The sequence below is a fragment of the Microtus pennsylvanicus genome, chromosome 1 (assembly GCF_037038515.1).
Source record: "Microtus pennsylvanicus isolate mMicPen1 chromosome 1, mMicPen1.hap1, whole genome shotgun sequence".
NCBI lineage: Eukaryota > Metazoa > Chordata > Mammalia > Rodentia > Cricetidae > Microtus > Microtus pennsylvanicus.
Window position 1 is genome coordinate 147,883,111 of NC_134579.1, and position 72,089 is coordinate 147,955,199.

A 72,089-nucleotide genomic window follows, 5' to 3' on the forward strand; every position below is an offset into this window, starting at 1 on the left:
TCAGTAACTGCATTTCTGCTCTTACTGAAGTTGGATGATGCTTTGTTATTAGAATTTAATTGTTAAACACAAGGTCAGCCAAACTGTAAATCTCAACAGCATCACAGAGGTAGATTAGGAAAAAGAAAAGATATAACCAGGTCTTTTGAGTTAGAAATGGAGTCCATGAAGAAGCCACAGGGCTGGCTGGAGTTTCAGAAAATGCAGAAATCTGAAGACGTCAAGAAAATCATACCCAGGCTATATGGACTTTTGTAATGACTGCCAATACCCACAATTATTGTTTATATTTTATTTTGCATGTATGCAACTTTCCCTGCACCTATATTTGTGTACTGGTGTCTGTGCAGGCCAAAGGAGGGCAGTGGATCCTTTGGAACTGGAGTTCAGTGTGAGCTGTTATACTGGTGGTGGGATTGAACCCTGATCTTCTGGAAGAGCAGTCTATAGTTTTAACCTTCTCTCCTGCCGCCATATCTTCAATTGTTGATGCAGGAGCCCCAGAGAGACTGGAAGATAACACATTAAACTTTTTAGCTATGTATTTAATCCCTTAGCCAAGTAAATCAAATGTAGTTCTGTTTATTACACTCAAAGGTACCTTTCCAGTCTGCCATCTGCTCTGATAGACATGTTTCTGAAAGGCTTCTCATCTAGTGGGCTGAGAGGGAACTCTCCTGTTCTGGTTCTTAGGGTGAGGTCAAGCATCTGTATCCCTAAAGAGTCACTGGTGACGTTATGCTCACTGTTACTAGGTGCCCACCTCTGTCTGCAGTGAAAGCTGCCTTCCAGGGTTCAGCCAAGTGCCCAGGCTGGGAGCGCCCAAATGCTGTTTTGATTGCAGTCCCTGCCCCGAGGGACAGTTTGCAGACAAAAAAGGTAAGGACATGTGGATCTGGAATCTGAGGGACCAAAGGGAATTTTGAGCCTCCTGTATTTCTCCATTGTCTTAGCTACCATCCCACTGCACCATGACCAAGGCAGCTTCTAAACGAAAAGGCTTTAACTGGGGGCTTACTTAGTTCGTGACCATCATGGCAGGATGCATGGTGCCAGGCAGTAGCTGAGGGTTTCCATTCTGATCTACAGGCAGCAGGCAGGCAGTGAGGTGGAGAGTGGGCCAGGTGTGTGAGTCTGAACAATCAAAGACTACCCACAGTGACACCCCTCATCCCACAATGTTCCACCTCCCTATCCATCTCCAACATCTACCAGGTAGGAAGAAATCATTTAAATATACGTGACTTTGGGGCTATTCTAAGTCAAACCCCCACACCCATTCTCCAAAACACTGCACTGTCCTTGCTGTCCCATGGAACACCAGCCAGAGCTCTGCTAAGAGATATTGTTAGGTAAATGCTTTATCCTAAAAGACAAGCATGCTACCCATAATTAGAATGTAGAATGAATTCTCCTCTATCAAACACTGCACATCCTTGACCCCTGATCAAGAAACAGGCATAAAATGCTTTCACAAGCTTCTAGTGGTCGTGTAGTCAGAACGCTAGCTTTTGCTAACACTGATGATTTCACTTGCTTTTCAAACCTCCTATAATTGGAGTAGCATGGTGGATGTCCTTTTGTGACTCTCTTCTTGCTTTGTATTAGTGGGATTAATCCCAGAAGTTTAGTGGCAATGGACCACTACATTCCCTACTATTTCAGCTACAGAAGTTATTCCTTTACCATTCTGAAATTTGGAAAGCAAAGCCAAGTTTTCACCAGAGTTGGTGTTTTGTGAGGCCTTGGAAGAGAATATCCTCAATGGGTGCTCTCATTTCATTGTTGTTATGTGTGTTTGTGTTTGTGTGAGTGTGTATGTGTTTATGTGTGAGCGTGTGTGTGTGTCTTCTTTTGGCTTGTTGTTTGGTTTTTGAGCCACTGTCTCTGCAGCCCTGGCTGAATTGGAAGTCACTATATTTATCAGTCTTCCCCCAAACTATTAAAAGTCCACCTGCCCCTTCCTCTAAAATTAAATCATGAGATTAAAGTCATGTGCAACCACCCCCAGCTCCAGCTCCACCTTCTTAGTAGAATAACTGCACTGTTGGAGTTAGTGTCTACCTAATTTAACCCGGAGACCTCATTTAACCTTTATTACTCATCTCCAGTTTACCCATGAGAAATATACCTCATTTTGAGGTGCTTAGGTGCAGGATTTCAACAAATGAGTTTTGGGGACACAGCGCAGTCTAAAACATTTGTTAATTTGACCAATTACTGGTACTGTTTCAATGAAATGAACTGTTAAGAACTCACACAAGAGACCTTTAATCTCAGCACCCATGGGGCAGAGACAGGAGGGTCTTTGTGCATTGTGGACTGCCAGTATAGTCAATTAAGTGATCTCTATGTTGAGTAAAAGATCCTGTCTTAAAAATTAAGTTGAAAAGGGGCCTATAGAGGTAGTTCAGCAGTTAGAAACACCACATGGTGGTCACAACCAAGTATAACTCCAGTTATAGGGAAAATGCCGCTTCCTTCTGACTTCTGCACATTCCAGACATGCACATGATTTCGATAAATATGTACAGACAAAACTCTCAACAAGTAAAATAAAGGAGGTCATTATAAAAGAAGAAGCTGTGGAGACTGTTTACATGGCCCATCTGTTAAAGTATTCAATGTCATCCCTGACAGCATAATTTCAGTTTCTGGAATCTAAATTGTAGAAAGAGAATAACAAATTCATGAAAGTTTTGTTTACCATTATGTGCAAACCAGGGCATGCCTGAGCCCATAAACATACATATGCACACAAAATATACAATAAGTTTAGTTAGCAAAATAAGGGGGAAGATTGAGGAATTATATCACATGTTAAATGTCTGGTCTTGACAAGCATGTGCATCCACTTATAAACATGGGTGCACAAACAAACCTGCACACACAAGCATAGGTTAGGTAGAGTGGTGCAGGTGTATAATCACAGCACTTAAGAGGTTGAGGAAAGAGGCTTTGGAGTTCATATCCATCCTCTGTCACTCAGCCTGAGTTCCATGAGACACTGAGGACAGAAACAAAAATCCTCACACAAAACCGACACAGAACATGCAGCATTTTCCTTTGTGCCTCTGCCTCTAATATCACCCATCCCAGCCCTGGTCACCAAGAATAATTCATAAATCCATGACTTGATGGAAAGGCTGTAAGGGCAGGGAGTGCTTGGGGTGCATCCTATTGAGCTGGTGCAGTTGGCACAGTGTTGCAGAAATGGTGTCTGTGTCTCCCGTAGACATGAAGAGATGTCTCCTGTGCCCCAAGGAACAGTACTCGAGCCACACCAGAGACCGCTGCCTGCCCAGGACAGAGATCTTCCTGGCCTTTGAGGAACCTCTGGGATTCATGCTGGCTTTGGTGGCACTCTTCCTGGCTGGTCTGGCTGTCCTGGTTCTGGGAGTGTTCCTGAAGCACAGGGACACCCCCGTGGTCAGGGCCAACAACAGAACCCTCAGCTACTTCCTGCTGATCTCCCTTTCCCTCTGTGCCCTGTGTGCCTTGTTCTTCCTTGGCCGCCCCAGTGTCCTCACGTGTCTCCTGCGTCAGACGACCTTTGCTGTGGTGTTCACGGTGGCCGTCTCCTCTGTTCTGGCCAAGACTCTCACAGTGGTCCTGGCCTTCAGGGTCACCAGGCCAGGGGCCAGGATCCAGGTGTGCCTGAGCCCTGGGGCTTCCACCTCAGTGGTCCTCATTGCTTCCTTCATGCAGGTTGTTCTTTGTGGGGTCTGGCTGGCCACCTCCCCACCATTCCCAGACAGGGTTATGGTCTCGGAGCCCCAGCACATTTTCATCCAGTGCCAGGAGGGCTCTGGCACCATCTTCTTCTGTGTGCTGGGCTACTTGGGGTTCCTGGCAGGGGGTACCTTCTCTGTGGCTTTTCTGGCCAGGGGCCTGCCAGATGTCTTCAACGAGACTAAGTTCCTGGCCTTCAGCATGCTGCTCTTCTGCAGTGTCTGGACAGCGTTCCTGCCCCTGTACCACAGTGCCCGGGGCAAGTCCACTGTGGCTGTAGAGATCTTCTCCATGCTGGCCTTCTGGGTGGCATCTTCATCCCCAAGTGTTACATCATCCTGCTGAGACCAGAGAGGAACACACCTGCCTGGCTAAGGCAAGGCCACTAAGTCACAGCAAGATAGGCAGAGTAAGATGCTCCAGAGAAGGTGTCTCCCCAGCTCTGCACCACAAGGATTCATGACCTAGTCCTTGAGGGGGGCCCACTAGGACCAACTGTGATTTTAGCTCACTGTTTCTGTGTGGATCCAAAGGTATTTAAAGGAACGATCAAAGTAAGAGTGAGACACTCAGAACAAAACACTCCTGACTATCGATTTGATACTAGACACATCGATGTTATTTTCTACTCTCTCTCCATTTTACTGCTAACATTTATCACAATTAAGAAAGTTTAGAAATGGGAGAAGTCAACATGGCTCAGTGGGTCAAAATACTTGCCAAGCCTGACAACCTGAATTTGATACTCAGGACCCACATGTTGGAAGGAGAGGGCTGATTTCACTAATTTGTTCTGTGATTTCCTCTTGCCACCCGAAGCACACAATCCTCCATATGCAAGAGTGTGAAAAGCGTGATGTGGTGATGAGGATATGAAGGGTTTCTGAGGGTGTGAGGAACTGACAGGAAGATCACTGGTCTCTCTTTGTTGTGAGAGCTTCAGTAGTGTGCATTGATCTCTTTACTGGCTGTTCCTTCACAGACTTAGCATGTGATTTACAATCTCACTCTTAGATATATGTATGCATGACAATAAACATATGGCTGCCAAGAGTGATAATGAACCTTCAGGGAAATATTATTAATGTAGTCAGACTTCAAACAATCTCAATTTTTTCAGCATATGAATATTTGGTATGACTTGCTCATCACTGGAACATATTTGGCAAAAGAAATAAATGTAAAATGAAATAAAACAGTGTTTATTATATGGTTAAGTTCCCAGAATGTTATGCTGAGTTAAAGAAGCTAGATAAAGTAAATAGTATATTTTAATATTCTAATACATGAAGAAGCAATCTCATAAAGACATATTAAACCAATGGTTTCTTGAGGGGAAACTATTTTTTGAGGGGAGTTTGGAGGTGAGGAATGTAGCCTAAATGGTGCAGCTTTTATTTCTGGGGAGTTGAAGGTCTCAGATTTATTAAGTGGGGCTGGAGAGGTGGCTCAGTGGTTCAGAGCACTCACTCCTCCAGAGGACCCTGCCTGGTTGCCAGAGTCCATGTCAGGCAGCAGACAGCTACCTGTGATTCCAGCTCCATGGGACTCAATTCCTCTGGTCACTGTGTGCACCTGCACTCATGTGCCCATACTGCACACCATGTTTAATTAAAAAATGATTTGGAAAGGTTGTCAGACTCTACCAATAATTTAAAGACAACTCAATTGTCATCTCCTTGTTCTTTCAAATTTATTTGGAACAGGTTCTTTCCACATCAACCAGGCTGGTTTAAAACTTGTAGCAATCCCCCTCTTCAGGATCATGAGTGCTGGGATTTTATGTGTGCTCCCACACATAAAATGTTCATAATGTAAATGAATGAATTGCATACTTTTAAATTATGTCTCAATAAAGCTTGTATTAAAACAATAGTCCTTAATTACAGAGTATGAAGTTTCTTTATATTCTGATTTCTAAGAAAAGATCAAACTATTGACAGTGGAAATGAAATAAGTGTGAGCTGAAATATCAGTGAACAGTTGTAGTGCAGGTTTTTATTTATTTGATTGTAATTTATACATTTATCGATGGTAGATTGGTGTGCTTGTTTCCATCCATGCTTTTGGTCATGCAATAGTCAAAGCACTATGTTGAGGTCAGAGTGTGAGTTTCAGAAGTCATTTTTCTCCTTTGACCATTGAGTGAGGGTCCTGGTGATTCTGTAAAGGTTGTCAGGCTTCCTTTATGTGCTAAAGGCTGAGCCATTGTTTTGACTCTATTTTTGACTTCTTATGGGGATTATGGTTGTGTTGCAGAATTATGTTTATCTGTTGAAATAACAGTTTGGAATTTGTCTCCTTACTTGAATATATCTATTTTATATTTAAGACTCTGTCTCTGTCTCCCTCTCTGTGCATGCACATGCATATGCCAAACATTCCATTTTGAGTCTGAGGACTGGTGTGTAGAGTTTGTTCTTTCCTACTTAGTTTTCAGAATCTCTACATATTTCATTCTTTTTAAATGTTTTTCAAAAAAATCTTTTTCATTTTACATACTAATCCCTGTTCCCACTGCCTCCTGTCCTCCCATCCCCTCCTCCTTCCCAACCACCTTCATCTACTCTGTAGCAAGGGTAATGCAGATTGCCCTGAGGAAATACCAAGGTCCTCCCCACTATAACCAGCCTGATTAAGGTATCCATCCAAAGAGACTGGGTTCCAAATAACTAGTACAAGCATCAGGGACAAATCCTGGTGCCACCACTAGTTGCCCCGAATTCTTCCCCTGCCAAACAAATGTCACCCACATTTAGAGGGTCTAGTTTGGTCCTGTGCTGGTTCCTTCCCTGTCTGGTGAGTTGCCTTTAGAAGTTTGGGTAAGCTATTTTTGTGGGTGTATTCATCATCGTCTTGACCTCTTTGCTCATATTCTCACTCCTTCCAATCTTCTACTAGAGCTCAGCTCAGTGCTCCATTGTGGGACTCTGCCTCTTTCTCCATCAGTTGCTGGATGAAGTTTCTATGGTGACATTTAAGATAGTTATCAAATAAGACAAGACAAAACAAAACAAACTAAAAAAGGTAGTCATCAATTTATCTCCATGGAAAGGCCAGTTTGGGCAACCTCTCTACTATTGCTTAGGGTCTTAGCTGGGGTCATCCTTGTGGATCCCTGGGAATTTCTCTAGTGCCAGGTTTCTTGCTAGCCCCATTATGACTTCCTCAATCAAAATATCTCTTTCCTTTCTCTCGTCTCTGTCCTTCCTTCATCTTGACTGTCCTGTTCCCTCAAGTTCTCCTCCCCCTGCCAATTCTCCCTTCTCCCCTTCTGACCGCCCTCCCCCAAGCCCCATGCTCCCAATTTTGTCAGGAGATCTTGTCTATTTCCCTATTCAGAGGATCTATAAATGTTTCACTTAGAGTTCACTTTGTTGCTTAGCTTCTCTATGGTCATGCACAATATCCTCATTGTTCTTTGCTTTATGGCTTGTATTCACCTATGAGTGAGTACATACCATATTCATCTTTCTGGGTCTGAGTTACCTCACTCAGAATGTTTTTTTCTAGTTCCATCCATTTACATGCAAATTTTAAGATGTTATTTTTTTTTTACTGCTGAGTAGTACTCCATTATGTATATGTACATTTTCTTTATCCATTCTTCAGCTAAGGGGAATCTATGTAATTTCTAGGTTCTGGCTATTACAAATAATGCTGCTCTGAACATATTTGAATAAATGATACCACAAATCATACAGCTTGTAGTATGATTTTACATCCTTTCGGTGTATGCCCAAGAGTGGTATTGCTGGGTCCTGAGGTAGGTTGATTCCCAATTTTCTGAGATACCGTAGTACTGCTTTCCATAGTGGTTGTGTAAGTTGGCATTCCCACCAGCAATGGAGGAGTGTTCCCCTTACTCCTCATCTTCTCCAGCAAAAGTTGTCATTGGTACTTTTGATCATAGTCATTCTGACTGGTGTAAGATGGTATCTCAGAGTCTTTTTGATTTGCATTCTCCTGATGGCTAAGGATATTGAACATTTCTTTCGGCCCTTTGACATTCTTCTGGTGAGAATTGTCTGTTTAGTTCTGTAGCCCATTTTTTAAACTAGATTATTTGGAATTTTGATGTCTAATTTCTTGAGTTCTTTATATATTTTGGAGATCAGTTCTTTGTCTGATGTGGGGTCTGTGAAGTTTTTTCTCATTTGGTAGGCTGCCTTTTTGTGTTATTGACTGTGCCCTTTGTTTTACAGAAGCTTCTCAGTTATAGGAGGTCCAGTTTATTTATAGTTGCTGTCAGTGTCTGTGCTACTAGGGTTATTTTTAGGAAATATTCTCCTGTGCACATGCAGTGATGTCTACTTCCCACTTTCTTTTCTCTCAGTTTCACTGTGGTCAGATTTTTTTCTAATAATTTTTTATTACTTTTTAAATAATACCATTCAAATTTCCACTTCCTCCCCTCCTCCCACATCCCTCCCACTCCCGCACTTCCCCTTGCCCCTCCAGTCTTAAGAGAGGGCAGGGTACCCTGCCCTGTGGGAAGTTCAAGGACCTCCCTCCTTCATCCATGCCTAGGAAGATGTGCATCCAAATAGACTAGGGCCCTAAAAAGCCTGTACATGCAGTAGAGACATATCCCAGTGCCATTATCATTGGGTTCTCAGTCATCCCCAACTGTCAGTCTCATCCAGAGGTTTTAGTTTGATCCCATACTCATTCAGTCCCAGTCCAGTTGAATTTGGTGAGCTCCCATTAGCTCAGGTACACTGACTCAGTGGGTTGACCAACCTTTCGCATTCCTTACTTCCTTGCTCTTCTTCTCCCTCTTTCTGCTCTTCAACTTGACCTTGGGAACTCAGTCCAGTGTAGGTCTCTGTCTCTATCTCTGTCTGTTGCCGGACGAAGGTTCTATGGTGATGTTCAAGATAGTCATCAGTCTGACTAAGGGACAAGGCCAGTTCAGGCACCCTCTCCTCCACTGCCCAGAGTTATAGCTGGGGACATCCCTGTGTACACCAGGGAACCCCTCTAGAGTCAAGCCTCTTGCCAGTCCCAAAATGGTTCCCTTAATTAAGATATATTTTTCCCTGTTCCCATATCCATCATTCCTCCATCTCAACCATCCTATTCCCCCAAGCTCTCCTCAACCCTTCCCTTCTTTCTTCTCTCCCGCTCTCCCCGTCCTCTCAACCCACCCCACCCCCATGCTCCCAACTTTTGCCTAGTGATCTTGTCTGCTTCCAGTTTCCAGGAGGACCTATATATGTTTTTCTTTGGGTTTACCTTATAACTTAGTTTCTCTAGGATCGAGAATTATAGATTCAATGTCCTTTGTTTATGGCTAGAAACCACTAATGAGTAAGTACATACCACATTCATCTTTTTGGGTCAGAATAGTGTTTTCTATTTCCATCCATTTTCATGCAAAATTCAAGATGTCATTGTTTTTTTTTTCCCCACTGAGTAGAACTCTAATGTGTATATGTGCCACACCTTCTTTATCCATTCTTCCCATTGAGGGGCACCTAGGTTGTTTCCAGGTTCTGGCTATTACAAGTAGTGCTGTTATGAACATAGTTGAACAAATGCTTTTATAGTATGATAGGGCATCTCTTGGGTATATTCCCAAGAGTGGTATTGCTGGATCCTGAGGTAGGTTGACTCCCAGTTTCCAGAGAAACCACCACACTGCTTTCCAAAGTGGTTGCACAAGTTTGCATTCCCATCAGCAATGGATGAATATTCCCCTTAGTCCATATCCTTTTCAGCATAGATTATCATTGGTGTTTTTGACTTTAGCTATTCAGACAGGTGTAAGATGTTATGTCAAAGTTGTTTTGATTTGCATTTCCCTGATTGCTAATGAAGTTGAACATGTCCTTAAGTATATTTGGGCCATTTGAAATTCTTCTGTTGAGAATTCTCTGTTGAGTTCAGTACCCCATTTTTAATTGGGTTAATTAGAATTTTAATGTCTAGTTTCTTCAGTTCTTTATATATTTTGGAGATCAGACCTTTGTCTGATGTGGGGTTGGTGAAGATCTCCCATTCAGTAGGTTGCCTTTTTGTCTTAAGGATAGTGTCCTTTGTTTTACAGAAGCTTCTCAGGTTCAGGAGGTCCCATTTATTCATTGTTGCTCTTATTGTCTGTGCTACTAGGGTTAAACATAGGAAGTGGTGTCCTGTGCCCATGTATTGCAGTCCACTTTCCAATTTCTCTTCTATCAGGTTCAGTGTGGTCAGATTTATATTGAGGTCTTTAATCCATTTGGACTTGAGTTTTATGCATGGTGGTAGATATGTATTTATGTTCATTCTTCTACAGGTTGACATCCAGTTATGCCAGCATCATTTGTTAAAGAAGCTTTCTTTATTCCATTGTATAATTTTAGCTTCTTTATAAAAAATCAGGTGTTTATAGGTTTGTGGATTAATATAACGGTCTTCAATTTGATTCCATTTGTCAACATCTCTGCTTTTATGACAGTTGTTTTCATTACTGTGGCTCTGTAATAGAGTTTGAGGTCAGGGATGGTAATGCCTCTGGAAGTTCCTTTATTGTATATGATTGTTTTGGCTATCCTGGGTTTTTTGTTTTTTCCATATAAAGTTGATTATTGTTCTCTAGGTCTGTGAAGAATTTTGTTGGGTTTTTGATGGAAATTGCATTCAATCTATAGATTGCCTTTGGTAGAATTGCCATTTTTACTATGTTGATCCTACCAATCCAACAGCATGGGAGGTCTTTCCATTTTCTGGTATCCTCTTCAATTTCTTTCTTTAAAGCCTTAAAGTTCTTGTCAAATAGATCTTTCACTTCCTTTGTTAGAGTTACCCCAAGATACTTTATGCTGTTTGTGGCTATTGTGAAAGGTGATGTTTCTCTGATTTCATTCTCTGCTTCTTTGTTTTTTGTGTATAGGAGGGCTACTGATTTTTTCCAGTTGATCTTGTATCCTGCCACATCACTCTAAGTATTTATCATTTGTATGAGTTCGCTGGTAGAGTTTTTGGGGTCACTAAGTTACACTATCATATCATCTGCAAATAATAAAAGTTTGAGTTCTTCCTTTCTAATTCATATCCCCTTGATTGCCTTATGTTGTCTTATTGCTATTGCTAGAACTTCAAGCACTATATTGAAGAGGTATGGAGAGAGCTGACAGCCAATGCAAGAATTCCTCCAACATCCTTAAAAGAAACATGATAACAACAGAATTCAGTGAAAATGCAATAGGAAGACTTGAACATTCTAACATAGAAGAAGTAGAAGAAGTCCACTTTAAATGTAACTTTATGAAAATGATGGAGACCCTTAGACAGGAAGTGAAAATCTCCCTTAAAGAAATGGAAAAGAAGACAAACAAAAAGTTAGAAGAAATTAATAAATCCCTAAAAAAAACCCACAAGAAAACAAAACAAAACAAAAAACCCCAATCAAACAGGTAAAGGAAACAGTTCAAGACTTGAAGACGGAAATGGAGGTAATAAAAAAACCAAAAACCAAGGGATGGCAGAATATAGAAATCTTGGTAAATGAACAGGAACTACAGAGACATATATAACCACCAGAATACAAGAGATAGAAGAAAGAATCTCTGATAGACTCACTGATCAGAGTAATCCAGCAAATCCAACAAATTCTTTTTTTTGAGTGGAATAAATCACATTTTTTCATTTTTTAAATTTATTTATTTATTAAGGATTTCTGCCTCATCCCCGCCACCGCCTCCCATTACCCTCCCCCTTCCCCGATCAAGTCCCCCTCCCTCATCAGCTCGAAGAGCAATCAGGGTTCCCTGACCTGTGGGAATCCAACAAATTCTTAACACAAAACATCCAGGAAAAAAATAATCAAACTGAGATCTGCAATCAACAAAATAGAAACACAGTAAACAATCCAAAGATTCAATGAAACAAAGAGCCAGTTCGTTGAAAAAGTCAACAAGATTGACAAACATTTATCCAACCTAATCAAAAAGCAGAGAGAGAACATGCAAATTAACAAGATCAGAAAAGGAAAGGGGGGACATAACAACAGACACTGAGAAAATTCAGAGAATCATTAGGTCTTACTACAAAAGCTTATATGCCACAAAGTTGGAAAATGTAAAAGAAACGGACTTTTTTTTTTTTTTAGGTAGGTACCAGTTTCCAAAATTAAATCAAGACCAGGTGAACAATTTAAATAGACCTATAAGTCGTGAGGAAATAAAAGCTGTCATAAAAAACCTCCCAATCAAAAAAAGCCAAGGACCAGATAGTTTTAATGCAGAATTTTATCAGAACTTCCAAGAAGAGCTGATACCTATACTCCTTAATGTGTTTCACATAAGAGAATCAGAAGAGTCATTGCCAAACTTTTTTATAAAGCTACCGTCACCCTGATTCCAAAGCCACACTAAGACCCAACCACACTCATGGTCATCGATGGAAAAATTCTCAATAAAATTTTGACAAACTGAATCGAAGAACACATTAAAAAAATTATCCATTACGATCAAGTAGGCTTCATCCCAGACATGCAGGGCTGGTTCAACATACGTGAATCTATCAATGTAATCCATCATATAAATAAATTGAAGGAGAAAAATCTTATGATCATTTCATTAGATGCTGAAAAAGCATTCAACAAAATTCAACACCCCTTTATGATAAAGGTCTTGGAGAGATTAGGGGTACAAGGTTCATTCCTAAATATAATAAAAGCAATTTACAGCAAGCCGACAGTTAACATTAAATTAAATGGAAAGAAACTCAAAGCCATCGCACTAAAATCAGGAACACGACAAGGCTGTCCACTTTCTCCATACCTCTTCAATAGAGTGCTTGAAATTCTAGCAATAGCAATAAGACAGTTTAAGGAGATCAAGGGGATTCGAGCTGGAAAGGAAGAAGCCAAACTTTCATTATTTGCAGATGATATGATAGTATACATAAGCCATCCAAAAAACTCTACCAAAGAACTCCTACAACTGATAAGCACCTTTAGTAATGTGGCAGGATACAAGATCAACTCCAAAAAATATCAGTTTCCCTCCTATACACAAAGAACAAAGAAGCAGAGAGGGAAATCTGAGAAACATCACCTTTCATGATAGGTAAAAACAGAATAAAGTATCTTGGGATAACTCTAACCAAGGAAGTGAAAGATCTATTTGACAAGAACTTTAAGTCTTTGAAGAAAGAAATTGAAGAGGATACCAGAAAATGGAAGGATCTCCTATGTTGTTGGATTGGTAGGATCAACATCGTAAAAATAGCAATTCTACCAAAGGCAATCTATAGATTGAATGCAATTTCTATCAAAATACCAACAAAATTCTTCACAGATGTTGAGAGAACTATAATCAACTTTATATGGAAAAACAAAAAACCTAGAATAGCCAAAACAATCATATACAATAAAAGTAATTTCGCAGGCATTACCATCCCTGACTTCAAACTCTATTACAGAGCTACAGGAATGAAAACATCTTGATATTTACACAAATACAGAGATGTTAACCAATGGAATAGAATCAAACACCCAGATATTAATCCACAAACCTATGAACACCTGATTTTTGGCAAAGGTGCTAAAAGTATACAATGGAAGAAAGAAAGCATCTTTAACAAATGGTGCTGGCATAACTGGATGTGAACCTGTAGAAGAATGAAAATAGATCCATATTTATCACCATGCACAAAACTCAAGTCCAAATGGATTAAAGACCTCAATATCAGTCCGAACACACTGAACCTGATAGATAGAAAGTAGGAAGTAGTCCACAACACATGGTAACAGGAGACCACTTCCTACATAGAACCCCTGTACCAATGAATAAATAGGACCTCCTAAAACTGAGAAACATCTATAAAGCACAAAACACTGTCCTTAAAACAAAAAGGTAACCTACTGATTGGCAGAAGACCTTCACCAACCTCACAACAAAGGTCTGATCTCCAAAATATATAAAGAACTCAAGAAACTAGACTTTAAATTGCTAATTAAGCCAATTGAAAATGTGGCACTGAACTTAACAGAGAATTCTCAACAGAAGAATTCCAAATGACTAAAAGACACTTAAAGGTCATGCTCAATGTCCTCAGCGATCAGGGATATGCATATCAAAACCACTTTAAGATACCATCTACACTTGTCAAAATTGCTAAAATCAAAAACACCAATGATAGCCTTTGCTGGAGAGGATGTGGAGTAAGGGGAACACTCATCCATTGCTGGTGGGAATGCAAACTTGTGAAACCACTTTGGAAATCAGTGTGCCGGTTTCTTAGGAAATTCGGGATCAACCTACCTCAGGATCCAGCAATACCACTCTTGGGAATATACCCAAGAGATGCCCTATCATACTATAAAAGCATTTTTTCAACTATGTTCATAGCAGTATTATTTGTAATAGCAAGAACCTGGGAACAACCTAGGTGTGCCCCTCATTGAAAGAATGGATAAAGAAACTGTGGAATATATACACAGTAGAGTACTACTCAGTGGTAAAAAACAATGATGTCTTGAATTTTGCATGCAAATGGATGGAAATAGAAGACACTATTCTGAGTGAGGTAACCCAGACCCAAAAAGATGAATATGGTATGTACTTACTCATAAGTGTATTCTAGCCATAATTTAAGGACATTGAGCCTATAATTTGTAATCCTAGAGAAGCTGAATAAGAAGGTGAACCCAAAGTAAAACATATAGTTTTCCTCCTGGATACTTGAGTATACAAGATTGCCGGGCAAAAATTGGGAGATTGTGGGTGGGTGTGGGGGGATGGTTAAGGGAGATGTGGAGAGAGAAGTGAGAAAGGGAGGATGGGGTGAGTTTTGGGGAATGGCATGGTTGGGATAGAGGGAAGTTGGATATTGGAGCAGGGACGTATATAGCTTAATTAAGGGAACCATTTTAGTGTTGGCAAGAGACTTGACTCCAGAGGGGTTCCCAGGTGTCCAAGATGATGTCCCCAGCTTGTTCCTTGGGCAGCTGAGCAGAGGGCGCCTGAACTGGCTCATTCCTATAGCCACACTGATGAATATCTTGCATATCACCAATGAACTTTCATCTGGTGATGGATTGAGATAGAGACAGAGACCCACATTGGAGCACTGGACTGAGCTCCCAAGGTCCAAATGAGGACAGAAGGAGGGAGAAGATGAACAAGGAAGTCAGGGCCACGAGGGTTGTGCCTACCCACCGAGACGGCGGGGCTGATCTAATGGGAATTTACCAAGGCCAGCTGGACTGGGACTGATGAACACGTAATCAAACTGGACTCTCTGAACATGACTTACAATGAGGGCTGACTGAGAAGCCAAGGACAATGGCACTGGATTTTGATTCTACTGCCTATACTGGCTTTGTGGGAGCCTAGTCTGTTTGGATGTTCACCTTCCTAGAACTGGATGGAGGGGGGAGGTTATTGGACTTCCCGCAGGGCAGGGAACCCTGACTGCTCTTTGGACTGGAAAGAGAGAGGGAAGGGGAGGATGTAGAATGGGAGGGAAATGAGAGGAGGTGGAAATTTTTAATTAAAAAATTAAACTACAGGCCAATAAAGACAAAAATATTTTAGGAAATCTGGGATACCACGAAAAGACCAAACCTAAGAATAATAGGGGATGAAGAAGGAGAAGAATTACAGCTCAAAGGCCCAGAAAATATATTCAACAAAATTATAAAAGAAAACTTTTCCAACCTAAAGAGGTATATTCCTATGAAGGTACAAGAAGCATACAGAATAACAAAGGGACTAGATAAAAAACATACGATCACATATAATAATCAAAACAGAAACATACAGAATAAAGAAAGAATATTAAAAGCTGCAAATGAAAAGGTCAAGTAACATATAATGGTAAACCTATCACAATTACACCTGACTTTTCTATGGAAACCATGAAATCCAGAAGGTCTTGGATAGATGTGCTGCAGACACTAAGAGACCATGGATGCAAGCCCAGATTACTATACCCAGCAAAGCTTTCTTTCATCACCAATGGAGAATACAAAACAAGTCATTCTATGACAAAAAGAGATTTATCAATAAGTATCCACAAACCTAGCCATAACAGAAAATACTGGAAGGAAGCCAACAACACCCACAATAGCAAAGACTTCTAACAACCCTTTACCAGCACAACTCAATGAAGGGAAACATACAAACTCTACTACCAAAAAAAAAAAACCAGAGTTAACAACCACTCGTCATTAATATCACTTAATATCAATGGACTCAATTTACCTATAAAAAGGCACAGGTTAAGATAATGGATACGAAAACAGGATCCAACATTCTGCTGTTTACAAGAAACACACCTTAACCACAAAGAGAGACATTACCTCAGAGTAAAGGGTTGGGAAAAGGTTTTTCAATCAAATAGCCCTAAGAAAGAAGCGGTCATGGCTATCCTAATATCTAACAAAATTGAATTCAAACTAAAATCAATCAGAAGAAATGGAGAAGGACACTTTATGCTCATAACAGGAACAATTCATCAGGATGAAGTCTCAATCTTGAATATCTATACCCCTAATATAAAAGCACCCACATAAGTAAAAGAAACAGAAGAACTCATAGCACACATCAAACCCCACACACTAATAGTAGGATATTTCAACACTCCTCTCTTACCAATAGACAGGTTAACCAGACAGAAACTCAGCAGAGAAATAAGAGAACTAACAGAAGTAAAGAATCAAATGGACTTAAGAGACATCTATAGAACATTTGACCCAAATTGGAAAGAATATATCTACTTCTCAGCATCTTATGGTACCTTCTTGAAAATTGATCACATACTCAGTAACAAAGCAAACATTCACAGATACAGAAAAACTGTAGAACCACCTGTGTCTTATCGGATCACCATGGAATAAAGTTAGAATTTAACAACAATTATATCCCCAGAAAGCCTACAAACTCATGGAAGCTGAACAGTAAACTATGGAACCACACTTGGGTCAGGGAAGAAATAAAGAAAAAAATTAAAGTCTTCCTTGAATTCAACAAAAATGAAGACACAGCATACCCAAACCTATGGGACACTATGAAAGTAGTGCTAAGAGGAAAGTTTATAGCACTAAGTGCCCATATTAAAAAAAAATGGAAAAAGCTCACATTAGAGACTTAACAGTACAGCTGAAATATCTAGAACAAAAAGAAGCAGACTTGCCCAAGGGAAGCAGAAGACAGGAAATAATCAAATTACAGGCTGAAATCAAGCAAATGGGAAGAAAGAAAATAATCCAAAGAATCAATGAAGCAAATAGCTGGTTCTTTGAGAAAATTAACAAGATTGACAAACCCCTATCCAAACTAATCAAAAGGCAGAGAGAGAACATGCAAATTAACAAGAACTGAAATGGAAAGGGGGACATAACAGCAGACACTGAGGAAATTCAGAGAATCATTAGGTCTTACTACAAAAGCCTATTTGCCACAAGGTTCAAAAACTTAAAAGAAATAGACTTTTTTTTAAAAAAGATAAGTACTATATACCAAAATTATATCAACCAGGTAAAAAATTTAAATAGACCTATTAGTCGTGAGGAAACAGAAGGTGTCATAAAAAACCTTTCAATCAAAAAAAGCCATGGACGAGATGGTTTAGTTTAGATTTCTACCAGAACTTCCAAGAAGAGCTGATACCTATACTCATTAATGTGTTTCACATAACAGAAACAGAAGGGTCATTGCCAAACTCTTTTTATGAAGCTACAGTTACCCTGATTCCAAAGCCACACAAAGACCCAACCAAGAAAGAGAATTACATATCTTGCTCATGAACATTGATGCAAAAATTCTCAATAAAATATTGGCAAACCGAATCTAAGAACGTATAAAAAATATCCATTATGTATATATAGGCTTCATCTCAGAGATGCAGGGCTGGTTCAACATACGAAAATATATCAATGTAATGCATCATATAAATAAACTGAAAGAAAAAAACCATAAGATCATTTCATTAGATGCTGAAAAATCATTTGAAAAAATTTAACACCCCTTTCTGATAAAGATCTTGGAGAGATTAGGGATACAAGGATCATACCTAAATATAATAAAAGCAATATACAGCAAGCCAACAGCTGACATCAAGTTAAATGGAGAGAAACTCAAAGCCATTCCACTAAAATCAGGAGCAAGACTAGGTTGTCTACATTCTCCGTAGCTCTTCAACATAGTGCTTGAAGTTCTAGCAATAGCAATAAGACAACATAAGGTGATCAAGGGGATTTGAATTGGAAAGAAGAAGTCAGTCTTTCATTATTTGCAGATGATATGATTGTGTACATCAGTGACCCCAAAAACTCTACTAGCGAACTCATACAAATGATAAATACCTTCAGTGATGTGGTAGGATACAAGATCAATGAAAAAAATCAATAGCCCTCCTATAAACAAAGGATAAAGAAGCAGAGAGGGAAATCAGAGAAACATCACCTTTCCCAATAGCCACAAATAGCATAAAGTATCTTGGGGTAACTCTAACCAAGGAAGTAAAAGATCTATTTGACAAGAACTTTAAGGCTTTAAAGAAAGAAATTGAAGAGGATACCAGAAAATGGAAAGACCTCCCATGCTGTTGGATTGGTAGGATCAACATAGTAAAAATGATAATTCTACTAAAGGCAATCTATAGATTGAATGCAGTTCCCATCAAAATCCTATTAAAATTCTTCACAGATGTATAGAACAATAATCAACTCTATATGGAAAAACAAAAAACCCAGGATAGCCAAAACAATACTATACAATAAAGGTACTTCTGGAGGCATTACCATCACTGACTCCAAACTTTATTACAGAGCTACAATCATGAAAACAGCTTGGTACTGTCATTAAAACAGAGACGTTGACAAGTGGAATATGTCAAAGACCTGGATATTAACCCACAAACCTATGAACACCTGATTTTCAACAAAGAAACCAAAATTATACAATGGAAGAAAAAAGATCTTTAACAAATGGTGCTGCCATAACTAGATGTGAACCTGTAGAAGAATGAACATAAATACATATCTATCACCATGCATAAAACTCAAGTCCAAATGGATTAAAGACCTCAATATTAATCTGACCATAGTCAACCTGATAGAAGAGAAAGTGGGAAGTAGACTGCAACACATGGGCACAGGAGACCGCGTCCTACGTTTAACCCTAATAGCACAGACAATAAGAGCAACAATGAATAAATGGGACCTCCTGAACCTGAAGCTTCTACAAAGCAAAGGACACTGTCATTAAGACAAAAAGGCAACCTACTGAATGGGAGAAGATCTTCACCAACCCCACATCAGACAAAGCTCTGATCTCCAAAATATATAAAGAACTGAAGAAGCTGGACATTAAAATTCTAATTAACCCAATTAAAAAATGGGGTACTGAGCTCAACAAAGAATTCTCAACAGAAGAATTTCAAATGGCCCAAAGAAACTTCAGGTCATGTTCAAGTTCATTAGCAATCAGGGAAATGCAAATCAAAACAACTTTGAGTTAACATCTTACAACCGTCAGAATCGCTAAAATCAAAAACACCAATGATAGCCTTTGCTGGATAGGATGTGTAGTAAGGGGAACACTCATCCATTGCTTGTGGGAATGTAAACTTTTGCAACCAATTTGGAAATCAGTTTGGCAGTTTCTCAGGAATTGGGTGTTAACCTACCTCAGGATCCAGCAATACCACTCTTGGGAATATACCCAAGAGATGCCCTATCATACTACAAAAGCATTGTAACATGAGGGCTAGGCTCATTGGGGTTTCTTTTTTTCCTCATCAGTATTGATTTTAAACCGTGCTGGATATAGTAGTCTGTACTTGCATTCCTGGTCTCTTAGTTTTTGTTGCACATTTGTTTCAGACCTTATGGCTCTCATGGTTTTCATTGAGAAGTCAGGTGTAGTTTTGATAGGTCTACGTTTATATGTTACTTGAGCTTTTTCTTTATAACTCTAAACATTCTTACTTTACTCTGTATGTTTTGCACTTTGAGTAGTATATGCTGAGGGGTCTTTTTTTTGGTACAATCTATTTGGTGTTCTGTTGGCTTCTTGTGCCTTCATAAGTATATCTATCTAGGTTTGGAAAATTTTCTCCTATGATTTTATTGAACATATTTTCTGTGTCTTAGAGCTGGATTTCTTCTTTTTCTCCTATCCCTATTATTCTTAGTTTTGGACTTTCATGGTATCCTAGATTTCTTGGATATTTTATGTTAAGAATTTGTTGGATTTATTATTTTCTTTGACTGATGAATCTATTTTCTCAATAGTATCTTCAGCACTTGAAATTTTCTCTTCCATCTCTTGTATTCTGTTAGTTATACTTGCCACTGTAGTTCCCATTCATTTATTCAGGATTTTCCATTTCCAGAATTCCCTCGATTTGTATTTTATTTATTGACTCTAATTTAGTGTTCAAGTCTAGAACTGTTTGAACTGTTTGGTTCACCTGTTTGATTGTTTTTTTCTTGGTGTTCTTGGGTTTCTTTAGGGCTTTATTGGTTTCTTCCAATTTTGTGTTTGTTTTTTTTTCTCCATTTATTTAAGGGAATTTTTCATTTCCTCTTTGAAGATCTCCATCATTCCCATAAATTTACATTTCAAATCATTTTATTCTATGTCTTCTCGGTTAGGATAATCAAATCTTCCTGTTGTATGATATTGGTTCCTGGTATTACCAGGACCAGGAATGCAAGTACAGACTACTATATCCAGCAAGGTTTAAAAATCAATACTGATGGAGAAAAAAAGAAACCCAAACGAGCCCAGCCCTCATGTTTCAATGCTTTTGTAGTATGATAGGGCATTTCTTGGGTATATTCCCAAGAGTAGTATTGCTGGATCCTGAGGTAGGTTGACTCCCAATTTCCTGAGAAACTGCTACACTGACTTCCAAAAGGTTGCTTTCCATTGACATCTACCCATTTCTTTGTAGTAATAGGGAGCGGCGGCGGGACTACGTCCCCAAATCCCCAGCCGCCTGGCTCGCCCGGCTAGCTTATGCCCCGAAATAATTACACGGACACTGTATTCTTTTAAACACTGCTCTGGCCCATTTCTAATCATCTGTGTAGCGCCCCTAGGTGCGCTTACCAGGAAGATTCTAGCCTAAGTCCATCCTGGGTCAGAGCTTCATAGCGTGCGTCTTCCCTGGAGCAGGTAGCATGGCGTCTCTCCTGAGGCGTCTGCTCCGGAGGAGAGCTGTCGAGTCTGACCTCACTTCCTCTTCCTCCCAGCATTCTGTTCTGTTTACTCCACCCACCTAAGGGTGGGCCTATCAAATGGGCCTAGCAGTTTCTTTATTGTTTAGCCAAAGAAATCAACAGATTGATATATGACACTCCCACATCATTTCTTCCTCTACCTGGTGCTGGCAATGTTTTGTCTTTTAGTCCCATCCTTGCCGTTGCTGTCTGTGTCTTTGAGAACTGTTCTGACATTACTCTGTACTGTCACTGTCTGTGTTTCAGTGAGCTGCTGAGATCTCTCTTGGCTCATTCTATTTGTCTGCTTTCTCGATTTGCTCTCTTTGTCCACTTTGTGCAGTCACACCTTGTTCATCTGCGTTCCTCTAGGATTTTGCTCTGTAGTTGGAGCCTGTGTTTAATAATTCCTCTGAGGTCACTGGGGATAGAAGTGTTTAGGGTGGAGTGGGACTTGTAGCTTGCAGGTTTTGAAGGATTGGGTGGGGTCTCCTTCTAACTTCATGCTGATTTTTGGTATCACACACAGGCCATCAGGCTTGTGTATCAAGTGAATTTACCTGAACACCACCATGGCAACCTTGAAATCTGTTTTCAAATCATAGAAAAAAGTCTCAGTACCTTGGGAAGATGAGTAATGGCTCTACAAAGACATGGGTATTGCTTTCTGGTGTTTGGTTGTGTGTATTTCCAAATTGTCCTAGATAAACTTTTCTGAAAATTCCTTAAGGAACAGCAAAACCACCCAGAATATAGTGGATCAACACAGGGGAGATACATGGGGGCGTGTATTCAGGGACTATATAGTGTGAACAGTGTGCTAAATATCTGACTTCAGCTTCTGGGCTGTTTTGTTCTTGTACTCACCTGGGGTTTCTCTACCAAACATTGTCCTGAGCACAGCTGCTCCTGGGCTTGCAAGTCCCTCAGGAGACAATCAGACCCATTATTGCCTTTCCTGCAGTCAACAAATGATGCCCAGAACTGTGACCTTTGATGCAAAGAGCATAAGAAGACCCAGGAGAAGGGAATAAAACTTTTAATGACTCTGGGATTTAGTGGTCATCCACCTCCATCATGTCGTGATCAATATTTTCCTTACAGCCTGCAAACCTAGAATTCCCAGGGTGGTCTTAGCCTTAGGTCCCTGACTGAGAGCATCCTCCCATATAAAAGCCTTCTTCACTGCAAGCTACTGATCCATATGAGTCTGTCCTGTCACTGAATGCCTTGTACCCACCAGGCATGTGGCTGTGTATTCTCTTTCCTATTGTCTTTGGCTGTGTCTCTGTGTCTGCTCTTTCTGCACCAAGAGCCTGGCTGTTGTCAAGGCAGAGGCCTCACTTTGACCGTCCTGGGGATGTAATTGTGGGAGGCAGCTTCCCCATCTTTTATTTCTCTATTGGAACCCTGTCTGACTTCACTGTCCCACCATCTGGACTGCTGACTTCAGAGTAAGTGTTGGATGTGGAATGGGAGTCTCTGAAACCCAGAAGCAGCTTTACAAGGTTGTGTGAATCCTTGGATAGGGGTTGATTCTCAGAGTCCTAGCTAGATGGCCACCATCTTTCTCTGTATATCCATGCAGTAGCTCTGTTGCTCTCCTTTTACATCACCTCTTTCTATCTTTCTGTCTTCTTTTTACTGGACTGAAGTATGGGTGCTCATGTTCAATTACATCTTCCCCAGGTTTCTGTCCTTCACTGCCTAAGCTTGACTATTCTGGAAGTTGTTCTGTAGACTAGGCTGACCTCAAACTCCATTTTTCTGTTTTTTTTTTTTATAGTTTTTCTCTGTGTAGCAGTAACAGTTGTAGAACTCAGTCTGTAGTCTAGGCTAGCCTCAGACGCATAAAGATTTTCTTGCCTGGGCCTCCCCGCTTCTGGGTTTAAAGGCATGCACCACCCCACCCAGCTGTGACCCTCCGATTTAACCAAGGACTGTCTGTGTCTGCAGGTCTGGAACTGTGTACTGAAGTTTGTGGGTTCACCTGTTGGGAACATGACTGACAACAATGAGTGCCTTTCCCCCAGAATACATCCTCTGCCAATAGTTCAGCAGGGAATTTTAGGGTCACAGAAGGAATTTGCCCATGCATGAATGGCTTCTGGATGGCTCATATGTCTGCAATGTCTAAATCATGTACCAAAGAGAACATTTCACATCTCTTCTCTCTGTCTTCTGGCACTTACTATGAGCAATTCTGAAATAGATGTTAGTTACTGTTAATTCTAACCAAGCGTACTGTGCAATAACTTTTTTGCTTGTTTGCATGAGACAGGTCTCTATCTATGTAGCTAGTTCTTGGTACCTGGATTTCGCTCTACCTCCAGAGTGCTGGGATTAAAGAAGTGTGCCACCACACCCAGCTAATTCAATAGATCTTCAGTTATCCATTCTGTCTTCTGAAACTGTCCCCTCTGATTACTGGCTCCACATTCGCTCTGGCTCCCCTTTGAGTATTCTGAACTGTGCTCCTCGGCACATCTATGTAGAAATACCTGTGGAGATGTTGTTCTACCTGTATCTCTCGAGTCCCTGTGTTTATTCATGTTCAGTTTACCCCATCATGAGGGATAAATGTGGGCTTCTCTTTCCCTCAGCGTTTCCAAGTGGGGCTACCGGGTGGCCCAGAGTTTCGTCTTTGCCATTGAGGAGATTAATAGGAGTGCTCACTTGTTGCCCAATTTGACTCTGGGCTTCTCCATTCGAAACTCTGCAGACTCAGTACATGCAGCCCTCCACGAGACAATGAGCTTTCTCTCGAGGCAGGAGGAGCCCATTCCCAACTATACATGTCAGCATGGCTCTCCTCAGGCTGCTCTGGTTGGGGACACACGATCATCCCTGTCTGTCTCCATGGCCAGACTTCTGGGGCTGTACAAGTTTCCCCAGGTGAGTTGTTCAATTCTTCTTCCTTCATGAATGTAGTGCAGTCCCTTAATGATGATAGAGAAACTGATGGTGATGACTACAGGAGTGAGCAGCTCTGGTGTGGAGCCAAGCTCCCTGCAAGTATTCTCCATGTCCAACATGGTTCTCCTCCATATACAGATAAAGACAGTTTAGAGAGAACTGGCACCCCTCTCATTGACCAGGAAACTGAAAAAATATCTTTTGTATTTAAGAAATATTTTTAAATATTTACTTATTTTTATGTTGTGTGTATGAGTATTTTTCCTTCATGTATATATACACATGTACATATACATGTATGTATATATGTAAACTTTATACACACATATGTGTGTATATATGCATGTATATATATTTATATGCACACATGTATTCCATGTGTGCCTCATAACCATGAAAATCAGAGGAGGACATGGAATACCCTAGAATGGCATTACAGATGTTTTATCAGTGCCACATGGGTGCTGGGAATTGAAACTCAGTTCACTGAAATAGTAGTTACTGAAATAGTTAATACTGTTAACCACTGAATCATCTCTACAATGTTTATTATTATTATTATTAATTATTATTATTTGTGGGTGTTTGTGTGTATACTGAAGACCAGTGCCATTGTTTCCATCTGCATGTTCGAAGACACCTTTTGGATGTCAGATCTTTCCCTCTACGTTGGTTCTGGGAAGTAAATGACATTTTCAAGACTTGGTGATAAACACCCTTACCTCTGGAGACATCTCCCCAGCTCACTGAGAAAACAGAGAAACAATGAAGAAAATAAAAAACATAGCTTATCAGTCATCTCACCTGGTTGTAGCTAGTAGAGCTTAGATTTGCGTCTAGAAAATTGAGCTCATGCCATTGGTCTCTTCTACCTCATGGATTTTCCCATCAATGTATCCATTATTGTCATTCCCACAGGGTGGCCATATATAGCAAACCTCTCAGCTTATAGTTTTGAAGAGGTGACTTCAGGATAATTTATCTATTTAAGTTGAATGATTTAGTGACTTATATCTTAGCATGATTACCATAGGTGATTTGGAACATGTTCTTTTTCCTGCAAAGAGACACCTCCTTCAAGCAAGCCCATTGGCTCCACATCCCATCATTCCTAATCTGAAGCAACCTCTAACCTAACTTCTGTGTCTGTGGATTTGGTTTTTCTGTTCATTTTACATGACTGGATTCACACTATAGGTAGGTGTCTGGCCTGGCTTCTTTCACTGAACATGCCTTAAGGTTCTTCCATGTTGTAGCAAGTGCCAACATTTCTCTCCTTGAGAATACTTATAATCTTTTGTATGGAAAGGCCATGAATTGTTTATCCTTTTATCAGTTCCTTTACCTCTGAATATGAAATACTCTCATGTGTTTGTAGACTTATCCCCCAGGCCTGGGCCTTTCTTAGAAGGTTTTTAAACCTTTATTAGGAGAGCCACTGGAGGAGGTAGGGATTCAGGCTAAAATTGGTGGTCCCATTTACTGTATATTCTCTGCTTCCTGTTATACCAGGACCTCATCTGCTTCCATTGAGCATCTGCCATGTGTACACCACCCCATGGATTGTATTTTCCCAAACCATGAGCCTAAGTCAACTCTTCCTCCCTAACATTGCCCCTTGTCACATGTTTCTCTCACACCAGTGAGCCATCACTACCACAGTTGCTTCCTCTTTGCAGCTCTCATGCATACTGTTTCTGGGAATATTTGACTATAGGGTTTTTTTTTTTATGTTCCTATACTTTTGGTTATGCTGTCATGACTACCTGAATGAGACTAAGTCAGCCTTATCCCTGCATATGTGATGTGGGAAGGTCATATGTCACTCTGTTGATTTCATTGTTTAATAAAGAGACTGCCTTGGCCCATTTGATAGGCCAGACCTTAGGTGGGTGGAGTAGACAGAACAGAATGCTGGGAAGAAGGGAAGTGAGCTCAGACACCATGTCACTCCTCTCCAAGACAGACACAGGTTAAAATCTTTCTGGTAAGTCACCATTGTGGTGCTACACTGATTACTAAATATGGGTTAAAGCAAGATATGAGACTTAGCCAAGAAGAGGCTAGATATAATGGACCAGGCAGTGTTTATATGATTATAGTTTATGTGTTGTTATTTCGGGGCATAAGCTAGCCAGGCAGCCAGAAGCCAGGCGGCAGGAACACAGCCTACCGCTCCATCTAAAAATGGCTGACCAACGTGGATAACTGCATCCACAAAAAGCCTGGGAAAGCTTGGGAAAGAATAGAATAAAGCATGTTTTATTTGTAGCAGCAATTTCTTTGGTCTGCTCTGCTTGTTAGAGGCAAGCAGGCACTCTCATCTAAGAGAGGCTTCCTGACTCAGCTTTAGCTGCAAAACCCTGCAGCTCTTTTAAGAGGTTTTGCCATGAAACACTTAAACAGTGTTGATGAAAAGCTGAATGCATGTTTTTCGGTTTTCAGCCACAGCAGGTAAAAAGCTTTGCCATTGTAAAATGCTGGCTTTCTGGGCTGTCCTGCCAGGGCAAACTCTGACTCAGGCAGGCAGTCCGACTGAGTGTAGTCTGTGAGCAGAATGTTGCAGCTTGCTTGCTGGTAGGGACCTTGAAGTACCATAGAGTGGTGGCAATAAAAATGGCTACAGCCGGTACCTCCACCATGAGGCTGGAAATCTAATGAATGGGCTGGATCTAGCCGGCAAAGCCACGGCTTTCATCCTATTCATATTGCTCAGTAATTTAAAGACTCATGTGGTCAGAAAAAGAGAGACATATACAGTAAAGAGAGATTCAAAGACAAAAAAGTCTCTAAATGGTTTACAGTTTGTTAAAACTATATGTAAGCTAAAGGTTAAATTTCTTAAAGTTAAAAAAATGAAAGAAAGAATAGTTGGGTGTGGTGGTACACACCATTAATCCCAACACTTGGGAGGCAGAGGTAGATTGACTTCTGTGACTTCAAGGTGTGGCAGGACACACCTTTAATCCCAATGCCTGGGAGGCAGAGACAGAGGGATCTCTGAGAGTTTAAGGACAGCCTGGTCTACAGAGTTATTTCAATACAAAGATATACAGAGAGCATGTCTCAAAAAGTAACAGTAAAAATAAAAGAAGTAGAGGTTAAAATAAAGCCACATAAAGATGGAAAAAAACACAGAGAATCTTGATACTGTATGCTATTTTGCTTTCTTTAAATTCTTTAAATGCTGAGGAAGGTTCAACAGCTACTAAAAGATATTTGCTTATAAATGCTGTAGAATTTATCCAAGATAGGTATTTTGAAAGTACCTTGATTTCACAGTTGAAGTCAAAAGGTATGTTACTTTGGAGAAGAGATTTTACTTTTGTTTCCACAGAAAATGAGAGGCTCTGGATTTATTCAGAGTTAAGAAAAATCTGCTTTGATCAAGGAAGACCACCTGAGAAATCTCTGATAGGAATTGATGGCCCAGATGTTTGAGTTCTTCATCCAGAACAGGTTCAAGACTGTAGCCTGAGATGATCAAGACTCACAGGATACTTCAGTCAGGACTTGATCATAACTCTAAATTTTCTTTAGGTCTCCATAAGATTATCAACACCCCCAACCAGCTGGAAGTAGTCTGGATTACTATGCCCACATTCCCCCAAAATGGACTGTGGATATTTTCCTTTGTTTGTTTGTTTTTTTTTAAAGTGGCGGAAGTGGTGAGGGAGAATTGTCTGTATTCTGTTAATCATGTTATAAATAAATGCTGATTGGCCAGGCAGGAAATATAGGTGGGAAAACCAGACAGGAAGTAGAAATGATGTAATGAGAACAGGAGAATTCTTGGAAGGAGGAAGTTGATTCCTCTCACTCCTGCACAGACCACCGAAGCAGCAGGATGTGATCTGCCTCACTGAAATAGGTACTGAGCCACATGGCTAACATAGATCAGAAAAATGGGTTAATCAAGATGAGAGAGTTAGCCAGTGAGAGGCTAGAGCTAATGGGCCAATCAGCTTATAATTTATGGAGAACTTTGTGTGATTTTCTTTGGGGCTCAATAGTTGTGGGGTACCAGGAGGGACAAAAAGCCCAACAACAAGCAGGCCCCTGTCCATGTTACAAATATGAACCACTTAGTGCCTCAGTGTTGAGACAATAAGTCTTTTCTACATATTGTAGTGGCAGGAGAAGGTTTTGCACTCATACCCCGATGCTGAGAAGCCACATTATGTGTCCCTCAAAAGAAACACAGACACTGATCCCCAGTTATCACATCTTCTAGAAATCTCTCTTTTGAAAACATGGTATCACCTCTTCCTCAACAACTTGACAAATCAGGCTCCTATTTGTCTGGAAGCTGGAAAGACTCACAGTGGTGGTGTGATAAGAGCTGATCATTGTTTGTGCCTGTTGGTTCTACCTGGGACCCATTGGTTCCTACTAGGGACAGCAAGATGGCTAATGGTGTAAAGATGCTAACGAAGCCTGACCACTTCAGTTTGAACCCCTGGAACCCATGTGGTGAAAGAGAACTAGTTCCCACAATTTGTTCACTGACTTCCACACATGTACTGTCAGACAACACACACACACACACACACACACACACGATAATGAAAAAGAACAGCATCACAGCTGTGTGCTAACCAGAGAGTCACACTAATCCTAACTGAGGTGCAGAAACCAAATATGAGGATGTAGGTAAAGGACAGATACTGATAGGAGAGCAGGTAAGGCTTCATTCATTGAAGTTTTGAGCTTCATTCCAGAAGCCAAAGGGCTGTGTCTGGGATGAGCAGCCAGTGAGAGGCTACAACTGCTTGTAGGACCATCACAATACAGGATGCTCAAGTCCTTTCTTAAAAATTATTTGTGTTTTAAAATTAATATATATTCATGTGTATGTTTATATATGTGGGTCTATGCCACAGTTGTAGGAGAAAGCCAGAAAAGGGTATCAGATTTCCTGGATCTGGAGTTGTAGCGAGATGTGAGCCACCTGGTGTGTGCTAGGACTTGAACTTGGGTCTTCTACAAGAAGAACAAGGGCTCTGAACTGCTGAGCCATGTCTCTAGTCCCCTCCTTCCCACCTTCAAACCAGATCATCAGCCTATGCATAATTCCCAGTCTCATTCACCCTCTATTGTCTGATTTTTCTTTGACAGATCAGTTACTCATCCTCACTACCCACCCTTAGTGACAAGATCCAGTTCCCATCTTTCCTTCGGACTGTGACTAGTGACCTCACATCTTGCCGTGCAGTGACACAGCTCATCATTCACTTTCAGTGGTCCTGGGTGATCATTCTGGCCCATGATGATGACTTTGGAGAGCAGGCCAGCTCTCTGGCCATTCAGGAACTGATTTCAGCTGGTGTGTGCATTGAGTTCGCCCTCCATGTCCCTTCCCAAGAGTCCATGGAGAAGATTGGAGAGATCGTCAAGAAGATGCAGAAATGCACAGCCAGGGTTGTTCTGGTTTTCCTAAGTAATTCCAATTTCCAGCTCATTCTTCATGGCCTACTTGGTGTTCCTGTCTCAGGGCAGGTCTGGGTCAGCAAGGAAACTACGCACATGGCACTTGCCCTGTCTACTCCAGGCATTTCCCAAGTATTGTTCTGCACATTTGGCCTTCGGTATTACAGCAGCAGGGCTACTGGCTTCCCAGAGTTCCTTGCTAATCTACGCCCCAGCCAGACTCCAGAAGACATGTTTATAAAAAAGTTTTGGGAGTTCACCTTTGATTGCACATGGCCCCACCAGAGCAGCACAGTGACAGAGGGTGTCCAGCTGTGCTCAGGGAATGAGAGTCTGATAAACAAGCAGTATCCTTTCCCAGAAGTGAGTAAAATTGATGTTGCTTACACAGCTGTCTACAGCATTGCCCATGCCCTGCAAGACATGATAACCAGTGGACAGCAGGATGGGAAAAGTACAGACTCCCAGGACTTCAAGCCCTGGCAGGTGAGAGAGACGTGTGCAGTGGGTGAGTGCAGGATGTTTGAGGAAGAGGACATTGCCTCTGACTAAGCTATAGAGGTGCAGCTGACTGTATGCTTTAGCAAGGATGTTTCATACTTGCTACTGAGAGACTTCTTAGAAGGAACAGTGGCCAAGGAATCCCTGCCATGTGTGGGATCTCAGAACAGTCCAGTTCCTGTTGGTCGCCTGATTTAACCCAAACAGGATGCCTAGTAAAATCAGTATTTTACATAACAGTAAATATGTAAGTGTTTTCTTTCCTGTCCAGCAGTTCCTGAATAAACACTCAGAGGCTTATATTAATTTTAAAAGTTTGATCTATTAGCTTAACCTTATTATTAACTAGCTCTTCCTTTTAAATTAACCCATATCTATTATTTTATATTTTACCATGAGTTTGTGGCTTGTTACTTCACATCTTGCTGCTTTGTCAGCTGCTAGCATCTGTCTGCATTCTTCCTTCTTTTTTTCCTGTATTTAGCTTGGGTTTTCTGACTGACTATATTCTGCCTGGCCATAGGCCAAAGTAGCTTTATTCATCAACCAATAAAATCAATACATATTCAATGCATACAGAAGGGCATCCCACATCATAGAGTTTTTAATACTGCAAATTTAAGCTTTGATAAACAGTGGATGACTTTTAATATAGATGTGCTCCAAATCAGAATTTCAACCAGATATCAAATGCCATTTATTTTTCATTTTTTGGTGTATGGGACATGTATATGGGCACAGGTTTGTGGGCATGCAGGCACAAGTGGGTGGGATGTGCACTCACTTGTACATAGTTGTGGGAATATCTGAGGATGACAAGGAATCACCTTTCAATCATTCTTCCATCTTATTTTTTGCGGCATGGTTTCTTACTCAATTCCAGAACTTGCTGATGTGGCTAGTCTCAGTAGTCAGCTTTTTCATGCATCTCCTGTCTCCACATTCTGAGAATGTAATTAGAGAATGACTGACACATCCACCTGAAATTTAGGTGGGTTCTGTGTTTTGAAGTCTGATCCTCAGGCTTATGACAAGTGTTTTAATCACTGAGCCATATCCAAAGCCCTTACTTATTATTCTATTTAAATATTATTGATAATTTCATACATGTGTAATGTATGTTGGTCATTTTTACCTGAGTCTTTGTCTATCTATCTGTCCACCTGCCTGTCTCTTTGTATTTCCATCAATCCATTGATCCATCGATCCATCCATGCATCCACCTATTCATCATCCACCTCATCCCTATCTATCATCTATCTATCTATCTATCTATCTATCTATCTATCTATCTATCTATCTATCTATCTATCCACCCATTTTTTTGTAGTTGCTCAGGGTATCTTAGTTCAAAATATATAAGAGGATCCCCGGAAGACATGTTGCTCACTGATGAGGTAAACAATGGGAACGGTGGCCAAGGAGGAGGTGTGTTTTCATTACCATCACTCAGATAACCTGAGTATATAGTGTGTGCCTGGTGAACATACATATGGTTGTAAACAGGAGGAACAGTGATAATTTTTGTCGTTTGACTGGGGTGAGAGATTCAAATTTGCAGTAGGTCAGGTTTTGAGGCCCATGTTTCTCATACTAGCACACAGAATGTTGAGACCAACTTGGACTACAAAGGAAGATTTCATTACAAAATTAATACATGTAAGTGTCAAGCTGTCTGTGTGTACTTCATGATGAGGAGATAAAGTAGAATGAGAATGAACAGGTGAAGGGAAGTGAGTTGTTGTCTGAATTCCTGTCTGGTCCGGTCCTCACAATCATTAAGTCCCAAAGAAATCACATTAACTATAAACTGTTTGGCCAATTAGCTCAGGCTTCTTATTAACATTTATAAATTATAATAGCCCATTATTCTTATCTGTGTTAGCCATATGGCTCAGTACCTTTTTCAGAGGCGTAGTCACATCTTGTTTCTTCTGTGCTGGACAGGACTCCAGGGGGAGTTTCCCTCCTCCCAGAATTCTCCTGTTCTCCTTGATCTGCCTCTATTTCCTGTCTGGTTGTCATGACTATACTTCCTGCCTGGCTACTGGTCAATCAGTTCTTATTTAACACATCATTGACAGAATATAGACAATTGTCCCTTACCACTTCTCTCTCTCTGTTTTAAAAAAAAACCAAAGGACATCCATAGTCCTTTATTTTTGGAATGTGGGTGTAGTTTTCCAGGCTACGTCCTGCTGGTGGGTGGTGCTGATAATCTTATGGGGACCTAAAGACAATTTAGTATTATGATCGAGTCCTGACTAGAATATCCTGTGAGTCTTGATCATCTCAAGGAGAAGTCTTGAATCTGTTCTGGATGTTGAACTCAGACATCTGTGCCATCTGTTCCTACTGGAGATATCTCAGGTGACATTTCTTGATCAAAGCTGATTTTTCTTAACTCAGAATGAATCCTCATCTTCTCATTTCCTGTGGAAACAAAAGCAAAATCTCTTCTCCAAAGTAACATACATTTTGCCTTCAGTTTTTAAGTAAAGGTGTTTTCAAAATACCTATCTTGGATTAATTCAGTAACATTTACAAGCAAATATCTTTTAGTAGCTGTTGCTCCTTCCTCAGCATTCAAACAATTCAAAGAGAGCATAATAACATACAGTATCCAGACTCTGTGTATTTTTCATCTTTATATGGCTTTATTATAACCTCTATTTCTTTTATCTTTATTTTTAATATTTTGCTTTTTGAGACAGGTTCTCTGTGTACCTTTGACTGTCCTGAAAGTCTCAATCTAGATCAGGCTGTCCTTGAACTCACAGAGATCCACTTTCCTCTCCCTCCCAAGTGCTTGTATCAAAGGTGTGTGATACCACACCTTGAATTCACAGAGATGTGTCTGCCTCTGCCTCCCAAGCTTTGGGATTAAAGGCATATGTAACCATGCCTTGAACTCACAGAGGTCTGCCTGCCTCTGTCTCCCAAGTGTTGGGATTAAAGGTATGTACCACCATACCCACGTACTCTTTCTTTCTTTTTTATTTTAAGGACTTTAACCTTTTTTCCAAGCCTGCATACATTTTAACACACTGTAAACCATTTAAAGGTTTTTTTCTTCTTTGAATCTCTGTATCTCTCTCTCTCTCTTTTTCTGACCACATGAGTCTTCAATTTGCTAAGCAATATGGGTAGGATTGAAGCCATGGCTTTGATGGCTGGATCCAGCCCATTCCTTAGCTTTATGAGATTCCAGCCTCATGGCGGATTTACTGGCTGTAGCCATGTTTATAGCCAAGACTCTGTGGTGTTTCAAGGTTCCTGCCACCAACAGAAAGCATGCGGTCAGCTTTTCAGCAGCACCATTTAAGTGTTCCATGTCAGGACCTCTTTAAAGAGCTGCAAGCTTTTGTATCTAAAGCTGAGTCAGGAAGCCTCTCTTAAATGAGAGCTCTTGCCTCTTAGCAAGCAGAGCCTACCTTAAAAAATCCTGCTATCAGTAAGACATGATTAACTCTATTATTTTATGTCTAGAATTACTTCCTGTGCTCTTTCAGGCTTTATGTGGATGCAGTTGTTCACACATTGGGCACCACTCATTGTCTGAGTTTCTGTCCTGCCCAGTTCTCACAATCGTTAAGTTGCAAAGAAATCACACAGAATTCTACATTAACTACAAACTGATTGTCCCATTCGCTCAGGCTTCTTATTAACTCTTATAACTTACATTAGCCCATTATTCTTATCTGTGTTAGCCACAATGCTTGTGTTATCTACACAGACACATAAACAGACACACCACACACTGCCCCTCCCCGAGAGAGAAACATATTTGTGAGTTCCTGAATATATCACACATATTTTATCTTCCTTATGCCCAATGGTGGATTGAAGTGACTCTGTCTCACTGCAGAGGTAAATGGAATGTGGTTTGGACAAGACTCCAGACTGCCCCTGGCTGGTCTACAATGTCTCCCTTCTTTCCTCAGCTGCTTCAAGCTCTTAGGAATGTGCACTTCAAGACTCCTGATGGAAGTGAAATTATATTTGATGCCAATGGAGATTTGGTGAAAAAATTTGACATTTTCCAAGCGCAGAAGACCCCTAAGTGTGTATTCCGCTTGGTCCATGTAGGAATGATAGACCCTCAAGTCTCTTCGGGAAACAAAATGATGGTCCATTTGAAGGAGGAAATTCAAGTGAGTTTCCTGAATGCAGAGATGACTCCTCTCCTAGTGTGTTAAAGGGAAATTCCAAGTCCAGGGGAATTCGTTACTACTGTGCATGAAGTTGAGGTGGCTCTGATTGGGTCAGTCAGTTATAACTGGCTATACTGTTTATCTCATTAGAGATCTTTCTCTGAATGATATTGATTCACCAGCAAAAAGGAAAATTTAAAAGATGGGGTAGGGAGATTGCTCAGTGGTCAAGTTGTTTTGTATGCATTATAAAGAACCAGACTTTGGATCTGCAGAACACTTGTACATGCTGAGTGGGCCGTGGGTCTCACCTGTAATTTCATCCTTGGAAGATGGAAACCTGACCAGTAATACTAGCCGTATCAGTGAACTCTGCGTTTTCCTTTGAGCCTCTGCCTCAACATCGTGGAAAAGCAATTGAGGATGATTTACAGCATTAACTTTGGGCCTCCACATGTGCTTGTCCATACATGAACACGAGTCCACATAGGTTTACGATGGCACATACACACATTTACACCACCCATACTTATGGAAATGGGGGAAGGTTTTAACATACAAGATGTACAAATACAATGAGAATCTGTAGTTGGTGCTCCCTTGGAAATATACTCAGTGTCTGTGTTCAGAACCTGCTCTGAGAGGAGGAAGATAGAGATACACTCCGTTAACTACCGTTCCATAGACCATCAGTTTACTTACTGTGTTAGTTTATTTCAGCCAAAATGACAAATACTTGAGAACAGTTTTAAGTGAGGAAAAGTTTTAATCATCTCATGATTTTAGGGATTCAGGGTCAGTTGTAACAATTGCTTTGGATGTGTGTGATTGAGGCAGTGTGTCATGCAGGGCAGCAGACATGTGTGGTGGGAGAGATTGCTGATGAGTGCATGGGACTCAGGAAGGTGGTAGGGATCTTGATAGATTAGACAGGTAAACAAGTTACATCTTACCAGTGCATAGCCTCCATGTCCCACTACCCCAAACCTAGTCATATGTTCTATTTCTAATAGGTATACTAATTTATCAGATTGCGAATCCATTGAGGAATTAATCCATTGATCATGCCAGAAACATTCTCTTGCTTAGGGTTTCTATTTGTGTCAAGAGACACCACAACCAGGCACCTCTTATAAAGGAAAAGCATTTAATGAGGTGGCTTACATTTTCAGAGGTTTATTTAGTCCATAATCATTCTTATGGATCATGGTGGCATATAGGCAGATATCATGCTGGAGAAAGGAGCCGAGAGTTCTACATCTTGACCTGTAGGCACAGGAAGTGAACTGTGTCACTTTCACTTTATTCCATTTTTTTAATCTGTTTATCACGTTGAACACAGGATTTAGCTCTATGCCAGGTCATGATATTCCTTTTCTCTTCAAATTTTACATTTTGTATTTTTCCTTGCTCAGCTTGCTTCTTTTCATTAGAAATTTTCATTAGAGTTAATACTAATAGCCACATGACAGGGTCTATATTACGCTGTTTTGAGATTTTATTTTTACTGCCAATGAAATAATCCAAAACTCTTCAATTTAGCCTCAGGCAGACTCTGTGGACTAGTGCAAACAGCAGCCACACTCTTCACATAAATATCCCAAGAAAAATCTCTAGGCAATACATTAATATTCTTTACTTCTGAAACTTCTTGAGCCCGGCCAACAGTTAATCTAATCACACTCAGCCCCTTAGTCTTCCATGCTCCTAGTAGTACAGCAATAGTAGCATTAAGCATCACTTAAAATTTCCTATTGCTTTTCTAATCTACTGTCCCATGGTCCATGTTTATTGAAACAGAAGCATTATCAGGCCTATCACTTCAATACCCAATTTTCAGGAACAAACTTCTGTCTTAGTTAAGGTTTCTATTGCTATGAAGAGATACTATGACCCCAACATTTCCTTGAAAGGAAAAGCATTTCATTGTGGTGGCTTACATTTTCAGAGATTGATTCATTATCATCTTGGTGCAACATGGTGGCATGCAGACAGACATGGTCCTGGAGAAGGAACTGAAAGTCCTAAATCTTGGCCCGTAGGCTACAAGAGGTGAACTGAGCATATATGATACCCCAAATCCAAACCCACAATGACAGATTCTTTTTTTTAATTACAATCTGTTTGGTCTTTTACTAACAAGCTATTGCAAATTAAATGAACCCATTTTTATTAATCTGTGTATTGCCACATGGGTGTGGTTTACCAGTGATGCTCAGTCATCTTTTTCCTTTGGCGACGGGATGGCATCCCTCTGACTTTGCCTTTTTTTTCCTCCTTGTATCTCTGCTTGGATTTGTTGCTTGGAATTATATTGTCTGGCTATTGGCCAAATGACACACTTCTTGTAACTAAGTCAAATCCCCCATAGTGCCTCTCCGTATGAGCGTATTGTGGCCAATTACATTGAAACTACTATAGCATCAATATTCAATCATTCTTTACATACCCACTGTCAGGTGACCAGTGGTCCAACACAAGAGACGTTGAGAAACATTTGAGATTCAAACCCTGTTATTTATTGACAAAGTTACAAACAGTGCTGTGTTAGTTATGTCTGTGTGTGGAGTCTGGTACATAGAAATGCCTCAGCTTCCTGTCCTGTGCCAGTGAAGAAAGAGTCCCCTCCTCTGCAACTTTGTCTAACTTTGTTCTGGTCAATGGTGGCCGTAAGGTTTTCCACATGAGAATGAGATTCCCATTCTTGGATTTCCCAAGCATGAAAGAAAGACACATACTATGTGTTTTCATGATTCCTTTGAAGAACTTTTCAATGGTCTTGATCTGGAAAGGGTCAGCACCCCACACTTCCTTCTTCAAAATCCTTGCCTGGAGGTAGAGCTATGCTAAGATAAACTGAGTCATCCTTGACAGGTCCCAGGTAAATGAGAGGCCCACTGAGTGTGCTGTGAATGTGTGAGAGTCTCTCTCTCTCTCTCTCTCTCTCTCTCTCTCTCTCTCTCTCTCTCTCTCTGTGTGTGTGTGTGTGTGTGTGTGTGTGTGTGTGTGTGTGTGTATTCACGGAGTCAGTAACCGCAATTCTGCTTACTGAGGTTGGACAATACTTTGTTATGAGAGTTTAAGTGAATCACACCAGGGCAGTCAAACTGTAAATCTCAACAGCTTCACAGAGGGAGACAGAGAAAAGGAAGAGAGATGACAACATGTTTTGAGTTAGAAATGGAGTCCATGATGTAGCCACAGGCCTGACTGTAGTTTCAGAATAAGAAGAAATCTGAAGGCATCGAGAAAATCATGCCCAGGGTATATGGACTTTTGTAATGACTGCCAATACCCACAATTATTGTTTATATTTTATTTTGCATGTATGCATGTTTCCCTGCACCTATATTTGTGTACTGGTGTCTGTGCAGGCAAGAGGAGGAGAGTGGATCTTTTGAAACTGGAGTTAAAGTGTGAGCTGCTATATTTGTTCTGGGAATTGAACCCTGATCTTCTGGAAGAACAGTCTGTAGTTTTAACCTAGGTGCTTTTTCTCCTGCACCCATATCTTCAATTGTTGATGCAGGAGCCCCAGAGAGACTGGAAAGACAACACATCAAACTTTTTAGCTATGTATTTAATCCCTTATCCAAGTAAATCACATGTAGCTCTTTGTTTATTACACTCAAAGGCACCTTTCCAGTCTGGCATCTGCTCGGGTCGACATGTTTTCTGAAAGGCTTCTCATCTAGTGGGCTGAGAGGGAACTCTCCTGTTCGGGTTCTTAGGGTGAGGTCAAGCATTTGTATCCCTAAAAGTCAACAGTAACATTATTCTCACTGTTACTAGGTGCCCACCTCTGTCTGCAGTGAAAGCTGCCTTCCAGGGTTCAGCCAAGTGCCCAGGCTGGGAGCTCCCCAATGCTGTTTTGATTGTAGTCCCTGCCCCGAGGGACAGTTTGCAGACAAAAAAGGTAAGGGCATGTGGATCTGGAATCTGAGGGTCCAAAGGGAATTTTGAATCTCCTGTATTTCTCCATTGTCTTAGTTACCATCACACTGCTCTGAAGAGACACCATGACCAAGGCAGCTTCTAAACGAAAAGGCTTTAACTGGGGGCTTACTTAGTTCGTATCCATCATGGCAGGATGCATGGAGCCAGGCAGTAGCTGAGGGTTTCCATTCTCATCTACAGGCAGTAGGCAGGCAGTGAGGTGGAGATTGGGCCAGGTGTGTGAGTTTGAACTTTCAAAGACTACCCACAGTGACACCCCTCATCCCACAATGCTCCACATCCCTATCCATCTCCAACAGCTATAAGGTAGGATGAAATCATTTAAATATATGAGACTTTAGGGCTATTCTAAGTCAAACCCCCACACCCATCCTCCAAAACACCGTGCAGTCCTTGCTGTCTCGTGGAACACCAGCCAGAGATCTGCTAATAGATATTGTTAGGTAAATGCTTTATCCTAAAAGACAAGCATGCTACCCATAACTATAATGCAGAAGAATTTTCCTCTATCAAACACTGCACATCCTTGACCCCTGATCAAGAAACAGGCATAAACTGCTTCCACAAGCTTCTAGTGGTCGTGTAGTCAGAACGCTGGCTTTTGCTAACACTGATGATTTCAGTTGCTTTTCAAATCTCCTATAACTGGAGTAGCATGGTGGATGTCCTTTTGTGACTTTCTCTTTGCTTTGTATTAGTGGGATTTATCCCAGAAATTTTGTGGCAATGGACCACCACATTCCCTACTATTTCAGCTACAGAAGTTATTCCTTTACAATTCTGAAAGTTGGAAAGCAAAGCCAAGTTTTCACCAAAGTTGGTGTTGTTTGAGGCCTTGAAAGAGAATATCCTCACTGGGTGCTCTCATTTCATTGTTGTTATGTGTGTTTGTGTTTGTGTGAGTGTGTATGTGTTTATTTGTGAGTGTGTGTGTGTGTTTTCTTTTGGCTTGTTGTTTGGTTTTGAGTCACTGTCTCTGCTTGCAGCCCTGGCTGACTTGGAAGTCACTACATTTATCAGTCTTTCCCTGAACTAGTAGAAGTCTACCTGCCTCTGCCCCTAAAATTAAATCATGAGATTAAAGTCATGTGCAACCACCCCCAGCTCCAGCTCCACCTTCTTAGTAGAATAACTGCACTGTTGGAGTTAGTGTCTACCTAATTTAACCTGGAGACCTCATTTAACCTTTGTTACTCATCTCCAGTTTACCCACGAGAAATATATCTCATTTTGAGGTGCTTAGGTGCAGGATTTCAACAAATGAGTTTTGGGGACACAGCGCAGTGTAAAACATTTGTTAATTTGACCAATTACTGGTACTGTTTCAATGAAATGAACTGTTAAGAACTCACACAAGAGACCTTTAATCTCAGCACCCATGGGGCAGAGACAGGAGGGTCTTTGTGCATTGTGGCCTGAGAGTGTAGTCAACTAAGTGATCTCCAGGCTGAATAAGACACCCTGTCTTAAAAATTAAGTTGAAAAGGGGCCTAGAGAGGTAGTTCAACAGACAGAAACACAACATGGTCGGTCACAACCAAGGCAGCTCCAGTTATAGGGAAACTGTTGCTTTCTTTTGACTTCTGCACACTCCAGACATGCATATGATTTCAATAAATATGTACAGACAAAACTCTCAATAAGTAAAAAAAGAGGTCATTATAAAAGAAGAAGCTGTGGAGACTGTTTACATGGCCCTTCAATTAAAGTATTCACTGCCAAACCTGACAGTATAATTTCAGTCCCTGGAAATTAAATTGTAGAAATTAAATTGCAACAAATTCATGAAAGTTTTGTTTACTACTACGTGTAAACCACTGCATGCATGAGCCCTAAACATACATATGCACACAAAATATATAAATAAGTTTAGTTAGCAAAATAAGGGGGAAGATTGAGGAATTATATCGCATGTTAAATGTCTGGTCTTGACAAGCATGTGCATCCACTTATAAACATGGGTGCACAAACAAACCTGCACACACAAGCATAGGTTAGGTAGAGTGGTGCAGGTGTATAATCACAGCACTTAAGAGGTTGAGGAAAGAGGCTTTGGAGTTCATATCCACCCTCTGTCACTCAGCCTGAGTTCCATGAGACACTGAGGACAGAAACAAAAACCCTCACATAAAACAGACACAGAACGTGCAGCATTTCCCTTTGTGCCTCTGCCTCTAATATCACCCATCCCAGCCCTGGTCACCAAGAATAATTCATAAATCCATGACTTGATGGAAAGGCTGTAAGGGCAGGGAGTGCTTGGGGTGCATCCTATTGAGCTGGTGCAGTTGGCACAGTGTTGCAGAAATGGTGTCTGTGTCTCCCGTAGACATGAAGAGATGTCTCCTGTGCCCCAAGGAACAGTACTCGAGCCACACCAGAGACCGCTGCCTGCCCAGGACAGAGATCTTCCTGGCCTTTGAGGAACCTCTGGGATTCATGCTGGCTTTGGTGGCACTCTTCCTGGCTGGTCTGGCTGTCCTGGTTCTGGGAGTGTTCCTGAAGCACAGGGACACGCCCGTGGTCAGGGCCAACAACAGAACCCTCAGCTACTTCCTGCTGATCTCCCTTTCCCTCTGTGCCCTGTGTGCCTTGCTGTTCCTTGGCCGCCCCAGTGTCCCCACGTGTCTCCTGCGTCAGACAACCTTTGCTGTGGTGTTCACGGTGGCCGTCTCCTCTGTTCTGGCCAAGACTCTCACAGTGGTCCTGGCCTTCAGGGTCACCAGGCCAGGGGCCAGGATCCAGGTGTGCCTGAGCCCTGGTGCTTCCACCTCAGTGGTCCTCATTGCTTCCTTCATGCAGGTTGTTCTTTGTGGGGTCTGGCTGGCCACCTCCCCACCATTCCCAGACAGGGATATGGTCTCGGAGCCCCAGCACATTGTCATCCAGTGCCAGGAGGGCTCTGGCACCATCTTCTTCTGTGTGCTGGGCTACTTGGGGTTCCTGGCAGGGGGTACCTTCTCTGTGGCTTTTCTGGCCAGGGGCCTGCCAGATGTCTTCAACGAGACTAAGTTCCTGGCCTTCAGCATGCTGCTCTTTTGCAGTGTCTGGATAGCGTTCCTGCCCCTGTACCACAGTGCCCGGGGCAAGTCCACTGTGGCTGTAGAGATCTTCTCCATCCTGGCCTCCACTGCTGGCCTTCTGGGTGGCATCTTCATCCCCAAGTGTTACATCATCCTGCTGAGACCAGAGAGGAACAAGGCCACCAGTCACAGCAAAATAGGCAGAGTAAGATGCTCCAGAGAATGTGTCTCCCCAGGTCTGCACCACAAGGATTCACGACCTAGTCCTTGAGGGGGGCCCACTAGGACCAACTGTGATTTTAGCTCACTGTTTCTGTGTGGATCCAAAGGTATTTAAAGGAACGATCAAAGTATGAGTGAGACACTCAGAACAAAACACTCCTGACTCTCGATTTGATACTAGACACATCGATGTTATTTTCTACTCTCTCTCCATTATACTGCTAACATTTATCACAATTAAGAAAGTTTATAAATGGGAGAAGGCAACATGGCTCAGTGGTCAAAATGCTTGCCAAGCCTGACAACCTGAATTTGATACTCAGGACCCACATGTTGGAAGGAGAGGGCTGATTTCACTAATTTGTTCTGTGATTTCCTCTTGCCACCCGAAGCACACACAGTCCTCCATATGCAAGAATGTGAAAAGCGTGATGAGGTGATGAGAATGTGAAGGGTTTCTGAGGGTGTGAGGAACTGACAGGAAGATCACTGGTCTCTCTTTGTTCCGAGAGCTTCAGTAGTGTGCATTGATCTCTTCACTGGCAGGTCCTTAGCAGACTTAGCATGTGATTTACAATCTCACTCTTAAATATATGTATGCATGAAAATAAACATGTGTCTGCCAAGATTGTAAATTAACCTTCAGGGAAATATTATTACTTTAGTAAGACTTCAAACAATCTTAATATTCATCAGTATATGAATGTTTTGCATGACTTGCTCATCACTGGAACGTATGTGGCAATAAGAAATAAATAATAAAATGAAATAAAACAGTGCTTATTATATGGTTAAGTTCCCAGAATGTTATGCTGAGTTAAGGAAGGTAGATAAAGGAAATAGTATATTTTCATATTCTAATACATGAAGAAGCAATCTCATAAAGACATATTAAACTAATGGTTTCTTGAGGGGAAACTACTTTTTGAGGGGAGTTTGGAGGTGAGGAATGTAGCCTAAATGGTGCAGCTTTTATTTCTGGGGAGTTGAAGGTCTCAGATTTATTAGGTGGGGCTGGAGAGGTGGCTCAGTGGTTCAGAGCACTCACTCCTCCAGAGGACCCTGCCTGGTTGCCAGAGTCCATGTCAGGCAGCAGACAGCTACCTGTGATTCCAGCTCCATGGGACTCAATTCCTCTGGTCACTGTGTGCACCTGCACTCATGTGCCCGTACTGCACACCATGTTTAATTAAAAAAATGATTTGGAAAGGTTGTCAGACTTTATCAATAATCTAAAGACAACTCAATTGTCATCTCCTTGTTTTTTAAAATATTTATTTGGAACAAGTTCTTTCCATATCAACCAGGCTGGTTTTAAACTTGTAGCAATCCCCCTCTTCAGGATCATGAGTGTTGGGATTTTATGTGTGTTCCCACACATAAAATATTCATTAATGTAAATGGATTAATTGTATACTTTTTAATTATGTCTCAATAAAGCTTGTATTAAAACAATAGTCCTTAATTACAGAGTTTCTTTATATTCTGATTTCTAAGAAAAGTTCAAAGTATTGAAAGTGGAAATGAAATAAGTGTGAGCTGAAATATCAGTGAAATGATGTATTGCATGTTTTTATTTATTTGATTGTAATTTATATATTTATTGATTGATAGATTGGTGTGCTGTTTCCATCAATGCTTTTTGTTATGCAATAGTCAAAACACAATGTTGTGGTGAGAGGGTGAGTTTCAGAAGTCAGTTCTCACCTCTGACCATTGAGTGAGGAACCTGGTGATGTAATGAAGGTTTTTATATGCTAAAGGCTGAGCCATTGTTTTGAGTCTATTTTTGACATCATACGGGGATTATGTTTGTGTTTGAGAATTATATTTATCTGTTAAAATAAGTTTGGAATTTGTCTCTGTACTTGAATATATCTATTTTATATTTAAGACTCTCTCTCTGTTTCTCTGTCTCTCTCTCTGTGTGTTCATGCATATGCCATACATTCCATGTTGAGTCAGAGAACTAGTGTGTAGAGTTTGTTCTTTCCTAATTTGTTTTCTGAATCTTTTTTCCTTTTATTATTATTATTTCAAATTTTTACCTCCTCCCCTCTGCCCATTTCCCTCCCCCTCCCCAACTCCCCCTCCTCCTCCTTATCTAGTCCACAGAGCAGTCAGGATTCCCTGCCCTGTGGGAAGTCCAATGTTTTCCCTCCTCCATCCAGGTCTTGGAATTTGAGGATCCAAACAGACTAGGTTCCTACAAAGCCAGTACATGGAGTAGAATCAAAATCCAGTGTCTTTGTCCTTGGCTTATCAGTCAGCCCTTCATGTCAGCCACATTCAGAGAGTCCAATTTGATCAAATGCTCCATCAGTCCCAGTGCAGCTGGCCTTGGTGAGTTCCCATTAGATTGGCCCCACCGTTACAGTGGATGGGCACACACCTTGCGGCCCTGACTTCTTAGCTCATGTTCTCTCTCCTTCTGCTCCTCTCTGACCTTGGGAGCTCAGTCCAGTGCTCCAGTGTGGGTCTCTGTCTCTATCTCAATCCATCACCAGATGAAGGTTCTATGGTGATAAGCAAGATAGTCATCAGAGTGACTATAGTATAGGGCCAGTTCAGGAGCCTTCTCTTGAGCTGCTCAGGAACAAGCTGGAGACATATCCTTAAATACCTGGGAACCTCTTTAGAGTCCAGTCTCTTGCCAACCATCAAATGGCTCCCTTAATTGAGCTATATACTTCCCTGCTCCTATATCCACTCCTCCTCCATCCCAACTGTCCCATTCCTCCAAGCTCTCCCCATCCTCCCCTTCTCACTTATCTCTCCCCATCTCACCTTACCCCCATCCCACCTCCAACCCCAAGCTCTCAATTTTTGCCTAGATCTTGTATACTTCCATTATCCAGGAGGATAACTACATGTTTTTTGTGGGGGTATACCTTCCTATTTAGCTTTTCTAGGATCATGAATTATAGGCTCAATGTCCTTTATTTACGGCTAGAATCAACTAATGAGTGAGTATATACGATATTTATCTTTTTGGGTCTGGGTTACCTACTCTCTATTTCCATCCATTTGCATGCAAAATTCTAAATGTCATTTTTATTTATTTTTTTGCCGCTGAGTAGTACTGTAATGCGTATATATTCCACCCATTCTTCCATTGAGGGGCACCTAGGTTGTTTCCAGGTTCTGGCTATTACAAATAATGCTGCTATGAACATAGTGTATTGCTGGATCCTGGGGTAGGTTGATCCCGAATTTCCTGAGAAACCACCACACTGATTTCCAAAGTGGTTGCACAAGTTTTCATTCCCACCAGCAATGGATGAGTGTTCCCCTTACTCTACATCCTCTCCAGCAAAGGCTATCTTTGGTGTTTTTGATTTTAGCCATTCTGACAGGTGTAAGACGGTATCTCAAAGTTGTTTTGATTTGTATTTCCCTGATCGCTAAGGAGGTCGAGCATGACCTTAAATGTCTTTTAGTCATTTGAAATTCTTCTGTTGAGAATTCTCTGTTCAGTTCAGTGCCCCATTTTTTAATTGGATTATTTAGGATTTTAAAGTCTAGTTTCTTGAGTTTTTATATATTTTGGAGATCAGACCTTTGTCTGTTGCAGGGTTGGTGAAGATCTTCTCACAGTGAGTAGGTTGCCTATTTGTCTTAGTGACAGTGTCCTTTGCTTTGTTTTTGGGGTCACTTATGTATACTATCATATCATCTGCAAATAACGAAAGCCTAAGTTCTTCCTTTCCAATACAAATCCCCTTGATCCCCTTATGTTTTCTTATTGCTATTGCTAGAACTTCAAGCACTATATTGAAGAGGTATGGAGAGAGTGGACATCCTTGTCGTGTTCCTGATTTTAGTGGGATGGCTTTGAGTTTTTCTCCATTTAATTTAATGTTAGCTGTCGGCTTGTTGTAAATAGCTTTTATTATATTTAGGTAGGACTCTTGTATCCCTAATCTCTCCAAGACCTTTATCATAAAGGGGTGTTGAATTTTGTCGAACGCTTTTTCAGCATCTAATGATATGATTATATGTTTTTTTTTCTTTCAGTTTATTTATATGGTGGATTACATTGATAGATTTGTGTATGTTGAACCAGCCCTGCATCTCTGGGATGAAGCCTACTTGATCAAAATGGATAATTTTTCTAATGTGTTCTTGGATTTGGTTTGCCAGTATTTTAATGAGAATTTTTGCGTCGATATTCATGAGTGAGATAGGCCTGTAATTCTCTTTCTTGGTTGGGTCTTTGTGTGGTTTTGGTATCAGGGTAACTGTAGCTTCATAAAAGGAATTTGGCAATGACTCTTCTGTTTCTATATTGTGAAATACATTAAGGAGTATAGGTATTAGCTCTTCTTGGAAGTTCTGGTAGAATTCTGCATTGAAACCATCTGGTCCTGGGCTTTTTTTGGAAGGGAGAGTTTTTGATAACAGTTTCTAATTCTTCACGAATAACAGGTCTATTTAGATCGTTCAACTGTTCCTGGTTTAGCTTTAGTATATGGTACTTATCTAAAATAATGTCTATTTCTTTTGCATTTTCCAGTTTTGTGGCATATAGGCTTTTGTAGTAAGATCTAATGATTCTCTGAATTTCCTCTGTGTTTGTGGTTATTTCCCCCTTTTCATTTCTGATCTTATTTATTTGCATGTTCTTTCTCTGTTGTTTAATTAGTTTGGATAGGGTTTGTCAATCTTGTTGATTTTCTCCAAGAACCAACGTTTTGTTTCATTGATTCTTTGGATTGTTTTCTGTGTTTCTATTTTGTTGATTTCAACCCTCAGTTTGATTATTTCCAGGCTTCTACTCCTCCTGGGCACGTCTGCTTCTTTTTTTTTTCTAGAGCTTTCAGATGGGCTGTTAAGTCCCCAATGTATGCTTTCTCCGTTTTCTTTAAGTGGGCACTTAGTGCTATGAACTTTCCTCTTATCACTGCTTTCATTGTGTCCCATAGGTTTGAGTATGTTTTCTCTTTATTTTCATTAAGTTCAAGGAATACTTTAATTTCTTTCTTAACTTCTTCCTTGACCCAGGTGTGGTTCAGTAGTTAACTGTTCAGTTTCCATGAGTTTGTCGGCTTTCTGGGGGTAGCATTCTTGTTGCTTTCTAACTTTGATCCGTGGTGATCTTTTAAGACACAGGTGGACACTGATATTTTTTTGTATCTCTGGAGGTTTCCTTTGTTACCGAGTATGTGGTCGATTTTTGAGAAGGTTCCATGAGCTGCACAGAAGAAGGTATATTCTTTCCTATTTGGGTGGAGTATTCTATAGATGTCTGTTAAGTCCATTTGCTTCATTACCTCCAATAATTCTCTTAATTCTCTATTAGGTTTCTGTCTGATTGACCTGTCCTTTGGAGAGAGAGGAGTGTTGAAGTCTCTTACTACTAGTGTGTGTAGTTTGATGTCTGCCTTGAGTTCTAATAATATTTCTTTTACATAAGTGGGTGCTTTATATTAGGGGTGTAGATATTCAGGATTGAGATGTCATCCTGATGAATTTTTCCTGTTTTGAGTATAAAGTGTCCATCTCCATCTCTTCTGATTGATTTTAGTTAGAAGTCAGTTTTGTTAGAAATTAGTATGGCCACACCTGCTTTTTTCTTAGGACCATTTGCTTGAAAGACCTTTCCCCAACCCTTTACTCTGAGTAGATGCCTGTCTTTGTGGTTGAGATCCAACAGCAGAATGTTGGATCCTGTTTTTGTATCCTATCTCTTAACCTGTTTCTTTTTATAGGTGAATTGAGACCATTTTATTAAGTGATATTAATGACCAGTGGTTGTTTTCTCCAGTTATTCTTATTGTTTTTGGTAATAGAGTTTGTGTTTTTCCCTTCTTTGAGTTGTGTTGGTGAAAGGTTGCTAGATGCCTGAGTTATTGTAGGCAATGTTGGCAATGTTGGATTCCTTGGGTTTTGATTTTCCTTCTGTTACTTTCTGTAGGGCTGGATTTGTGGCTATGCATTGTTTAAATTTGTTCTTATCCTGGAATGTCTTGTTTTCTCCATTGATAGTGAACAATAGCTTGGCTAGGTATAGTTGTTTGGGTTTGCATCCATGGTCTCTTTTTTTTTTGCTGTTCCTCTATCCAGGACCTTCTGGCTTTCATTGTTTCCATAGAGAAGTCAGGTGTAAGTCTGATCGGTTTACCTTTGTAAGTTACTTGCCCTTTTGCCTTTGCAGCTCTTAATATTCTTTCTTTAATCTGATTATTTTGTGTTTTGATTATTATATGGTGAGGAGATCTTTTTTTTATCCAGTCTGTTTGGTGATTTGTATGCTTCTTGAATATTCAAAGGAATATCTTTCTTTATGATTGGAAAGTTTTTTTTCCATAATTTTGTTAAAAATATTTTCTGGGCCTTTGAGCTGTGAGTCTTCTCCTTCTTCTATCCCTATTATTCTTATGTTTGGTCTTTTTATTGTGTCCCATATTTCCTGAATGTTTTGTGATGAGAATTTGTTGGCTTTGCTGTTTTCTTTGATCAGTGCGTTTATTTTCTGTATGGTGTCTTTAGAATCTGAGATTCTTTCTTCTATCTCTTGTATTCTATTGATTATGCTTGTTTCTGTAGACTCTGCTCGTTGACCTATATTTTCCATATCCAGCTGGTCATCAGTTTGTGTTTTCTTCCTTGCTTCCATTTCAGTTTTCAGTTCTTAAACTGTTTCCATTACCTGTTTGATCATTTTTTCTTGGTTTCCCAGGGTATCATTTACGTATTTACTTATTTCTTCAAACTTTTTGTTATATTTCTCATCCATTTCTATAAGAGCATTCTTTACATGTTGTTTAAGGGACTCTATTGCTTTCATAAAGTCATTTTTTCCTCTTCTTCTGTGTTAGGGTGTTCAAGTCCTTCTGTTGTAAGATTATTGGGTTCTGGTATTTTCATGTTGTTTTTCAGATTGTTGGGTGAATTCTTGCCTTGGCACCTGCTCATCTCCTCCTATTGATGCTATCTAATGGGTCTTTTAAAACAGGATCAGGTTTCCCTGCTGGCCAGGGGCCCCGCTTAAAAAATGCCCTTGCTCCCGCCGCAGGCCAAGATCCTTCTCACCACTCAGAACGGTCTTCAGTACCAGGTTTCCCATTCACCAGGGACCTTGCCAACAAAAGGCCTACCACTCTACAGGCTAGCCACCAAAACAGAGAAACTCCCGCTGTCCTCTGCCCCGAGCTCCCAATCCAGTGCCCAAACACCCTAAACTGGGTGATCCCGTGGCCCCGCTGAAGGGATGGGGAGTGAAGGAGGCCCCTGGGTTCTAGCTGGGATGTGTCAGGCAGAGAGAGGTCACAGCAGAGGAGGAGCAGCCCCATCAGAGGGTACCAGCCCTCCCAGACTAACCGGGGGGTCTAGGGGGTCGGGGAATGCCCCCGCTCCATTTCTTGTGTCCGGCCGTGAGCCAAGAACATTCTCCGCACTAAGGAGGGTCTTCAGGGACAGGACCAGGCTCCCCGTTGCCGTGGACCTCACCAATAAAAGGCCTACCACTCTGCAGTGTAGGGATAAGTCCCGCCCCTTAGGGGGCGTGTTCGCCTCGGGCTAATGTCTGCCTATAAATTTGGCGAGCATGCTCCGAGGTGTCTCTTCTACTTTCCTGGGCTCTGCGGGAACGGTGGTTCTGTAAGTCTATTTCTACATTAAAACTGTATATATTTTTACAAACTGTCTGCATTCCTTTACGCCGCTACATTTTGGCATCCAACGTTTGGCTATTTTGCCCCCGACTCAAGCGGGTAGCCTCCTGGGTGCTGTTTTCAGTTCGTGACTCCGGCCCCAGTGCCGAGTCCGAGACATACTCGGCCACACAGGCCCATTCTGCCTGCCTTGGCTAAGTTTTGCAGCGGAACCCCACTGCCTGAATTAGCAGAAGCTCAAGTACCTGCGGTTTTGCAACAAAAGCTGCCACAGCGACAGATTTCGTCTGACACAAAGTGACTTGGCCGGGCAGTGGTGGCGCATGCTTTTGATACCGGCACTTGGGAGGCAAGGGCAGGCAGATCTCTGTGAGTTTGAGGCCGGCCAGGCAGTGGTAGCGCACACCTTTAATCCCAGCACTTGGGAAGCAGAGGCAGGCGGATCTCTGTGAGTTTGAGGCCGGCGAGGCAGTAGTAGTGCACGCCTTTAATCCCAGCACTTGGGAGGCAGAGACAGGCGGATCTCTGTGAGTTTGAGGCCAGCCTGGTGTACAAGAGCTAGTTCTAGGACAGGCTCCAAAAACACAGAGACCAACAACTGGCAGGAACTGATCATTGCAGGTAAAAGAATTTTCTTTTATAAATAAAATGTCTGAACACATTACTGTTCAAGAATTTAACAGTTTTTTTAATTGTACCATGTGGGAGATTTTACAAGAGGTGTCTATCACGCCACCTCTATGGATCCTTCTGGGATTCGTAGTTTTCATTGGCACCAAATGGCTTGATAATAGAAATATGATAAAGTCTTACGAGACGAATCCAGGATTCTTAAGGCAGAGATTGAACGCTTAAAAACAATTGAGAATGATAACAATCTTCTCAAGAATCAGTTTGGAGTTCTCCAGGCTGATAACAATCTTCTCGAGAATCAGTTTGAAGTTCTCCAGACTGATAACAATCTTCTCAAGAATCAGTTTGAAGTTCTCCAGGCTGATAACAGTCTTCTCAAGAATCAGTTTGGAGTTCTCCAGACTGATGTTAAGGAGAAATTCATTACTATGGAAGAGGGAACAGCTGATTTGGACAATAAGATTCAGTCCCTTTCTGTAGGAAATGAAACATTAACTGAGAGAATCAAAACTGCTGAATGTGACAATCAGATTTTGTCTAAAGCTTATGACAGATTGACAGAAAGATTGTCAATACAAGAAGGCACGGTTTATGCCATAAAAATTATGTCCAAAGATGATATGTTATCTCTAACGGACAAACTTCGTACTTTAGAATCCTCAATGAAGGCTTTGGAACATAATTCTGGACAGGAGATTCAGACATTGCAGAAGGCAATAGTGAATAGAATTGAAAAGATTGAGGAATTTCTAAATTCTGATGAAGAAGAGCAAAGGGTAGAAGGGCAAATTTTAACTACATCTGTGGGTAAATCTCTCCGGGACAATTTCCACAAAGCTCTACCTACAGCTCTACCTGCCTTTCCAGTAATAACAACAGAGAAGGTGGTTGGTTCCAGAAACCCTGGGGTCATCAAGGAGGATACATGGGAGCCTGTCCGTATGAATGACCTCAAGGAAATTAAACAGGCTGTCATGACTTTTGGGATGCAAGCCTCTTTTGTTAAAGAGATGCTAAGATCTTGGGCCACGACAAACAGAGCAACCCCCTTGGACTGGCTCCAGCTGAGCTCTGCAGTACTTGAGAGTGGACCGCAATTGAAATGGCAATGCTTATTCAGGCAAGAGGCTAGACTCTTAGAACAGCAGGAAAAAGCAAAGGGAATTGACATTTCCCTAGATAAAATTGTAGGTGAAGGGCTCTTTTCCGACCCTCAGGAACAAGCTAATTTGGATGAAAACACACTCTCCATGTGTACTACAGCAGCCTTAAGGGCTTGGGACAGGGTACAAGACCCAGGACAGAGAATGGAATCATTTGTCAGAGTTAAACAGGGTCAGAGAGAACCCTTTAGTGACTTTTTACAAAGATTAACTAAGGCTGTACAAATAGGGATATCTGACCCAGAAGCAAGACGTATAATGATTGAGTCTTTGGCTTATGAAAATGCAAATGTGGAATGCAAAAGGATTTTGGGGCCTTTAAAGCTCAGATCAGCGCCTTTGGAAGAATGGGTCTTGCATACACTCAATGTTGATACATTTGATTATGGCACTGAAGCATGGGTAGAAGAAGCAATTTCCAATGGTAAAAGGAGACACCAGAATACCAAATGTTTTAATTGTGGCAAAATGGGTCATATGAAAAGGAATTGTAGACAACGGATTTTCAGAAATAATAATAATAATAATAATAATAATAATAATAATAATAATAATGCATCTTTCAGAAATAATAATAATAATGCATCTTCTAGAAATAACAGAAATAGGAGGACTCAGCCTTCAGGTTTATGTAGAAGATGTGGAAAAGGCAGACATTGGACGAATGAATGCAGGTCTACAAGAGATAGACAAGGCAACCTGATACAGTCGGGAAACGTGAGAGGGGGGCCTCACAGGCCCCCATGGCAAACATGGTTCAGTCATATCCAGTTTCTGCAGAGAACGTGCCTCATCAGGACAATTAGGAAGCCCCATGCCTACTGTTACAAGCAATAATGATCAGAAAGATAAGTTATGTGTGTTTTGGCAAACTTCTATAAATGATCAAAGACCTAAACTGAGAGTGTGTGTAAATGGCATTTTTATTACTGGCCTGCTGGACACAGGTGCTGATGTAAGTATCATTACCCCAGAATCTTGGCATCCGTATTGGCCTCTTCAGAATGTAAATGTTCATCTCCTGGGAATTGGAACCCTATCTCGAGTAAGGCAGAGCACGAGATGGGTTGAATGTATAGGGCCAGAGGGACAAATAGGAAAATTAAAGCCATATGTAGCCAATATCGCAATGAATTTATGGGGTCGTGACCTATTACAACAATGGAATACCGAAATTAACATTCCTGCTACTTCTAGAACCTATAGTTCTGAGAATAATATTAAAAGATATTACAAACGGAGAAAACAGGCCATTCGGGCTGTACAAGAACAAGCAATTGATGTCCCTTCAGAGATACCAACAGCCTTGCCTCTAAAATGGTTGACTGAGAAACCAATATGGACAAAGCAATAGCCTTTAGCTGAGGAAAAGTTACAGGCTTTAGAACAGCTGGTACAAGAACAATTAGATGCTGGACATATAGAAGAATCTACCAGCCCTTGGAAGTCTCCTGTATTTGTGGTTAAGAAAAAATCAGGTAAATGGAGAATGGTGACAGATCTCAGGGCCATCAACAAGGTTATTCAACCTATGGGCCCTCTGCAATCTGGAATTCCTTTGCCCTCTTTATTACCAAAAGGATGGCCTCTCATAGTTATTGATTTAAAGGATTGTTTTTTCACTATACCTTTGCAAAAAGAAGATAGAGAAAAATTTGCCTTCACAGTGCCTACTTATAACAATTCTCAACCTTCCAGGAGGTACCACTGGACCGTTCTCCCCCAGGGTATGTTAAATAGCCCCTCCCTGTGCCAATATTTTATGAACCAACCATTGCAAATAATACGCAAGAAATTTCCCAAATCTATAGTTTACCATTACATGGACGACATCTTGTTATCCGATTCAAACATGGATACCTTGAACAGACTGTTTGAAGAAATAAAGATACTTTTACCTAAATGGGGATTGCAAATTGCTCCTGAAAAGATTCAGAAGGGAGATTCTGTTAATTATTTAGGTTATAAAATAGGTTTGCAAAAAATTAAGACACAAAAAGCACAAATTAGGAGAGATCGCCTTCGGACTCTTAATGACTTTCAAAGACTTTTAGGAGATATTTCCAGTCTACGACCAGCTATTGGAATAACACCTGATCTAATAATTCATTTGAACAAAACCTTGGATGGTGATAAAGATTTAAACAGTCCCAGAGAATTAACAGCTGAAGCAGAAAAGGAACTGACAATGATTGAGGAAAAATTACAACAGGCACATGTGGACAGGGTGAATCCAGAGCTCGATTGTATTCTCGTCATACTACCATCAAAAATCTCTCCTACAGGAATTTTAATGCAGAGAGATGATATTATTTTGGAATGGATCTTTTTACCACATAAACCAAGTAAGAAACTGAAAACTTATGTGGAAAAAGTCTCTGAGTTAATTATAAAAGGCAAGCTGAGACTTCGTCAACTAGCAGGCATAGACCCAGCAGAAATTATAGTGCCCTTCACTGCTGATGAACTAAAGAAATTATGGGAAGATAATGAACCATGGCAAAGAGCTTGTGCTAATTTTTTGGGAGACATTAATAACAACTATCCAAAGAGCAAGCGGCTTAACTTCATAAAGAGAACTTCTTGGATTCTTCCTCGAATCGTCCGTGATGCTCCAATAACTGGAGCCCGTACATTCTATACTGATGCCAATAAATCAGGGAAGGCAGGTTACAAATCAGAAGACTTGGATAAGGTGGAACAAAGTCCTTATGATTCTGTCCAGAAGGCAGAATTATATGCCATTCTTATGGTGCTAAGGGATTTTAAAGAACCTATTAATATAGTTACAGATTCACAATACGCAGAAAGAGTTATTTTACATATTGAAACTGCTGAATTTATACCTGATGATACTGAACTAACCTCATTGTTTCTCCAGGTTCAAGATTTGATCAGGAACAGGCTTTGCCCTATGTACATAACACACATCCGATCCCATACGGGTCTGCCAGGTCCTCTAGCACAAGGTAATGCAGAAATTGATCAATTACTGATTGTTAGTGTGCTACAAGCCTCTGAATTTCATAAAAAACATCATGTTAATAGCAAAGGTTTGAAGAAAGAGTTTTCAATTACATGGCAACAAGCTAAGGAGATTGTAAAGAAATGCCCTACTTGCTCTTTCTATAACCAACTGCCACTGCTTGCAGGGGCTAATCCAAAGGGCACCCAAAGGAATGAAATCTGGCAGATGGATGTGTTACACTTTGCAGAATTTGGCAAATTAAAATATGTTCATCACACCATTGACACTTATTCAGGCTTTCAGTGGGAAACTGCTTTAAGTTCAGAAAAAGCTGATTCAGTAATCACTCATTTATTAGAAGTCATGGCTATCATGGGTATACCTACACAAATAAAAACAGACAATGGTCCTGCTTATGTTTCTAGGAAAATGAAACGGTTTTTTGATTATTACAATATCAAGCATGTTACAGGTATACCATACAATCCTACAGGTCAAGCAGTTATAGAAAGATCAAATCGAACTATAAAAGATATGTTGAACAAACAGAAAGGGGTGGAAAACACCCCCAGAAATAGGCTACATAATGCTTTGTTAACCTTGAATTTTCTCAACGCTAATGAGAAGGGAACAATGGCTGCAGAAAGACATTGGATAATGGAAAAGTCTACTGAACTAAATCAACCAGTTTATTTCAAGGATGTGCTGACCTCACAATGGAAGCCAGGATATGTGCTACGTTGGGGAAGGGGTTTTGCTCTTATCTCCACAGGTGAGGAAAAATTGTGGATACCATCAAAATTAATAAAGGTTCGGTTTGAAGAAGAGAAGCCACTTGGAAAAGATAAATAACAATTCTTTCATAAGGATGGCGAACATACTGATGGTAAGAAATACAGATAGGTTGGAGGCAGGGTTCTTTTCTTATCTCCACAGGAAAATACTCATCTTCAAAGAAATTGAGGGACCCTGAATATTTAATTACTGATGGATGGACACATTTTGTAAGTATTAATTTTTATTTATATGTCTTATTAAACATTTCTTTATAAATATATAGAGCTGGTTTTGAAGTTGGACTCTGGCTCAGTCCCTCTCCAATTCCAAGCCTGTTAGTAAGAGAAAAACCCAGAGTTTCTGGAGTTTCTGTCTCATGTCAAGAGCCATGATATGGGACAGAAAGAAATATGAGTTTAGAAAACATCCTTGCTTTTCTTCATGTCTATCATACTTTTCATTGAATATATATATATCATGCCTTTTATTGAATATATGTATGTATATATATGTCTATATGATTAATGTTTAAGTTTTTCACAATGAACAATGAGTTTTTCCCGAAGTGACATTTGAAGTTTCCAGGAAGAAGATGGGGCCCCACAACAACAACTCTACCTGGTTGATATGACGTCATGATACTGATAGCGCTACTACAAGACCTGTTTTGAATAACAGCTGCACAAGATGATCCCAACTTGGTTAGCTGAAATGGTACACATCTTGTACAACATTCTGGCCAGACCTCCACAAAATACTCAGAGACTATTTGCAATTTTAAAAGACATTGATCTTGAAATTTAACCATCGCTTTACAGAAGCTTCTCAGTTTTAGTAGGTCCCATTTGTTCAATGTTGCCCTTAATGTCTGAGCTGTTGGGGTTATACATAGGAAGCGATCTCCTGTGCCCATCTGATGTAGGGTACTTCCCACTTTCTCTTCTATCAGGTTCAGTGTGTTCTGACTGATAGTGAGGTCTTTAATCCATTTGGACTTGAGTTTTGTGCATGGTGATAGATATGGGTCTATTTTCATTCTTCTACAGGTTGACGTCCAGTTATGCCAGCACCATTTGTTGAAGATGTTTTCTTTCTTCCATTGTATACTTTTGCCTCCTTTATCAAAAATGAGGTGTTCATAGGTTTGTGGGTTAAAATTCGGGTCTTCTATACGATTCCATTGGTCGACTTCTCTGTTTTTTATACCAGTACCACACTGTTTTCATTACTGTAGCTCTCCCAGGTGCCCAAGCCGAGGTCCCCAGTTAATTCCTTGGGCAGCTGGGGATAGGCAACCTGAAATGACCCTATCCTATAGCAATACTGACGAATATCTTGCATATCATCAGAGAACCTTCATCTGGTGATGGATGGAGATAGAGACAGAGACCCACACTGGAGCACTGGACTGAGCTCCCAAGGTCCCAATGAGGAGCAGAAGGAGGGAGAACAAGAGCAAAGAAGTCGGGACCACGAGGGGTGCACCCACCCACTGAGACAGCGGAGCTGATGTATTGGGAGCTCACCAAGGCCAGCTGGACTGTGACTGAAAAAGCATGGGATAAAACTGGACCCTCTGAACATGGCGAACAATGAGAGCTGATGAGATGCCAAGGACAATGGCAAGGGGTTTTGATCCTATGTAATGTTCTGGCTTTGTGGGAGCCTACCCAGTTTGGATGTTCACCTTCCTAGATATGGACGGAGAGGGGAGGACCTAGGACTTACCACAGGGCAGGGAACCCTGACAGCTCTTTGGACTGGAAAGGGAGGGGGAATGGAGTGGGGGGAGGGGGAGAAGGGTGGGAGGAGGGGGAGGGAAATGGGAGGCTGGGAGGAGGTGGAAACTTGTTTTTTTTCTCATTTTCTCAATAAAAAAAAGATTAAAAAAAAGAAATTTAACCATCATTTTGCTTTCACAGGATCCCCCAGAAAGAACGTCGCCACCATGACAGCTGGAAGTAATTCTAGAGGACTACGTCCCCTCTCCCAGTAAAGTTTACCCCTGGGTTTAGGGACATCATTTAGGGAGGTTGGGGGAGGAATTTTATAAGCTCAAGGATCATTTTGAAAAAAAAAAGAGGGAATGATGGGATAATAGATTTATAATTGTGAGTTACTGCTTTTAGACAAATATATTGGTATCAATTCTTGTATATTGAAACAAAGTTAAATTATATTGACTATTGTATGCATGCATGTTTCTATGTCTGTTTAAAACATTTTTATGTATTGACATATATTGTATTGATATATATTGTATATATTTACCATATTGCAATGTACATTTCTACCTCTGATTAAGATACTTATATAATGTTTGTGTATTGATATATATTTACCATATTGCAATGTATATTTGTACAGTGTTTATATTTGGAGGTCATTATCCTCATTTGTTACACAGTTGTTTATTGTCTTAGTCTTCAAGTTAGATAGATATTGAGAATTATATAGATAAATAGTCATCTAAGTTTGTCATTTATAATCAGACTAATCAGGTTCTTTAGATATATAGAGATTATACTAAGTATAGATAGATAATCTTCAACCTCTTCAAAGAGCTGTAGAAAATGGCCTTTAATCTAACTCAGAGTTTCGTGATAGTGAGACACAATTGCTCCTGGCAACACCACTCTATTCCCGAGAGAATGTTGAGCACCAAAGACACTCCACCTGGAGCCTTTCTATTTGGCAGAACTGGCCTTTGGGCAAAGAAATGCCCATACCTCAACCACTGACAGAGATACAGAGCGTGCATCAATGGATAAAACAGTACTGTCATATCCTGCCAAGACAGGGTAAGATAGTTTTGAAAAGTTCCTTGCCTTTAATAATGGTATGTCAGTTATGTTAGGCCTTAGCCAAAATTGGTTGACTCAACATTGCAAACGAGACTTTGGGTGATTGCCCATGTAGTCAGTTGTCTCTGTCAATTGTTGCACATTTTGGATATATCTCATTTGTTGAGTAATGTTTATTCCCTTCTCAGATCTTTGACTGAGTTGAAGATTATATAATTGTAGTTACTCTTTACATTATTTGGACTCCTTGAGATAGAATGTTTAGCAAAGCTTTTGTTCTCAATATTGTTTGTTATATTTATTATTTGTTGTTATTGTATGTAGTTGTATTTGGTTTAGTTCTGTCTTATTTAGACAAAAGGGGAGATGTAGGGATAAGTCCCGCCCCTTAGGGGGTGTGTTCGCCTCGGGCTAATGTCTGCCTATAAATTTGGCGAGCATGCTCCGAGCTGTCTCTTCTACTTTCCTGGGCTCCGCGGGAACGGTGGTTCTGTAAGTCTATTTCTACATTAAAACTATATATATATTTTTACAAACTGTCTGCATTCCTTTACGCCGCTACACTGCAGGCCAGGCCCCAAAAATCCTACTTGATTTTATTGTAGTGGGGCGATCTGCTCTCAGTGTGGGCTTCACTGTTTCATGCTTGGACTATCCCGCATCCGCCGTGTCTGCGCGCCAGCCTCTGCCACTTGGTCCTGCGCGCCAGTCTCTCCTCTCTGCTGTTTGGGCCTGCGTGGCGGTCTCTCCTCCGCTTGGGCCTGCACGCCGCTCTCCTTGACATAACATCTTAAAACCATCAGACTCATCCATTGCTGGTGGGAATGCAAACTTGTGCAAACACTTTGGAAATCAGTGTGGCAGTTTCTCAGAAAATGGGGAGTCAACGTACCTCAGGATCCAGCAATACCAGTCTTGGGAATATACCCAAGATATGCCCTATCATACTACAAAAGCATTGTAACATGAGGGCTAGGCTCGTTGGGGTTTCATTTTTTTTTCCCATCAGTATTGATTTTAAACCGTGCTGGATATAGTAGTCTGTACTTGCATTCCTAGTCTCTTAGTTTCTGTTGCACATCTGTCCCAGACGTTATGGCTCTCATGGTTTTCATTGAGAAGTCAGGTGTAGTTTTGATAGGTCTATGTTTATATGTTACTTGAGCTTTTTTCTTTATAACTCTCAACATTCTTACTTTACTCTGTATGTTTTGCACTTTGAGTAGTATATGCTGAGGGGTCTTTTTTTTGGTACAATCTATTTGGTTATCTGTTGGCTTCTTGTGCCTTCATAAGTATATCTTTATCTAGGTTTGGAAAATTTTCTCCTATGATTTTATTGAACATACTTTCTGTGTCTTAGAGCTGGATTTCTTCTTTTTATCCTATCCCTATTATTCTTAGTTTTGGACTTTCATGGTATCCTAGATTTCCTGGATGTTTTGTGTTTAGAATTTGTTGGATTTATCATTTTCTTTGACTGATGAATCTATTTTCTCTATAGTATCTTCAACACTTGAAATTTTCTCTTCCATCTCTTGTATTCTGTTAGTTATACTTGCCGCTGTAGTTCCCATTCATTTATTCAGGATTTTCCATTTCCAGAATTCCCTCGATTTGTATTTTATTTATTGACTCTAATTTAGTGTTCAAGTCTAGAACTGTTTGAACTGTTTGGTTCACCTGTTTGATTGTTTTTTTCTTGGTTTCCTTGGGTTTCTTTAGGGATTTATTGGTTTCTTCCAATTTTGTGTTTGTTTTTACTCCATTTCTCTAAGGGAATTTTTCATTTCCTCTTAAAAGATCTCCATTATTCCCATAAAGTTAAATTTCAAAAATTTTATTTTCTTTCTTCTGAGTTAGGATAATCAAATCTTCCTGTTGTATGATACTGAGTCCTGGTATTACCATGTTGCTTTTCATTGACATCTACCCATCTCTTTCTCTACTTGGTGCTGGCAGTGTTTTGCCTCTTAGTCCCATCCTTGCAATTGCTGTCTGTGTCTTTGAGAACTATTCTGAGTCTACTCTGTACTGTCACTGTCTGTGTCTCTGTGAGTGGCTGAGGTCTCCCTTGGCTCATTCTCTTTGTCTGCTCCCTCAGTTCGCTCTCTTTGTCCTCTTTATGCATTATACCTTGTTCTTCTGCGTTCCTCTCAGATTTTGCTCTGTAGTTGGAGCTTGTGTTTAAGAGTTTCTCTGTGGTCATTGGGGATAGAAGGTTTTAGGGTAGAGTGGGATTTGTAGCTTGCAGGTTTTGAATGATGGGGTGGGGTCTCCTTCTAACTTTATGCTGATTTTTGTTATCACACACAGGACAACAGGCTTGTGTATGAAGGAAATTTACCTGAACACCACCTTGGCATCCTTGAAATCTGTTTTCAAATCATAGAAAAAAGGCTCAGTACCTTGGGAAGATGAGTAATGGCTCTACAAAGACATGGGTATTGCTTTCTGGTGTTCGGTTGTGTGTATTTCCAAATTGTGCTAGATAAACTTTTCTGAAAATTTCTTAAGGAACAGCAAAACCCACCCAGAACATAGTGGATCAACACAGGGGAGATACATGGGGGCGTGTATTCAGGGGCTGTAGAGTGTGAACAATGTACCAAATATTTCACTTCAGTTACTGGGCTGTTTGTTCTTGTACTCACCAGGGGTTTTGCTACCAAACATTGTCCTGAGCACAGCTGCTCCTGGGCTTGCAAGTCCCTCAGGAGACAATCAGACCCATTGTTGCCTTTCCTGCAGTCAAAAAATGATGCCCAAAACTGTGACGTTGGATGCAAAGAGTCTAAGAAGACCCAGGAGAAGGGAATAAAACTTTTAATGACTCTGGGATTTAGTGGTCACCCACCTCCAACATGTTGTGAACAATATTCTTTTCACAGTCTGCAAACCTAGAATTCCCAGTGTGGTCTTAGCTTTAGGCCCTTGATCAAATCTTTCTCCCATATAAAAGCCCCCTTCACTGCAAGCTACTGATCCATATGAGGCTGTCCTGTCACTGATTGCCTGGTGCCCAGCAGGCATGTGGCTGTTTACTCTCTTTTCTGTTCTCTTTGGCTGTGTGTTTGTGTCTGCTCTTTCTGCACCAAGAGCCTGGCTTTTGCCAAGGCAGAGGCGTCACTTTGACCGTCCTGGGGATGTAATAGTGGGGGGCAGCTTCTCCATCTTTGATCTCTCTATTGGTACCCTGTCTGACTTCACTGTTCCACCATCTGGACTGCTGGCTTCAGAGTAAGTGTTAGATGTGGAATGGGAGTCTCTGAAACCCAGAAGCAGATTTACAAGGTTGTGTGAATCCTTGGATAGTGGTTGATTCTCAGAGTCCCAGCTAGATGGCCACCACCTTTCTCTGTGTATCCATGCAGAAGCTCTGTTGCTCTCCTCTACATCACGTCTGTCTGTCTGTCCTTGTTGTTTGTACTGGAATGAAGTATGGGTGCTCATGCACTGGGTGTAATGTCTGCCTTCTGTAGGCCAGGTGGGGCTTCTTGATTCTTCTGTATATCCAAGGTTCTTAAAATAGTGTCTATGTAGGTGTGTTTGCTGAATGGATTAATGTGTAAATAATAGATTTTCATCATTTATCATCCCCGTGATTTCTCTGTGCTGTGTTCCTTTTGCTTATTATTTTTTTCTAAGCATCATGTACTCTGCAATTCACTAGGTAGTCAAAGATAACCTTAAATTTCTGATCTCCTGCTTCTACTTTCCCAGTGATGAGATGATGGGCTGCACCACCACATTCAGTCCATGAGGTCCTGGAGATCCAGCTCATGACGTTAGCCATATGAACAGTTCCACTTTTGGATATAATCATTCCAGCTTTTGTAATATACTGTAGTTTCTAAAACAAGCTTTTTTATTATTATTTATTTTTTAAATGTTTGTATTTAGTTTTATTGCTTTTAATTGAGCATAGGACACATGGCTGTACTCTTATCACTCAGGAAGCTGAGGCAGGATTATTATTAGTTCCAGGCAATATTGGGGTACACAATGAGACCTGTGTCAAAAACCATTTAAGAGTGCTTTTTTTTAAAGTAACATCTATCATTTTCATTCAGTCACAAATGCAAGAGATTTTTATTACTGTGTTTTCCCACTTGATATTATTTATATTACTTTTTTTGAGATAGTATCTCAGTTTATGTTCCGACTACTCTGGAACTCCTTGGGTAGTTCAGGCTAGCCCTCAAAAACAGGACTGCAAGCACAAGGCAACACACTGGCTCCAATGGCTTGCTTTTGAGTTTTCTTTTCTTTCTTTCTTTTTATTTTTTGAGATAGGGTTATACTGTGTTCATGAGGCTAGACTAGAACTCAGTATCTTCCTGCCTCCAAACTTTAATGCTGGCAGATGTGGTGCTGGAGAAGTGGCTGATATATCTTGTTGTTCAGGCAACAGTAAGTAGAGAGTCTCACTGGGCATGGCTTGAGCATATGGAAACCCTAAAGCCTGCTTCTGAAGTGACACTCTCCCTCATATAAGACCACAGCTATTCTAACAAAATCATTCTAATAGTGCCCCTTAATTTGGGGGCCATTTTATTTCAAAACATCACATTCCACTCCCTCACCCCAAAAACTTGTAGCCATATCATAATGCAAAAATGCATTCAGTCCATCTTCAAAAGTACCCATAATCTACTACAGTTACAAACTTCTTTAAAAGTCTAAAGTTCAAAGTCTCTTCTAAGATTCATGCAATGTCTTAACTGTAATTACCTACAAAATCAACATCCAAAAGCAGATCATATATTTCAAGCATACAATGGCACCATTCCAAAGCATAAGAGAGGGAACATAGTGAGGAAATACTGGACCAAAGCAAGACAGAAAACCAGGTGGGCAAACTCCAAACTCTGCACCTCCATGTCTGATGTCCAAACACTCTTCAGATCTCCAACTCCTTTTAGTTTTGTTTACTGCAACACACTTGTTTCTCTTGGGTTGGTTCCATTCCCTGTTTGTAGCTTTGTTCATCAGGAATCTCATGACTCTGATATTTCCAACATCTTGGGTTCTCCAGAAATTCCAGGGTTCAACTTCACAGCTTCATGCAGTGGCCTCCTTAGGCCTCCATTCAAGGACACCTGCCTGTCCTCAGCAGCTTTCCTTATTAATGGGGAATGTTCCATAGTGCCTTTCTTCTCTCCTTAACTCTAAAGTCAAACTGTCCCCTCTGATTACTGGCTCCACATTCCCTCTGGCTCCCCTTTGAGTATCCTGAACTGTGCTCCTCGACACATCTATGTAGAGATACCTGTGGAGATGTTGTTCTACCTGTATCTCTTGAGTCCCTGTGTTTATTTGTGTTCAGTTTACCCCATCATGAGGGATAAATGTGGGCTTCTCTTTCCCTCAGCGTTTCCAAGTGGGGCTACCGCGTGGCCCAGAGTTTCGTCTTTGCCATTGAGGAGATCAATAGGAGTGCTCACTTGTTGCCCAATTTGACTCTTGGCTTCTCCATTCGAAACTCTGGGGACTCAGTGCATGGAGCCGTCCACGAGACAATGAGCTTTCTCTCGAGGCAGGAGGAGCCCATCCCCAACTATACATGTCAGCATGGCTCTCCTCAGGCTGCTCTGGTTGGGGACACACGGTCATCCCTGTCTGTCTCCATGGCCAGACTTCTGGGGCTGTACAAGTTTCCCCAGGTGAGTTACTCAAGCCTTCTTCCTTCATGAATGAGGATAGAGAAACTGATGGTGATGGCCACAGGCGTGAGCAGCTCTGCTGTGGAGCCAGGCTCCCTGCAAGTATTCTCCATGTGCAACACGGTTCCCCTCCATATACAGATAAAGATAGTTTAGAGAGAACTGGCATCCCTCTCATTGACCAGGAAACTGAGAACATTTCTTTTTTATTTAAGAAATATTTTTAAAGATTTATTTTTTTATGTGTATGAGTATTTTGTATTCATGTGTACATACACACATATATACATATATGTATATATGTAAATATTTATACACACATATGTGTGTATACATGCATCTATGTATATATTTATATGCACACATGTACTACATGTGTGCCTTTTACCCATGAAAATCAGAGGAGGACATGGAATTCTCTAGGATGGCGTTGCAGATGTTTTATCACTGCCACTTGGGTGCTGGGAATTGAAACTCAGTTCTCTGAAATAGTAGTAAGTACTGTTAACCATTGAACCATCTCTACAGCGTTTATTATTATTATTATTATTATTATTATTATTATTATTATTATTATTATTATTATTATTATTATGTGTGTGAATGTTTTGTGTGAATACTCAACGCCAGTGCCATTTTGCCCATCTGCATGTTGGAAGACACCTTTTGCGAGTCATTCTTTTCCTCATCGTTGGTTCTGGGAAGTAAACACAGTTTTCCAGACTTGGTGGTAAACATCTTCACCTGCGGAGACATCTTTCCAGCTCAGTGAGAAAACAAACAGACAAACAACAAAGAAAATAAAAAAAACTCCAGCTTATCAGTCATCTCACCTGGCTGTAGCTAGCAGAGCTGAGATTTGAGTCTAGAAAATTGAGCCCATGCCAATAGTCTCTTCTACCTCATGGATTTTCCCATCAACCCACCTATTATTGTCATTTCCACAGGGTGGCCATATATGGCAAACCCCTCGGTTTATAGTTTTGAAGAGGTGACTTCAGGATAATTTATCTATTTAAGTTGAATGATTTAGTGACTTATATCTTAGCATGATTACCGTAGGTGATTTGGAACATGTTCTTTTTCCTGCAAAGAGACACCTCCTTCACGCAAGCCCATTGGCACCACATCCCATCATTCCTAATCTGAAGCAACCTCTAACCTAACTTCTGTGTCTGTGGATTTGGTTTTTCTGTTCATTTTTCATGACTGGATTCACACTATAGGTAGGTGTCTGGCCTGGCTTCTTTCACTGAACATGCCTTAAGGTTCTTCCATGTTGTAGCAAGTGCCAACATTTCTCTCCTTAAAAATACTTATAATCTTTTGCATGGAAAGACCATGTATTGTTTATTCTTTTATCAGTTCCTTTACCTGAATATGAAATATGCTCATGTGCTTGTAGACTTATCCCCCAGGCCTGGGCCTTTCTTAGAAGGTTTATAAACCTTTATTAGGAGAGCCACTGGAGGAGGTAGGGATTTAGGCTTAAATTGGTGGTCCCATTTTCTGTATATTCTCTGCTTCCTGTTATACCAGGGCCTCATCTGCTTCCATCGAGATGTCCTTTGCCATGTGTACACCACCCCATGGATTGTATTTTCCCAAACCGTGAGTCTAAGTCAGGTCTTCCTCCTTAACGTTGCTCCTTGTCACATGTTTCTCCTACACCAGTTGCTTCCTCTTTGCAGCTCTCACGCACACTGTTTCTGGTAATATTTGACTATAGGGTTTTTTATGTTCCTATACTTTTGTTTATTTTTTAGCAATGCAGATAAAATTTCTGATCAATTGACAACTCTGTTGAACCATTTATTCAATGCTTATTAGACTTTCCTTGCTGTGACAGACATGCCTGAAAGAAACAGCTTAGGAGAGGAAAGATTTCTTTTGGTTGAATTTCTGCAGTTTCACAGCCGGGTCATCAGATGCCTCTGTTTCTGTGACTGTACTAACACAGAGCTTCATGGCAGAAATGTGCAGATGAACAGACACTCCAGTGGTCAGGAGGAGAGAGACAGAGTCACCAGGGCACAGCTCCAGAGATCTGATTTCTCCAACCTACTTTCCATGGGGTCTATAAAATGCCACCACTATGACTCCATTTGATCAGATCATAGCCCTCATGATCCATTACTTCCCAGAAGCCCATCTTCTGTTAATCAAGTGTCCAGCATGTGAACCTTCTGGTAACATCTCAGATTCACACCATCATAGTCCCTAAGGCTCTGGGATGTGATTCTGTTGCTAGAACACTTGCTTAGCACACAAGGCCCTGGTTCTTATCTCTAGTGCTGTTGTAATACAGCAATCAAGAGGTAGAGACAGGCGCATCCAGTGGGCCATATTATTCTTAGCTATATATTGATATTGAGGCTAGCCTTGGCTACATGAGACACTTTCTCTCTCTCTTTTTGTATATGCATGTATACAGATATATATATCTATGTATATATATTCAGCTTTACTTTTTAACATAAACATTGTATGAAGATTATGATTTAAATCCATTTGCTTTTCTCTGTGAAATCTCTAAATTGGCGTAAATTCCAGTCTCTTTGTGTGACTCATAGTTTTACATATTTTTCCCTGACAGATGGGCTTTCCAAGTCCTATGAAGTTGTGCCCATGTAATTCACAAAACCGTATCCAAGGTCTTATCTATAATCTCCTTAAGATAGATTCTTGCTAAAGTCCTTCTGAACTCTAGGGTTCTGTAAAGTTTGTAATTGTGTTTCTTGAGAGAGAGTCTTAACCAGAAAACATAACTTGCTTAGAACTCACTATGTAGAATAGGATGGCCTTGAAATTGAAGATCCATTCTCATGCTTCAGCCTCCCAATGCTCCATTGTAGGTGTGTTTCACCAAGCCTGGCTGAAGGAAGGTTTATTTCTTTCTTTGAAATTCTGGCATAGCTAATGCATGTATGTCCGTGAGTATATGCTTCTCTCTCTCTCTCTCTCTCTCTCTCTCTCTCTCTCTCTCTCTCTCTCTCTCTGTGTGTGTGTGTGTGTGTGTAAGTGTGTTAACCCTTGTGTAGGTATGGAGGCAGTAAGAGACCATCTGACGATCTGATGGCCTACTTTTCCCTCTCCACTTATCACTTTGCTGTTTCTGGGTTGCGTGCTGCAAAGATATTGTCCTGACTCAGCAGCAGGAAAAAACTGGCTGTTTTAAAATGCCGGCTTTCTGGGCTATGCCGCCATTGCCATCTCTGTCTGCCTCCTGTGGGAGACAGAGCTTTTGAATGGAGCATTTGGAATAAAATGCTACGGCTTGCTTGATGGCAATGTGGACTGCTGTGTGCCTGGAACTGTTTGTGGCTCAGGGGCACCAAATGGCTCTGAGGCAGGAGCGGCTCAGCCCCGCCATGCTGAACTGTGCTGCGCAGCCCCACCGCTCTTATTACTACACAAAACAAACACTGACACAGATCTCCAGTTATCACATCTTCTAGAAATCTCTCTTTTGAAAACATGGTATCACCTCTTCCTCAACTACTTGACAAATCAGGCTCCTATTTGTCTGGAAGCTGGAAAGACTCACACTGGTGGTGTGATAAGAGCTGATCATTGTTTGTGCCTGTTGGTTCTACCTGGGACCCATTGGCTCCTACTAGGGACAGCAAGATGTCTGATGGTGTAAAGATGCTATCCAAGCCTGAGGACTTGAGTTTGAACCCCTGGAACCCATGTGGTGAAAGAGAACTAGTTCCCACAATTTGTTCACTGACTTCCACACATGTACTGTCAGACAACACACACACACACACACACACACACACACACACACACATGAAAATGAAAAAGAACAGCATCACAGCTGTGTGCTAACCAGAGAGTCACACTAATCCTAACTGAGGAGCAGGAACCAAATATGAGGATGTAGGTGAAGGACAGATACTGAGAGGAGAGCAGGTAAGGCCTCATTCATTGAAGTTTTGAGCTTCATTTTTGAAGCCAAAGGGCTGTGTCTGGGATGAGCAGCCAGTGAGAGGCTACAACTGCTTGTAGGACCATCACAATACAGGATGCTTAAGTCCTTTCTTAAAAATTATTTGCGTTTTAAAATTAATATATATTCATGTGTATGTTTATATATGTGAGTCTATGCCACAGTTGTAGGAGAAAGCCAGAAAAGGGTATCAGATTTCCTGGATCTGGAGTTGTAGCGAGATGTGAGCCACTTGGTGTGTGCTAGGACTTGAACTTGGGTCTTCTACAAGAAGAACAAGGGCTCTGAACTGCTGAGCCATGTCTCTAGCCCCCTTCTTCCCACCTTCAAACCAGATCATCAGCGTATGCATAATTCCCAGTCTCATTCACCCTCTATTGTCCGGTTTTTCTTTGACAGGTCAGTTATTCGTCCTCACTACCCAGCCTCAGTGACAAGATCCAGTTCCCATCTTTCCTTCGGACCGTGACTAGTGACCTTCCAGCTTGCCGTGCAATGACTCAGCTGATCATTCACTTTCAGTGGTCCTGGGTGATCATTCTGGCCCATGATGATGACTTTGGAGAGCAGGCCAGTTCTCTGGCCAATCAGGAGCTGAGACCAGCTGGTGTATGCATTGAGTTCACCCTCCATGTCCCTTCCCATGATTCCATGGGGAAGATTGGAGAGATTGTCCAGAAGATGCAGAAATGCACAGCCAGGGTTGTTCTGGTTTTCCTAAGTAATTCTAATTTCCTACTCATTCTTCATGGCCTACTGGGTGTCCCTGTCTCAGGGCAGGTCTGGGTCAGCAAGGACACTACGCACATGGCACTTGCCCTGTCTATTCCAGGCATTTCCCAGGTATTATTTGGCACATTTGGCATTCTGTTTCACAGCAGCAGGGCTACTGGCTTCCCTGAGTTCCTTGCTAACCTACGCCCCAGCCAGACTCCAGAAGACATGTTTATAAAGAAGTTTTGGGAGATCACCTTTGATTGCACATGGCCCCTCCAGAGCAGCCCAGTGACAGAGGGTGTCCAGCTGTGCTCAGGGAATGAGAGTCTGATAAACCAGCAGTATCCTTTCCCAGAAGTGAGTCGAACTGATGCTGCTTACCCAGCGGTCTACAGCATTGCCCATGCCCTGCACGACATGATAACCAGTGGACAGCAGGATGGGAAATGTACAGACTCCCACGACTTTCAGCCTTGGCAGGTGAGAGAGATATGTGTGCAGTCCGTGACTCCGGGATGGTTGGGGAAGAGGACATTGTCTCTGACTAAGCTATAGAGGTGCAGCTGACTGTATGCTTTAGCAAGGATGTTTATTACTTGCTACTGAGAGGCTTCTTAGAAGGAACAGTGGTCATGAATGCCTGCCATGTGTGGGATCTCAGAACAGTCCTGTTCCTGTGGGTGGCCTGATTTAACCAAAACAGGATGCCTAGTAAAATTAGTATTTCACATAACAGTAGATATTTAAGTGTTTTCTTTCCTGTCCAGCAGTTCCTGAATAAACACTCAGAGGCTTATATTAATTATTAAAGTTTGATCTATTAGCTTAACCTTATTATTAACTAGCTCTTCCTTTTAAATTAACCCATATCTATTATTTTATATTTTACCATGAGTTTGTGGCTTGTTACTTCACATCTTGCTGCTCTGGCAGCGTCTGGCATCTGTTTGGATTCTTCCTTCTTTTTTCCTGTATTAGTTTGGGTTTCCTGACTGACTATATTCTGCCTGGCCATAGGCCAAAGTAGCTTTATTCATCAACCAATAAAATCAATACATATTTAATGCATACAGAAGGGCATCTCACATCATAGAGTTTTTAATACCCCAAATTTAAGCTTTGATAAACAGTGGATGACTTTTAGTATAGATGTGCTGCAAATCAGAATTTCAACCAGATATCAAATGCCATTTATTTTTCATTTTTTGGTGTATGGGACATGTATATGGGCACAGGTATGTGGGCATGGAGGCACAAGTGGGTGGGATGTGCACTCACTTGTACATAGTTGTGGGAATATCTGAGGATGACAAGGAATCACCTTTCAATCATTCTTCCATCTTATTTTTTGCGGCATGGTTTCTTACTCAATTCCAGAACTTGCTGATGTGGCTAGTCTCAGTAGTCAGCTTTTTCATGCATCTCCTGTCTCCACGTTCTGAGAATGTAATTAGAGAATGGCTGACACATCCACCTGAAATTTAGGTGGGTTCTGTGTTTTGAAGTCTGATCATCAGGCTTTTATGACAAGTAATTTAATCACTGAGCCATATCCAAAGCTTTTACTTATTTTTGCATTTAAAATATTATTGATAATTTCATACATGTGTATAATATATGATGGTGATTTTGCCCCGAGTCTTTGTCTATCTGTCCAACTGCCTGTCTCTTTGTATTTCCATCAATCCATCGATCGATAGATCCATCCATCCATCTATGCATCCACGTATTCATCCTCCACCTCATCCATCTTTCCATCATCTATCTATCTATCTATCTATCTATCTATCTATCTATCTATCTATCTATCTATCTATATCTGTCTGTCTATCATCTATCCATCTTTTTGTAGCTGCTCAGGGTATCTTAGTTCAAGATATATAAGAGGACCCCTGGAAGACATGTTGCTCACTGATGAGGTACATAGTGAGAACAGTGGCCAAAGAGGAGGTGTGTTTTCATTACCATCACTCAGATAACCTGAGTATATAGTGTGTGCCTGGTGAACATACATATGGTTGTAAACAGGAGGAACAGTGATAATTTTTGTCATTTGACTGGGGGTGACAGATTACAATTTGCAGAAGGTCAGGCTTGAAGGCCCATGTTTATCATGCTAGCACACAGAATGTTGAGGCCAATCTAGACTACAAAGGAAGATTTCATCACAAAATTAAAACACGTAAGTGTCAAGCTGTCTGTGAATACTTAATGATGAGGATATAAAGTGGACTGAGTATGAACAAGTGAATAGAAGTGAAAGGCTGGGGTAGTTTTCTATGTCAGCAAGTATCTGAGTTCCAGACAAGAGGATGAGAAGTCTCACCATGGGTAAAAATGATAGCATTGCAGATAGTAGGTCCAGCATGTCAGGGCCCTGAATGGAGACAAACAGAAGAGCCACAGGGGTGAAACTGATGAACTGTGGGAGACTGGTTCGAGTCAGTGGGCAGTCTAGGTGAGCTGAGCCCAGTCTGTGGAGGTCTTCCTAGAGTTTGGAGTCTTCTGAGTGTGATGGGAAGACTGAGGACAATAGTGCACAGCCAAATAAGACCCAGGAGCCTAAACCACATTGTCATGTTATTGGTTTAATTTTAATGGCTGCTAAGACCGCTCAGTGGGCAAAGGACTTGTCCTCAAGCATTAGTTGGATTCCCAAATCCCACATGGTAGCAGAAGGAGAGAACATTCTTGAGAGGTGTCCTCTGTTTATACAGCGTGAGTTGTCTGAGTTTCTGACTGGCCTAGTTCTCACAATCATTACGTCCCAAAGAAATCACATAGAGGTCTATATTAACTATAAACTGTTTGGCCCATTAGCTCAGGCTTCTTATTAACATTTATAAATTATAATAGCCCATTATTCTTATCTGTGTTAGCCATATGGCTCAGAACCTTTTTCAGTGGTGTAGTCACATCTTGTTTCTTCTGTGCTGGACAGGACTCCAGAGGGTGTTTCCATCTTCCCATAATTATCCTGTTCTCCTTGACCTGCCTCTACATCCTGTCTGGTTGCCATGACTATACTTCCTGCCTGGCTACTGGCCAATCAGTTGTTATTTAACACATCATTGACAGAATATAGACAATTGTCCCTTACCACTTCTCTCTCTCTTTTTTCTTTTTTTCCCCTCTCTCTCTTTTTAAAAAAACCCAAGGACATCCATAGTCCTTTTGTTGGAATGTGAGAATAGTTTTTCAGGCTACTTCCTGCTGGTGGGTGGTGCTGATAATCTTGTAATCTCTAATTGTTTTTGGCAGTTTTTCACCCCCTGTTTAAGGTCGTCTATTATTTTCATAAAATTCATTTTTGAGTTGATTTCTTCTAATTCTTCTGGAGTAGGGTGTACAATTCTTTTTACTTCTGGATCCCTGGATTCTGGTGATGTCATGTTGCCTTTCAGGTTGTTGGAGGAATTCTTGCATTGGCGCCTTCCCATCTCTTCCTTCAAATGGAGCCAGGAGAGGCCTGGTGTCTTGGTCCAGTCTTTGTTGTGACTGACTCTCTGGGTGTAGCTCCTCAGTGTAGAAGCAGGAACCGTTCCTGTCCAGATGGAACTCCTCAGGTGCTGATAATCTTATGGGGACCTAAAGAAAATTTAGTATTATGATCGAGTCCTGACTGGAGTATCCTGTGAGTCTTGATCAACTCAGGCAAAAGTATTGAATCTGTTCTGGATGTTGAACTCAGACTTCTGGGCCATCTGTTCCTATTGGAGATTTCTCAGGTGGTCTTTCTTGATCAAACCTGATTTTTTTTAACTCAGAATGAATCCTCATCCTCTCATTTCCTGTGGAAACAAAAGCAAAATATCTTCTGCAAAGTAACATACCTTTTGCCTTCAATTTTTAAGTCAAGGTATTTTCAAAATACCTATCTTGAATTAATTCAGCAGCATTTATAAGCAAATATCTTTTAGCGGCTGTTGCTCCTTCCTCAGCATTCAAACAATTCAAAGAGAGCATAATAACATATAGTATCCAGACTCTCTGTGTATTTTTCATCTTTACATGGCTTTATTTTAACCTCTATTTCTTTGATCTTTATTTTAAATGTTTTGCTTTTTGAGACAGGTTCTCTGTGTATCTTTGACTGTCCTGGAAGTCCCACTGTAGACCAGGCTGTCCTTGAACTCACAGAGATTCACTTTCCTCTCCTTCCTAAGTGCTTGGATTAAAGGTGTGTGCTACCACACCTTGAATTCACAGAGATGTGTCTGCCTCTGCCTCTCAGGCTTTGGGATTAAAGGCATATGCAACCATGCTTTGATCTCACAGAGGTCTGCCTGCCTCTGTCTCCTAAGTGTTGGGATTAAAGGTGTGTAGCACCACACCCAAGTACTCTTTCTTTCTTATTTTAAGGACTTTAACCTTTTTCCCAAGCCTGCATTTATTTTTTAACACACTGTAAAATATTTGTAGGTTTTCTTTTTCTTTGAATCTCTGTATCTCTCTCTCTTTTTCTGACCACATGAGTCTTTAATTTGCTAAGCAATATGGGTAAGATTAAAGCCATGGCTTTGATGGCTGGATCCAGCCCATTCCTTAGCTTTATGAGATTCTAGCTTCATTGTGGATGTACTGGCTTTGGCTATGTTTATTGCCACGACTCTATAGCGTTTTAAGGTTCCTGCCACCAGCAGAAAGCATGCAGTTAGCTTTTCAGCAACACCATTTAAATGTTTTTTGTC

The 72,089-nt window shown here is 40.9% G+C and overlaps 3 protein-coding genes across 3 annotated transcripts in view; all 3 read left to right on the plus strand.

Moving 5' to 3' along the window:
- Positions 1 to 4,121, plus strand: part of LOC142860649 (vomeronasal type-2 receptor 26-like) — a 134,320-nt gene extending 130,199 nt beyond the window's left edge. Inside the window, 3 exon segments of the mRNA XM_075992162.1 lie at positions 756 to 879; positions 3,236 to 4,021; positions 4,024 to 4,121. Of these exon segments, the coding sequence (XP_075848277.1) occupies positions 756 to 879; positions 3,236 to 4,021; positions 4,024 to 4,121 (1,008 nt within the window).
- Positions 4,122 to 22,141: 18,020 nt separating this feature from the next.
- Positions 22,142 to 41,170, plus strand: LOC142842080 (vomeronasal type-2 receptor 26-like). Its single transcript, XM_075959037.1, is given in 7 exon segments — positions 22,142 to 22,350; positions 23,500 to 23,791; positions 28,931 to 29,728; positions 33,688 to 33,933; positions 37,690 to 37,813; positions 40,184 to 41,050; positions 41,053 to 41,170. Coding segments are annotated over 7 exon segments (2,625 nt in total). The 3' UTR covers positions 41,142 to 41,170.
- Positions 41,171 to 60,091: 18,921 nt separating this feature from the next.
- LOC142857086 (vomeronasal type-2 receptor 26-like) overlaps positions 60,092 to 72,089 on the plus strand; it is a 20,953-nt gene continuing 8,955 nt past the window's right edge. Inside the window, 3 exon segments of the mRNA XM_075984747.1 lie at positions 60,092 to 60,300; positions 62,435 to 62,726; positions 67,081 to 67,878. Coding sequence (XP_075840862.1) covers positions 60,092 to 60,300; positions 62,435 to 62,726; positions 67,081 to 67,878 — 1,299 coding nt within the window.